We start from the raw sequence: 71,225 nt of genomic DNA, 5'->3' as shown, positions 1-71,225 counted from the left end.
TGCAAACTCAATCCAATAAAAAAGTTATCTTGTTAAATTCCACATTTAAATAAATTAACACGATTATGTAGGCAACATAGGCAATATTCTATAGGGTCTACTTCTATCCTCTAAATTTTAAATTGGGTACACCACCATTTTATCTTATGCGATTCAATTCCACATTAGATTATCTACAGAGAAGATCTGGAAGGCTTATGTGAAGCTCGATTGCACTTGCTCTCTTGGGTAATTCTACATCGAAAGATCCTCATGCTGACAAATTGCTGGTCAAAGACTGGCTCGGTGACCCTCTTTAACAACTTCACTTCGACACATCATTCAATGTTATCCACCTCTATGCATATTGTCCCTTCCAAGGAGACATGGCTCTTGGTCAACAATTGACACTTTGCTTTCTTGTCTAAATACTACATCGCCCATGCGGACAAGTTGGTGGTCAAATACTGGCTCATAACCCCCTTTACCAATTTTGCCTCGGGGCCTCAATGACTGCTATCCAACTTTGTAAGGATCGTCCCTTCCAGGGATATATGGCTCTTGGTCAACTTTTGGTTAGATTACGAGAACCGATAGCTCAAAATCTGGGAGTTTCCACCTCGATTGTGGATTCATGGGATCTGAGTCAACAACGAGAGTCGAACACAAGCAAAGTGATTGGCTTCCTTATGTCATGTGCAGTGTGTAGAAGGACTGAAAATAGAAGAAATATCACCAGGCAGATGCTAACGTACATCATAGTGGTTTACCTGGCCTTAGGCCCTTCCCAGTGCACCGGTGCTAAGGGTGCCACATAGGTAAAAAAAAATTGATGTGGCAAAGCAATTAAAGAGAAAAAAGAGCATTATGGTGATCCTAGGAAGAAACAGTGCTAAGCGTGTGAACCTATGTAAAATCACTATCAACCAATGCATGAAAAAGTTTAATTATTAAATAATTTTATGTAGGAAGCTTAGCAAGAAAAAGCTAAGCATCTATGCATTGGGAAGACTAGTTGTTATGATTTTTAATATACTTAGCACCTCATCTAAGCACCCTTGCATTGGAAGAGGCCTTAGAAGATATCAACAAGAGGGCCACCACTTTTGGCACAATAACCGAGAGTGTAGCACATGCCCACAAACTAGTTATTAGGTGTATGATAGGGGATGGGGGTTAAGGATGCTCCCCATGGGAACATAGTCTATTGTTTATTGTTATTTCATATATCCTTCTTAGAAAATTTACCATACTTGTTGGTTGCTCAAATAAAAATATCACTTCAATTGTGAAATGAAGGGCTACAATGTCAACAAGATAAAGTATTTTACCTGAAACATACAGAGCCGCGGTGAGAGCCAATTCATAGCGGTAGTCGAAGGAGAAATTCCATTTATTAGGCATCATAAGGCGGCTTTTCGATGATGTCTAAGGTAAACTCCAAGTATCAAAGCATGTAGCAAACATGACTGCATGCATGCTCAAATGAACAACATTGAGCTCTTTCAATAATTATTTATTAATTGGGTTACCTTCATAGAAGGAATGGCAACAAAGATTAGGCCAACCTCGCTTAACATACCGATAGGATAGAACACCAGAAAGGTACTATACCTGCAAAAAATCGTCACACAAAGTATAAATCAAGTGGCCTTAAGAATATTAAACCTAAAATGCACTAGCTTTGATTAGAATTTTGTGTTGGACAACACCTTTTTCTTTAACTATATGTAGTACCTACCTAAGCCATAGGAGCCAGTAAGGTGCAAACCCAAATGTCTCCTTCATGCCAAAGAAAGAATATCTGATGATCTGCATGCAATCAATAAGTTTATGTAACATTACATTTAGAGTGAACATTATTAAAATTTTACCACACTTGTTGGTTCGGTTCAGATCGACACAAGAAATTGTGTTTACATTGAGAAACTTCATGAATTGTCTTAGTTTTCATGTTAAATGCTACACTAGTTTTGGGGAATGATAGATGTGTACCTCAGTGATGGACCAACTTATGATCAATGAAGTTACAAAAATATGAGGTTGTGCCTGCAAGATAGTTAAACGTATAGAGTGACCAATTAATCAATGTTACTGAGAAACTTAAACTAAATTCATGTTTCTTATTAGATAAAAATGACAAAGGCTTGATAGCTAGGAACAAGAGGCAGATCATACCTCACGAAAGCCCCATAAGATTCCCCATGTGATGTACAATCTTCCACTGATCTGTGGAATAGTTGTCGAGATCGGAGACCTCACGAATCCTTTTAACAATTGGAGATTTATCACAACAAACACCAAGGTTGGGTAACCACAGGAGCAAAGGAATGGATACCACTCCCTCTTTTCCAAATGGGTTCGCATATCTGGCGAATGTTCGCCACAAGAGATGGCATTTGCGAACGTTTGTTTGGCAGTTTTAGTGTATTTGAGGAAACTGGGTGGGTTTTGTTTTGCAAAACTGCCATGGCATTTCCTTAATGTTGAATGTTAAAAATGTCATCCAATCTGCACGGTTGGATGAAGATTGTGTGACAGTTTAGACGTTCCCTGGCAGTAGCTCCCCGGCGGATGTTCGCCAGTTACCGTTTCCGTTTCCAAATTACTTAAGCTTTGAGTTTATTCTAAATCAAACTGACCAAACTATTTTGACTATTAATATATATACTATATGTATTTTCATGTCCCATTTTGAAGGATTTTTTAGAAAAAATCCCATTTAAAAGAGCTTGCGCGCGCGCGCGCACACACACACATACTTACACTGCACTTGTTGAGATTGACGAATGTTGAGAATATATAATTTGAATGCTAGAGAAAGAAGAAACTAGTTACCTAGAATCGAATGCAGAATCTGGGCTACCAGCAACAGGCCGTACCATACCATTGGAATCAACATGTTCAGTTAGCAACTGGATAATTAAGAAAGAAGGAGCTGCTTAAGAGACGAGAGCGACCTCCATGAAGGCGGCCGTCTGAGCGAACTGCAGCGGCCGCTCGACGGCGGCGTAGACGGCCTCGTGGCCGCTCTCCAGGAGCGCCGAGGCCGCGTAGCACAGCACCTGCGCCCTGCAAATCAACCGGAGAGATATTCACGGTCAACAGAGCAAGAACCCAGAGAGAGGCCCGCTCCATTATGCACCCATGGATGTTGCGCGACTTAATTACCATCCGAAGAAGACGACCCAGTTGTAGGCGGAGAGGTAGAGCCGCCGGAGCGCCGACCCGGACGCGGCGGTCGCCATTGACTCCGGAGCGAGCTGCGGCGGTCGAACTGCTAGCTAGCTCTCGCGATGTCAGCTGTTGATCAACTGCATGAACTAAGTATACGCATCCGAAATTCAGAATATGCTCAAGCCGAATTCGATTGCCGCCACGATCACTCTACTGGAGGATGGTGTCGTTATAACTGCACTGCTTCTCAACTTTGATTTATCGCTGATTTAATCGGTCGGGCGGACGGTTGCGGTTGGAGAGTACGCAGTTGAGGAACGGTCAGATCGGCGTTGCCACGACCGAGACTTCCCTCCAACTCCATGCATGCATCCATGTGATCCACATGCTTCGTCAGACCATGCATCCATGCATTATGCATGTATGTGTTCTCAAGCAAATGGAGTGTATCGAAAATCAAATAAAACGTGCATGCAAATATAGAATGTAGTTTTTTTTTTTGGTGAATATCTCTTGTGCGATACATATTTGACGTGACTTGGAAACAAAGTGACGTCGTTCATGAGAATAGTTCACGTGCGTCGTTTTTTATGGCAATAATAGCCCCTATACGACCAGATGGTTAAAACGAGGGAAACGATCGTCAACATGGAGTGCGATTATTTTAAAGCAGGGGTTAAACTGATCAGTGCAACTGATGATAGGTCCCACTTGGCAGTCAAAGTTAACGTTTTCCCATGATTGAACCCGTCTTGCTCCCTTCTCCCCTGCTCCCTTCTTCATTCTCGACGGCGGCGGCAGAGCTTTCGTTCTAGGCTACGTCGTGGGTGGAGCATTCGTTCACAGTTGCGGCGGCGTATGTGAGTGTATTCGGCACCCTACATTACCCTCCGTCTCGAATTAGATCTGACCAAGTGGGGCGGCCTTTGTTTTCGACGCGATCCAGATTGGGGAGGTGGCGTTGGACTACCTGAACTAGATGGAGCTGCCGGAGACTAGGTAATGTGCACCCTTTCCAACCTATGCGTTGTGTGCCTCATCTCTTTCCGCTGCCTCACACTGCCCGCCATTGACAAACACGAGTGATGGTGCTCGGATATTTGAATTAAATATTGATTTTTTTCCATCTAAGGCGAAGCTAGTTGATGGTAGTTTGCAGGACACAGAAAGGGATAAAATTGTGAAATGGGAGGTTGAATTTGCAGAGATTGATCCACAAAAAATGCAGAGCATGGAAGAGAGGGTCGTGAAGAATGTGGTCGAGAAAATTGGGGAGAGTATTTTTTGGGGTCCAGAGCAAGAGGTACCATTGTTATGGTTTGATAATTGGAAGGGTGCATATGTGAGAATTGAGAATTGTGAAGAGATGATTGATGAAATCGATCGGCAAGACGGCTGGGTAAGCAAACAGACTACATTTCATGCGGAGCTCGTTGAGCTAAAATCAGATTCTAAGGTTGGATATGTGCCATCAAAGTTGGCTTCAGAGATGGTAGATGATGATTGGGCTTCACAGAGACACATAACGTCCATGTGTATGGGTGAAGTGACAGTAATAGAGGGGGCTGATGCAGATGCACAAGAGGGTTGTGATGGTGCTGCAATGGTTATTTCGGTTGATTGGAATTTAGTGGAATTATAAGACAATACTGATTTGGTTATTGCACCAATGGCTGACAGTGAGATGGCCAATTTTTTTGGCATTCCAGTAGATGACCAAGATAAGGAAGAGAGGGATAAATCGAGTTTGCCTAGTGATCCTAACAAAGATGCATGCGAAGATGTAGATGAACAACTGATGAAAGATGTTGTAGATGATGTAGATGATGCACATGATGATGAGCTTTTAAATGTCTATGATAAAGAAAATCATGTTATTGAAGTAGGGAAGATGTTCCCAAACATGATTGAGTTTAGAATGTGTTTCAAAACTTATGCACTCAAACATGAGTTTGATGCCAAGACTGTGTGGATTGATGGGAAGAACTTCTATGCGAAGTGCGGAGGTTTTGATGGAAACGTCAAGCCTTGCAAGTGATACATATCTGCTAGACTTCAACCTGATGGAAGTACCATAAGGGTTAATCAAATCCCACATCAACATACTTGTATTATAAGTTCACAAAGAGTATCAAGCATGCCAACACAACGTTGGATTGCAGAAAAGATCACTCTTGTTTTAGCCAAGAAACCAAACACCACTGCAAAGAAACTTAAAGTAGACTTGGAAAAGTAGTACCCAATAAAGATGAGGTATACCACAGTGTGGAAGGCAAAATAAAGGGCAATGAACCAATTATTTGGTGATTGGGAAAATACATTTAGGATGATTTATAACTTCAAAGCATAGGTGGACAAGAGGTCACGTGGCGGTGTTGTGGAGATAGACACAGAGGTAACAGACGATGACATATTCCTTTTCTCCAAGTTATTTATGGCTTTGAAGCCTTGCATCGTTAGCTTCAAGGCAGGGTGTCGTCCATATTTGAGCATAGACTCATCTTTTTTAATGGCAAATAGAATGGTCAATTTGTTGGAAATATGCCCTAGAGGCAATATTAAATTAGTTATTATTATATTTCTTAGTTCATGATAATCGTTTATTATCCATGCTATAATTGTATTGATTGGAAACACATTGCCTATGTGGATACATAGACAAAACACTGTCCCTAGTAAGGCTCTAGTTGACTAGCTCGTTGATCAAATATGGTCAAGGTTTCCTGACCATAGGCAAGTGTTCTCACTTGATAATGGGATCACATCATTAGGAGAATCATGTGATGGACTAGACCCAAACTAATAGACGTAGCATGTTGGTCGTGTCATTTTGTTGCTACTATTTTCTGCGTGTCAAGTATTTGTTCCTATGACCATGAGATCATATAACTCACTGACACTGGAGGAATGCTTTGTGTGTATCAAACGTCGCAACGTAACTGGGTGACTATAAATATGCTCTACAGGTATCTCCGAAGGTGTTCGTTGAGTTAGTATGGATCGAGACTGGGATTTGTCACTCCGTGTGACGGAGAGGTATCTCGGGGCCCACTCGGTAATACAACATCACACACAAGTCTTACAAGCAATGTGACTTAGTGTAAGTTGCGGGATCTTGTATTACGGAATGAGTAAAGAGACTTGCCGGTAAACGAGATTGAAATAGGTATGCGGATACTGACGATCGAATCTTAGGCAAATAACATACCGAAGGACAAAGGGAATAACATACGGGATTATATGAATCCTTGGCACTGAGGTTCAAACGATAAGATCTTCGTAGAATATGTAGGATCCAATATGGGCATCCAGGTCCCGCTATTGGATATTGACCGAGGAGTCACTCGGGTCATGTCTACATAGTTCTCGAACCCGCAGGGTCTGCACACTTAAGGTTCGACGTTGTTTTATGCGTATTTGAGTTATATGGTTGGTTACCGAATGTTGTTCGGAGTCCCGGATGAGATCACGGACATCACGAGGGTTTCCGGAATGGTCCGGAAACGAAGATTGATATATAGGATGACCTCATTTGATTACCGGAAGGTTTTTCGGAGTTACCGGGAATGTACCGGGAATGACGAATGGGTTCCGAGTGTTCACCGGGGGGGGCAACCCACCCCGGGGAAGCCCATAGGCCTTGGGGGTGGCGCACCAGCCCTTCGTGGGCTGGTGGGACAGCCCAAGAAGGCCCTATGCGCCAAAGGATAAGAAATCAAAGAGAAGAAAAAAAAAGGGAGGTGGGAAAGGAGAGAAGGACTCCACCTTCCAAACCTAGTTGGATTCGGTTTGGAAGGGGAGGACTTCCCCCCCTTGGCTCGGCCGACCCCCTTGGGGCTCCTTGGGCCTCAAGGCAAGTCCCCTCCCCTCCCACCTATATATACAGAGGTTTTAGGGCTGATTTGAGACAACTTTTGCCACGGCAGCCTGACCACATACCTCCACGGTTTTACCTCTAGATCGCGTTTCTGCGGAGCTCGGGCGGAGCCCTGCTGAGATTAGATCACCACCAACCTCTGGAGCGCCGTCACGCTTCCGGAGAACTCATCTACCTCTCCGTCTCTCTTGCTGGATCAAGAAGGACGAGATCATCGTCGAGCTGTACGTGTGCTGAACGCGGAGGTGCCGTCCGTTCGGCACTAGATCGGATCGGATCGTGGGACGGATCGCGGGACGGTTCGCGGGGCGGATCGAGGGACGTGAGGACGTTCGACTACATCAACCGCGTTTCTTAACGCTTCTGCTGTGTGATCTACAAGGGTACGTAGATCGGAAATCCCCTCTCATAGATGGACATCACCATCATAGGTCTTCGTGCGCGTAGGAAAATTTTTGTTTCCCATGCGACGTTCCCCAATAGTGGCATCATGAGCTAGGTTCATGCGTAGATGTCTTCTCGAGTAGAACACAAAAGTTTTTGTGGGCGGTGATGTGCGTTTTGCTGCCCTGCTTAGTCTTTTCTTGATTCCGCGGTATTGTTGGATTGAAGCGGCTTGGACCGACATTACTCGTACGCTTACGAGAGACTGGTTTCATCGCTACGAGTAACCCCCTTTGCTCAAAGATGACTGGCAAGTGTCGGTTTCTCCAACTTTAGTTGAATCGGATTTGACCGAGGAGGTCCTTGGATGAGGTTAAATAGCAATTCATATATCTCCGTTGTGGTGTTTGCGTAAGTAAGATGCGATCCTACTAGATACCCATGGTCACCACGTAAAACATGCAACAACAATTAGAGGACGTTTAACTTGTTTTTGCAGGGTATGCTTGTGATGTGATATGGCCAACGATGTGATGTGATATATTGGATGTAAGAGATGATCATGTTGTAATAGTTAATATCGACTTGCACGTCGATGGTACGGCAACCGGCAGGAGCCATAGGGTTGTATTTAAACTAACATTTGTGCTTGCAGATGCGTTTACTATATTGCTAGGACGTAGCTTTAGTAGTAATAGCATGAGTAGCACGACAACCCCGATGGCGACACGTTGATGGAGATCATGATCATGGAGATCATGGTATGACGCCGGTGACAAGAAGATCGTGTCGGTACTTTGGTGATGGATATCAAGAAGCACATGATGATGGCCATATCATGTCACTTATGAATTGCATGTGATGTTAATCCTTTATGCACTTTATCTTGCTTAGAACGACGGTAGCATTATGAGGTGATCTCTCACTAAAATTTCAAGACAAAATTGTGTTCTCCCTGACTGTGCACCGTTGCGACAGTTCTTCGTTTCGAGACACCACGTGATGATCGGGTGTGATAGACTCAACGTTCACATACAACGGGTGCAAAACAGTTGCACACGCGGAACACTCGGGTTAAGCTTGACGAGCCTAGCATGTGCAGACATGGCCTCGGAACACATGAGACCGAAAGGTCGAACATAAATCGTATAGTTGATATGATTAGCATAGAGATGCTTACCACTGAAACTATTCTCGACTCACGTGATGATCGGACTTGAGATAGTGGATTTGGATCATGTACCACTCAAATGACTAGAGAGATGTACTTTTTGAGTGGGAGTTCTTAAGTAATATGATTAATTGAACTAATTTTCTTGAACATAGTCTAATGGTCTTTGCGAATTACGATGTAGCTTGCGCTATAGCTCTACTGTTTTTATATGTTCCTAGAGAAAATTTAGTTGAAAGTTGATAGTAGGAAACTTTGAGAGGATTGTCCTCGTTGCTGCGCAGAAGGCTTATGTCCTTAATGCACCACTCGGTGTGCTGCACCTCGAGCATCGTCTGTGGATGCTGTGAACATCCGACATACACGTTTCTGATGACTACACGATAGTTCAGTGCAAAATACTTAATGGCTTAGAAGCAAGGCGCCGAAGACGTTTTGAAACGTCACGGAACATAAGTGATGTTCTAAAGAGATGAAATTGTGATTTCATGCTTGTGCCCTTGTTAAGAGGTACGAGACCTCCGACAAGATTCTTTGTCCACAAAGTAAAGGATAAAAGCTCAATCGTTGAGCGTGTGCTCAGATTGTCTGAGTACAACAATCGCTTGAATCAAGTGGGAGTTAATCTTCCAGATGAGATAGTGATGGTTCTCCAAAGTCACTGCCACCAAGCTGTGAGAGCTTCGTGATGAACTATAACATATCAAGGATAGATACAATGATCCTTGAGCAATTCGCGATGTTTGACACTGCGAAAGTAGAAATCAAGAAGGAGCATCAATAGTTGATGGTTAGTAAAACCACTAAGTTTCAAGAAAGGCAAGGGCTAGAAGGGATACTTCGTGAAACGGCAAAACAATTGCTGCACTAATGAAGAGACCCAAGATTAAACCCAAACCCGAGACTAAGTGCTTCTGTAATGAGGGGAACGGTCACTGAGGCGGAGCAACTCTAGATACTTGGTAGATAAGAAGGCTGGCAAAAGTCGAAAGAAGTATATTTGATATACATGATGTTGATGTGTACTTTACTAGTACTCCTAGTAGCACGAGGGTATTGGATACCGGTTCGGTTGCTAAGTGATTAGTAACACGAAATGAAAGCTACGACATAAATGGAGACTAGCTAAAGGCGAGGTGACGATACGTGTTGGAAGTGTTTCCAAGGTTGATATGATCAAACGTCGCACACTCCATCTACCATCGGGATTGGTGTTAAACCTAAATAATTGTTATTTGGTGCTTGCGTTAAGCATGAACATGATTGGATCGTGTTTATTGCAATACGATTATTCATTTAAAGAGAATAATGGTTACTCTATTTGCTTGAATAATCACCTTCAATGGTTTATTGAATCTCGATCGTAGTGTTACACATGTTCATGATATTGGTGCCAAAAGATACGAGGTAATGATGATAGTACCACTTACTTGTGGCACTGCCGCTTGAGTCATGTTGGTATAAATTGCATGAAGAGGCTCCATGCGGATGGATCTTTATACTCACTTGATTTTGAGTCACTAGTGACATGCAAATCATACCACATGAGCAAGGCCTTGTTTTCATTGAGATGAAATAAGATAGTAACTTGTTGGAAGTGATACATTTTGATGTATGCAGTCCAATGGGTGCTGAGGCACGCAGAGGATATCATTATGTTCTTACTTCAATGACGATTTGAGTAGATACTAGAGTATTTGCTTAATGAATCACAAGTCTGAAATATTGAAAAGTTCAATTCTGTTTCGGAGTGAAGTTCGTCGTAACAAGAGGATAAACTGTCTACGATATGATCATAGAAATGAATATCTGAGTTACGAGTTTTGGTACGCAGTTAAGACAATGTGGAAATTGTTTCGCAGTTCATGCCACCTAGAACATCATAGTGTGATGATGTGTCTGAACGTCATAACCACACACTATTTGGTATGGTGCATGCTATGATGTCTCTTATCGAATTACCACTATCGTTTATGGGTTAAGCATTAGAGACAACCGCATTCACTTTAAATAGGGCACCACGTATTTCCGTTGAGATGACACAGTATAGACTGAGGTTTAGAGAAATCTAAACTGTCGTTTCTTGAAAGTTTGGGGTTTCGACACTTATGTGAAAAAATTTCACTCTGATAAGCTCGAACCCAAAGCGGATAAATGCATCTTCATAGGATATCCAAAACAGTTGGGTACATCTCCTATCTCAGATCCGAAAGCAAAGTGTTTGTTTCTAGAAACGTATCCTTTCTCGAGGAAAGGCTTCTCTCGAAAGAATTGAGTGGGAGGGTGATAGAACTTGATGAGGTTATTGAACCATCACTTCGAATAGTGTGTAGCATGGCACAAGAAGTTGTTCCTGTGGCGCCTACACCAATTGAAGTGGAAGCTGATGATGGTGATCATTGAGCTTCGGATCAAGTTACTACAAACCTCGTAGGTCGACAAGGTCGCGTACTACTACAGAGTGGTATGGTAACCCTGTCTTGGAGGTCATGTTGTTGAACAATAATGAACCTACGAGCTGTGGAGAAGTGATGGTGGGCCCGGATCCCGACAAATGGCTGGAGGCCATGAAATCCGAGAGAGGATCCATGTATGAAAACAAAGTGTAGACTTTGGAAGAACTACTTGATGGTCGTAGGACTATTGAGTAAAGATGGATCTTTAAAAGGAAGACAGACAACGATGGTGATAAGTCACTATTAAGAAAAGCTCGACTTGTCGCAAAGATGTTTCCGACAAGATCAAACAGTTGACTATGATGAGATTTTCTCACTCGTAGCGATGATGGAAGTCTGTTAGAATTATGTTAGTAGTTGCTGCATTGTTTATGAAATATTGCACATAGGATGTCAAAACATTGTTTCCTCGACGGTTTCCTTGAGCAAACATTGTATGTGATACAACCAGGAGGTTTTGTCGATCCTAAAGATACTAGCAAGTATGCAAGCTCCAGCGATCCTTCAATGGACTGGTGCAAGCATCTCGGAGTTGGAATATACACTTTGATGAGATGATCAAAGATTTTGGGTTTGTACAAGGTTTATGAGAAACTTGTATTTACAAAGAAGCGAGTGGGAGCACTATAGAATTTCTGATAAGTATATGTGGTTGACATATTGTGGATCAGAAGTAATGTAGAATTTCTGTAAAGCATACAAGGTTGTTTGAAAGCAGTTTTCAAAGGAATACATGGATTGCGCTACTTGAACGTTGAGCATCAAAGATCTATGGAAATAGATCAAAAGCGCTTAATGGAAGTTTCAACAAGATGCATGCCTTGACAAGTTTTTGAAGGAGTTCAAAATAGATCAGCAAAGAAGGAGTTCTTGGTTGCGTTGTAAGGTGTGAATTTGAGTAAGACTCAAAACCCGACCACGGCAGAATAAAGAGAATAGACGAAGGTCATCTTCTATGCCTTAGCCGTAGACTCTAAAGTATGCCATGCTGAGTACCGCACCTGATGTGTGCCTTGCAGCAAGTCTGTTAAGAGGTACACAGAGTGATCCAGGATTGAATCACTGATCAGCGGTCAAAGTTGTCCTTAGTAACTAAATAGACTAAGGAATTTTTCTCGATTATGGGGGTGGTTAAAGAGTTCGTCGTAAAAGGTTACGTCGATGCAAGCTTTGACACTAATCCAAATAACTATGAGTAGTGAAATGGATTCGTATAGTAGAGTAGATATTTGGAGCATTTCCGAATAGCACGTAGTAGCAGCATCTATAAGATGATATAAAGATTTGTAAAGAACGCACGGATCTGAAAGTTCCAGAACCGTTGACTAAAACCTCTCTCACGAGCAAGACGTGATCAAACCCCATAACTATATGGGTGTTGGATTCGTTGGAATCACATGGTGATGTGAACTAGATTATTGACTCTAGTGCAAGTGGGAGACTGTTGGAAATATACCCTAGAGGCAATAATAAATTAGTTATTATTATATTTCTTAGTTCATGATAATCGTTTATTATCCATGCTATAATTGTATTGATTGGAAACACAGTGCCTGTGTGGATGCATAGACAAAACACTGTCCCTAGTAAGCCTCTAGTTGACTAGCTCGTTGATCAAAGATGGTCAAGGTTTCCTGACCATAGGCAAGTGTTGTCACTTGATAATGGGATCACATCATTAGGAGAATCATGTGATGGACTAGACCCAAACCAATAGACGTAGCATGTTGATCGTGTCATTTTGTTGCTACTGTTTTCTGTGTGTCAAGTATTTGTTCCTATGACCATGAGATCATATAACTCACTGACACCGGAGGAATGCTTTGTGTGTATCAAACGTCGCAATGTAACTGGGTGACTATAAAGATGCTCTACAGGTATCTCCGAAGGTGTTCGTTGAGTTAGTATGGATCGAGACTGGGATTTGTCACTCCGTGTGACGGAGAGGTATCTCGGGGCCCACTCGGTAATACAACATCACACACAAGCCTTGCAAGCAATGTGACTTAGTGTAAGTTGCGGGATCTTGTATTACGGAACGAGTAAAGAGACTTGCTGGTAAACGAGATTGAAATAGGTATGCGGATACTGACGATCGAATCTCACGCAAGTAACATACCGAAGGACAAAGGGAATGACATACGGGATTATATGAATCCTTGGCACTGAGGTTCAAACGATAAGATCTTCGTAGAATATGTAGGATCCAATATGGGCATCCAGGTCCCGCTATTGGATATTGACCGAGGAGTCACTCGGGTCATGTCTACATAGTTCTCAAACCCGCAGGGTCTGCACACTTAAGGTTCGACGTTGTTTTATGCGTATTTGAGTTATATGGTTGGTTACCGAATGTTGTTCGGAGTCCCGGATGAGATCACGGACATCACGAGGGTTTTCGGAAATGGTCCGTAAATGAAGATTGATATATAGGATGACCTCATTTGATTACCGGAAGGTTTTTCGGAGTTACCGGGAATGTACCGGGAATGACGAATGGGTTCCGGGTGTTCACCGGGGGGGGGGGGGGGGGCAACCCACCCTGGGGAAGCCCATAGGCCTTGGGGGTGGCGCACCAGCCCTTGGTGGGCTGGTGGGACAGCCCAAGAAGGCCCTATGCGCCAAAGGATAAGAAATCAAAGAGAAAAAAAGGGGAGGTGGGAAAGGAGAGAAGGACTCCACCTTCCAAACCTAGTTGGATTCGGTTTGGAAGGGGAGGACTTCCCCCCCTTGGCTTGGCCGACCCCCTTGGGGCTCCTTGAGCCTCAAGGCAAGGCCCCTCCCATCCCACCTATATATAGAGAGGTTTTAGGGCTGATTTGAGACAACTTTTGCCACGGCAGCCCGACCACATGCCTCCACGGTTTTACCTCTAGATCGCGTTTCTGCGGAGCTCGGGCGGAGCCCTGCTGAGATTAGATCACCACCAACCTCCGGAGCGCTGTCACGCTGTCGGAGAACTCATCTACCTCTCCGTCTCTCTTGCTGGATCAAGAAGGCCGAGATCATCGCCGAGCTGTACGTGTGCTGAACGCGGAGGTGCCGTCCGTTCGGCACTAGATCGGATCGGATCGTGGGACGGATCGCGGGACAGTTCGTGGGACGGTTCGCGGGGCGGATCGAGGGACGTGAGGACGTTCCACTACATCAACCGCGTTTCTTAACGCTTCTGCTGTGCGATCTACAAGGGTACGTAGATCGGAAATCCCCTCTCGTAGATGGACATCACCATGATAGGTCTTCGTGCGCGTAGGAAAATTTTTGTTTCCCATGCGACGTTCCCCAACACAATTGGCAGCATGCAATGCTTTAGATGGACACAACTAGATGTTCCTTGTTGCTATTGGTATGTTTCAGTCAGAGACAGTGGTTTCATGGACATGATTCATGATGTAGTTGAAAATATGCATAGGGCTAGTGCCACTTTGGTAGTACACACAGATGCATGCAAGGGGCTAGAAAATGCAGTCAAGAATGTTTTCCCCGTTGTCAGCATAGGGAGTGCTTTGGCCATATGTGGATGAATTTGATTAAAAAATTCAGAGGAGAAGAGTTTGGGAGAATGTGGCCAGCAACAAGATCTTATACCAAACAAACACATTCATATCATCCTGATAATATATATGCAACATGTAGTGAGTTTGGTCCTGTTGGAAATATTCCCTAGAGGCAATAATAATATGGTTATTATCATATTTCCTTGTTCATGATAATCGTCTATTGTTCATGCTATAATTGTATTAACAGGAAACAGTAATACATGTGTGAATAAATAGATCACAATGTGTCCCTAGCAAGCCTCTAGTTGGCTAGCTCGTTAGTCAATAGATGATCATGGTTTCCTGATCATGGGCATTAGATGTCATTGATAACGGGATCACATCATTGGGAGAATGATGTGATGGACAAGACCCAATCCTAAGCCTAGCACTAGATCGTATTGTTCGTATGCTAATGCTTTTCTAATGTCAAGTATCTTTTCCATCGACCGTGAGATTGTGCAACTCCCGGATACCGTAGGAGTGCTTTGGGTGTATCAAACATCACAACATAACTGGGTGACTATAAAGGTGCACTACGGGTACCTCCGAAAGTGTCTGTTGGGTTGGTACGAATCGAGATCGGGATTTGTCACTCCGTGTGACGGAGAGGTATCTCTGGGCCCACTCGGTAGAACATCATCATGAGCTCAATGTGACTAAGGAGTTAGTCACACGATGACGTGCTACGGAACGAGTAAAGATACTTACCGGTAACGAGATTGAACAAGGTATAGGTATACCGACGATCGAATCTCGGGCAAGTTCTATACCAACAGACAAAGGGAATCGTATACGGGATTGATTGAATCCTTGACATCGTTGTTCATCCGATGAGATCATCATGGAGCAAGTGGGATCCACCATGGGTATCCAGACCCCGCTGATGGTTATTGGCCAGAGAGGTGTCTCGGTCATGTCTGCCTGTCTCCCGAACCCGTAGGGTCTACACACTTAAGGTTCGATGACGCTAGGGTTATAGGGAATTATTATATGAGGTTACCGAAAGTTGTTCGGAGTCCCGGATGAGATCCCGGACGTCATGAGGAGCTCCGGAATGGTCCGGAGGCAAATATTGATATATAGGACGGATGGTTTTGGACACCGGAAGTGTTTCGGGCGTCACCGGTAATGTACCGGGACCACCGGGACCACCGGGACCACCGGAGGTGGCCCCGGGGGACCACCGAAGGGAGGCAACGACCCCGGGAGGTAAGGTGGGCCAAGTGGGGGTGGGAACCAGCCCCTAGGTGGGCTGGTGCGCTTCCCCACTCAGCCCATTACGCAAGGGAGAGAAAGGGGGGGCAAACCCTAAGCCAGGTGGGCCTAAGGCCCACCAGTTGGTGCGCCACCCCCTCCTCCCCCTTCTGGCCGCCGCACCTCCCATCTGGGGGGGCTGCCGCACCCCCTAGGGTGGGAACCCTAGGGGTGGCACCCCCTCTCCCCTCCCCCTATATATAGTGGGCACTTTTGTCCATTGAGAGATAGACTTTTCCCTCTCCCTCGGCACAGCCCTGCTCTTCTTCCTCCTCTCTGCCGGTGCTTGGCGAAGCCCTGCCGGGAGACCTCGTCTCTCCATCGACACCACGCCGTCGTGTTGCTGGAGTTCTTCCCCAACTCTCCCTCCTCCTTGCTGGATCAAGGTGCGGGAGACGCCACCGGGCTGCACGTGTGTTGAACGCGGAGGTGTTGTAGTTCGGCACTAGATCGGAATCGCTGCCAGTACGACTCCATCAACCGCGTTCTAGCAACGCTTCCGCTTAGCGATATTCAAAGGTATGAAGATGCTCTTACCCCTCTCTCGTTGCTGGTCTCTCCATAGGAAGATCTGAATAAGCATAGGAAAATTTTGAATTTATGCTACGTTACCCAACAGTGGCATCCGAGCCAGGTTTTCTATGCGTAGATTCTATGCACGAGTAGAACACAAAAGTTGTGGGCGATGATTTGTCAATTTTCTTGCCGCTACTAGTCTTATTCTTTTCCGGCGGTATTGTGGGATGAAGCGGCCCGGACCGACTTTACACGTACGCTTACGTGAGACTGGTTCCACCGACAGACATGCACACCGTGCATAAAGGTGGCTAGCGGGTGTCTGTCTCTCCTACTCTAGTCGGATTGGATTTGATGAAAAGGGTCCTTATGAAGGGTAAATAGCTTTGGCATATCATCGTTGTGGCTGTCACGTAGGTAAGAAGGCGTTCTTGCTAGAAACCCAAATCAGCCACGTAAAACTTGCAACAACAATTAGAAGACGTCTAACTTGTTTTTGCAGGGTTTGACATGTGATGTGATATGGCCAAAGTTGTGATGTTGCATGTATGATGTATGAGATGATCATGTTATTGTAATAGGTTTCACGACTTGCATGTCGATGAGTATGACAACCGGCAGGAGCCATAGGAGTTGTCTTAATTTATTGTATGAGATGCAACGCCATGTATGATGTATGAGATGATCATGTTATTGTAATAGGTTTCACGACTTGCATGTCGATGAGTATGACAACCGGCAGGAGCCATAGGAGTTGTCTTAATTTATTGTATGAGATGCAACGCCGTGTGCTTACTACTTTTACTTCATTGCTAACGGTTAGCTATAGTAGTAGTGATAGTAGTAGTTGGCGTGACGACTTCACGGAGACACGATGATGGAGATCATGATGATGAAGATCATGGTGTCACGCCGGTGACGATGATGATCATGCGATGCCTGAAGATGGAGATCGAAAGAGCAAAGATGATAATGGCCATATCATGTCACTATATGATTGCATTGTGATGTTTATCATGTGTTACATCTTATTGCTTAGAACGACGGTAGCATAATAAAATGATCCCTCTTAAAATTTCGAGAACGTATTCCCCTAAGTGTGCACCGTTGCGAAGGTTCGTTGTCTCGAAGCACCACGTGATGATCGGGTGTGATAGATTCTAACGTTCGCATACAACGGGTGTAAGCCAGATTTACACACGCGAAACACCTAGGTTGACTCGACGAGCTTAGCATGTACAGACATGACCTCGAATACAAGAGACCGAAAGGTCGAACATGAGTCGTATGGTTGAATACGATCAGCATGGAGTTGCTCACCATGGTGACTAGTCCGTCTCACGTGATGATCGGACACGGGTTAGTCAACATGGATCATGTATCACTTAGATGACTAGAGGGATGTCGATTTAAGTGGGAGTTCATACTTAATTTGATTAAATGAACTTAATTGTCATGAACTTAGTCTAAAAGTTGTCTTTATAAATATTGTAGATGTCCAACGTCAACCTCAATTTCAACGCATTCCTAGAGAAAAACAAGCTGAAAGATGATGGTAGCAACTATGCGGACTGGGTTCGCAATTTGAAGCTCATCCTTGAAGCAGCTGAAAAGGCTTATGTCCTTGATGCGCCGCTAGGTGACCCTCCCGCTCCCGCACCAGCCCAGGACATTCTGAACGTCTGGCAAACGCGGAGTGATGACTACTCTCTGGTTAGGTGTGGCATGTTATACAGTTTAGAAACGGGGCTCCAAAGGCGTTTTGAGCAACACGGGGCATATGAGATGTTCCAGGAGCTGAAGCTAGTTTTCCAAGCTCATGCCCGTGTCGAGAGATATGAAGTCTCCGACAAGTTCTTTAGCTGTAAGATGGAGGAGAACAGTTCTGTCAGTGAGCACATACTCAAAATGTCTGGGTTACACGGTCGTCTGACTTCACTTGGAGTCGAACTTCCGGATGATGCTATAATTGACAGAATCCTCCAGTCTCTCCCACCAAGCTACAAAGGCTTTGTGCTTAACTACAACATGCGAGGGATGGAGAAGACCATTCCCGAGTTGTACTCGATGCTCAAGTCTGCAGAAGTAGAAATCAAGAAAGAGCATCAAGCGTTGATGGTCAACAAGACCACTAGTTTCAAGAAAGGCAAGGGTAAGAAGAACTTCAAGAAAGACGGCAAAGATGTTGCTGCGCCCGGTAAGCCAGATGCTGGGAAGAAGAAAAAGAATGGACCCAAGCCTGAGACTGAGTGCTTCTATTGCAAGGGAAAAGGTCACTGGAAGCGAAACTGCCCCAAATACTTAGCGGACAAGAAGGCCGGCAACGTTAAAGGTATATGTGATATACATGTTATTGATGTGTACCTTACCAGCGCTCGTAGTAGCTCCTGGGTATTTGATACCGGTGCTGTTGCTCACATTTGCAACTCAAAGCAGGAACTGCGGAATAAGCGGAGACTGGCCAAGGACGAGGTGACGATGCGCGTCGGGAATGGTTCAAAGGTCGATGTGATCGCCGTCGGCACGCTACCTCTACGTCTACCATCGGGATTAGTTTTAAACCTTAATAATTGTTATTTAGTACCAGCTTTAAGCATGAACATTGTATCAGGGTCTTGCTCAATGTGAGACGGCTACTCATTTAAGTCAGAGAATAATGGTTGTTCTATTTATATGAGTGATATGTTTTATGGTCATGCTCCGCTGGTGAATGGTTTATTCTTGATGAATCTCGATCGTGATGTTACACATATTGATAGTGTGAGTACCAAAAGATGTAAAGTTGATAATAACAGTCCCACATACTTGTGGCACTGCCGCCTTGGTCATATCAGCGTTAAGCGCATGAAGAAGCTCCATATTGATGGACTATTAGAGTCTCTTGACTTTGAATCATTTGACACATGCGAACCGTGCCTAATGGGCAAGATGACTAAGACTCCATTCTCAGGAATAATGGAGAGAGCAACCGACTTATTGGAAATAATACATACTGATGTGTGTGGTCCAATGAACGTTGAAGCTCGCGGTGGTTATCGTTATGTTCTCACTCTCACCGATGATTTGAGTAGGTATGGGTATATCTACTTGATGAAGCACAAATCTGAGACGTTTGAAAAGTTCAAGGAATTTCAGAGTGAGGTTGAGAACCAACGTGACAGAAAAATTAAATGTCTACGATCTGATCGTGGAGGAGAATATTTGAGTCACGAGTTTGGCACACACCTAAGGAAGTGTGGAATCATTTCACAACTGACGCCGCCTGGCACACCGCAACGCAACGGAGTGTTTGAACATCGTAATCGCACTTTATTAGATATGGTACGATCTATGATGTCTCTTACCGACTTACCGCTATCATTTTGGGGATACACATTAGAAACTGCAGCATTCACTTTAAATAGGGCACCGTCTAAATCCGTTGAGACGACACCGTATGAACTATGGTTTGGCAAGAAACCTAAGTTGTCGTTTCTTAAAGTTTGGGGCTGCGATGCTTATGTGAAGAAACTTCAACCAGAAAAGCTCGAACCCAAAGCGGAGAAATGCGTATTCATAGGATACCCTAAGGAAACTATTGGGTATACCTTCTATCTTAGATCCGAAGGTAAAACCTTTGTTGCCAAGAACGGATCCTTTCTAGAGAAAGAGTTTCTCTCGAAAGAAGTAAGTGGGAGGAAGGTAGAACTTGATGAGGTAATTACACCCCCTCTCGAACAGGATAGTAGCGCAGCGCGGGAAGTTGTTCCTGTGGCGCCTACACCGACTGAAGAGGAAGTTAATGATGATGATCATGAAGCTTTGGATCAAGTTACTACTGAACCGCGAAGGTCCACAAGGGCACGCTCCGCACCAGAGTGGTACGGCAACCCTGTGATGGAAATCATGTTGTTAGACAACGGTGAACCTTCGAACTATGAAGAAGCGATGGCGGGCCCGGATTCCAAAAAATGGCTTGAGGCTATGAAATCCGAGATAGGATCCATGTATGAGAACAAAGTATGGACTTTGGTGGACTTGCCCGATGATCGGCGAGCCATAGAAAATAAACGGATCTTCAAGAAGAAGACTGATGCAAACGGTAATGTAACCGTTTACAAAGCTCGACTTGTCGCAAAGGGTTTTCGACAAATTCAAGGAGTTGACTACGAAGAGACTTTCTCTCCCGTAGAGAAGCTGAAATCAGTCCGAATCATGTTAGCAATTGCCGCCTTTTATGATTATGAAATTTGGCAAATGGACGTCAAAATAGCGTTCCTTAACGGGAACCTTAAGGAAGAGTTGTATATGATGCAACCAGAAGGTTTTGTCGACCCTAAGGGTGCTAACAAAGTGTGCAAGCTCCAGCGCTCCATCTATGGGCTGGTGCAAGCATCTCGGAGTTGGAACATTCACTTTAATGAGGTGATTAAAGCGTTTGGGTTCATACAGGTTTACGGAGAAGCCTGTCTGTACAAGAAAGTGAGTGGGAGCTCTGTAGCTTTCCTCATACTGTATGTGGATGACATATTATTGATGGGGAATAATATAGAGATGTTGGAGAGCATAAAGGCCTATTTGAACAAGATTTTTTCAATGAAGGACCTTGGAGAAGCTGCATACATATTAGGCATCAAGATCTATAGAGATAGATCGAGACGCCTCATAGGTCTTTCGCAAAGTACATACCTTGACAAGATATTGAAGAAGTTCAATATGGAAAACTCAAAGAAAGGGTTCTTGCCAGTTTTGCAAGGTATGAGATTGAGTAAGACTCAGTCGCCGACCACGGCAGCAGATAGATAGAAGATGAGTTTTGTCCCCTACGCTTCAGCCGTGGGCTCTCTAATGTATGCCATGCTGTGTACCAGACCTGATATAAACCTTGCCATAAGTTTGGTAGGGAGGTACCAAAGTGATCCAGGTATGGAACACTGGACAGCGGTCAAGAATATCCTTAAGTACCTGAAAAGGACTAAGGAAATGTTTCTCGTTTATGGAGGTAACGAAGAGCTCGTCGTAAAGGGTTACGTCGACGCTAGCTTCGACACAGATCCGGATGACTCTAAGTCATAGACCGGATACGTATATGTGTTAAATGGTGGGGCAGTGAGCTGGTGCAGCAGCAAGCAAGAAGTCGTGGCAGCATCTACATGTGAAGCGGAGTACATAGCTGCTTCAGAAGCGGCTCATGAAGGAATTTGGATGAAGGAGCTCATCACCGACCTTGGAGTGGTTCGAAGCACCTCGGGTCCTATGACACTCTTCTGTGATAACACTGGAGCCATTGCCATAGCCAAGGAGCCCAGGTTTCACCGGAAGACGAAGCACATCAAACGCCGCTACAACTCCATCCAGGACCATGTCCAGAGTGGAGTGATAGATATTTGTAAAGTACACACGGATCTGAATATTGCAGACCCGTTGACTAAACCTCTTCCACGAGCAAAACATGATCAACACCATAATGCTATGGGTGTTCGATACATCATAATGTAACTAGATTATTGACTCTAGTGCAAGTGGGAGACTGTTGGAAATATGCCCTAGAGGCAATAATAATATGGTTATTATCATATTTCCTTGTTCATGATAATCGTCTATTGTTCATGCTATAATTGTACTAACAGGAAACAGTAATACATGTGTGAATAAATAGATCACAATGTGTCCCTAGCAAGCCTCTAGTTGGCTAGCTCGTTAGTCAATAGATGATCATGGTTTCCTGATCATGGGCATTAGATGTCATTGATAACGGGATCACATCATTGGGAGAATGATGTGATGGACAAGACCCAATCCTAAGCCTAGCACTAGATCGTATTGTTCGTATGCTAATGCTTTTCTAATGTCAAGTATCTTTTCCTTCGACCGTGAGATTGTGCAACTCCCGGATACCGTAGGAGTGCTTTGGGTGTATCAAACATCACAACGTAACTGGGTGACTATAAAGGTGCACTACGGGTACCTCCGAAAGTGTCTGTTGGGTTGGTACGAATCGAGATCGGGATTTGTCACTCCGTGTGACGGAGAGGTATCTCTGGGCCCACTCGGTAGAACATCATCATGAGCTCAATGTGACTAAGGAGTTAGTCACACGATGACGTGCTACGGAACGAGTAAAGATACTTACCGGTAACGAGATTGAACAAGGTATAGGTATACCGACGATCGAATCTCGGGCAAGTTCTATACCGACAGACAAAGGGAATCGTATACGGGATTGATTGAATCCTTGACATCGTTGTTCATCCGATGAGATCATCATGGAGCAAGTGGGATCCACCATGGGTATCCAGACCCCGCTAATGGTTATTGGCCAGAGAGGTGTCTCGGTCATGTCTGCCTGTCTCCCGAACCCGTAGGGTCTACACACTTAAGGTTCGATGACGCTAGGGTTATAGGGAATTATTATATGAGGTTACCGAAAGTTGTTCGGAGTCCCGGATGAGATCCCGGACGTCACGAGGAGCTCCGGAATGGTCCGGAGGTAAATATTGATATATAGGACGGATGGTTTTGGACACCGGAAGTGTTTCGGGCGTCACCGATAATGTACCGGGACCACCGGGACCACCGGAGGTGGCCCCGGGGGACCACCGAAGGGGGCAACGACCCTGGGAGGTAAGGTGGGCCAAGTGGGGGTGGGAACCAGCCCCTAGGTGGGCTGGTGCGCTTCCCCACTCAGCCCATTGCGCAAGGGAGAGAAAGGGGGGGCAAACCCTAAGCCAGGTGGGCCTAAGGCCCACCAGTTGGTGCGCCACCCCCTCCTCCCCCTTCTGGCTGCCGCACCTCCCATCTGGGGGGGCTACCGCACCCCCTAGGGTGGGAACCCTAGGGGTGGCACCCCCTCTCCCCTCCCCCTATATATAGTGGGCACTTTTGGCCATTGAGAGATAGACTTTTCCCTCTCCCTCGGCGCAACCCTGCTCTTCTTCCTCGTCTCTGCCGGTGCTTGGCGAAGCCCTGCCGGGAGACCTCGTCTCTCCATCGACACCACGCCGTGGTGCTGCTGGAGTTCTTCCCCAACTCTCCCTCCTCCTTGCTGGATCAAGGTGCGGGAGACGCCACCGGGCTGCACGTGTGTTGAACGCGGAGGTGTTGTAGTTCGGCACTAGATCGGAATCGCTGCCAGTACGACTCCATCAACCGCGTTCTAGCAACGCTTCTGTTTAGCAATATTCAAAGGTATGAAGATTCTCTTACCCCTCTCTCGTTGCTGGTCTCTCCATAGGAAGATCTGAATAAGCGTAGGAAAATTTTGAATTTATGCTACGTTACCCAACAGGTCCATGGTTGAACACATACCGTTCCCTATTATGCTATAGGTCAGGATTTAACATTGCCATCAAGTGTGATCATATCAACAACAACTTGGCAGAAATTTTTAATAACAAGATAAAGCAGTTAAAGAACTTGCCTGTGCATAACATGATTGACCAAATGAGGATCATGATCATGCGCATATGGGAATTGAGAAGAAGGATTGGTGGTTGTATGTAAGGGGATAAGCTTCCTAAAGTGCTACTATAGGTGGTGAACAAGAGCAAAAATCTTACACATTTGTCTATTGAAAAATCTTCATTGTGGGGTGCTGAAGTTAGAGATACCAAGACTAGAAAGAGACATGTTGTTAACACTGAGTTGCAGGATTGCACTTGCCTCGAGTGGCAAAACACCAGGAAACCATGTGACCATGCCATACTTTTCTTGGCCTCCCAACCCAAGATAAACATGCACTCATATTTGCATGAATATTACTCAGTGACAAGATTAAGGGCTCCATATGCAGCTCCAATTCCAGCACATACACATCAGTCTTAGTGGCCTGAAGTGGAAATTGAATTTTCCATGTGTCCTCCCCTAACAAAAAGAGAGGTTGGCAGGCCTAAAGATTTACTCTTTGACTTAGTCTTGATCAACCTTGTGTCTTTATGACCAATCTTTGGATAAAACCTTGAATACCACCTTGGTCATCATATAAACTCCTTGAAACCAACATATGGACTTCAAGAAGTGCATATGGAAAAATCCTACAAATGTTACTTAAGGCAACCATTAGTCCATAGGGATTGTCATCAATTACCAAAACCACATATGGAGAAATATGCTCTAACAGGCGGATTTCAAATCTCCGTATAACTTCTAAGTCGAAGCCATCAACACCGCATGTCGTGCATCTAATCGGCTCTACCTACGCACACGCTTGAACATGACTCCTTATGAAATTCCTACCGGTAACAAGCCCAACCTCAAGTACTTTCGGGTGTTTGGTTGTAAGTGTTTCATTCTCAATAAAGGTGCTCATTTGTCTAAATTTGAACCTAGAGATCAAGATGGCATATTTATTGGTTATGCTACAAACTCTCGTGCTCACCGTGTCCTCAACAAGTCCAATGGACTCATTGAGGAGACGTATAATGTGGAGTTTGATGAAAATAATAGCTCCCAAGTGAAGCAAAGTGGTCTTTGTGATGTAGGTGATGAAATTCCTCCCCAAGCCATAAGAATAATGGGTGTGGGACACTTCCTACCTGTTGAGGAACCCCTTGTGGCCGAAGGAGAAGGACAATATTCCACTCTAGTGGAACCATCACCGACACAAGACCCACACGCTTTCGAAGAACAAAGTGAAGGCCCTCAACCTTGTGGTCGAGATCAAGGACAATATCAACCTCATGATGGCGGTTCACCAAGTGATGTCCTCGATCAAGCTCACACCTCTGAGTAAGCTCAAGATCAAGACCAATCTCAAGATAAAGAGCGAGCTCAATATCAAGAGCAAGCTCAAGATCAAGACCATGCTCAAATCAAGAGCAAGCTCACAATGGCGGTCAAGGTCACAAAAGTGTTCCTCCTCACCTTTCCGTGGAGGAGATTCGAGAAAGATGTGCCGCCAAGAATGCTGCCAAGCTTCAAAAGAAACAACATGTGTTGGAGAATATCTATGGTAGCTTGCAGAGAGGGGTAACCACTCGTAGACAATTAACAAAATTTAGTGCACGTCATGCGTTAGTTTCTTGCATTGAACCCCTAAAGGTACAAGAAGCGCTCGAGGACATGGAGTGTCTTGAAGCCATGCATGATGAACTCAACAACTTTGAGCGCAACAAAGTGTGGCGGCTGGTGCCAAGACCAAAGCAGAACCACAATGTCATTGGAACCAAATGAAATTTTAAGAACAAGCAAGATGAAAATAGTGTCATCATTCGCAACGAGGCAAGATTGGTAGCACAAGGCTACTCCCAAGTCGAGGGTATCAACTACGGTGAAAACTTTGTTTCCGTTGCTCGCCTTGAATCTATTCGCATGTTGCTTGCATTTGCTTCTCATCATAATTTCAAATTATATCAAATGGATGTGAAGAGTGCATTTATTAATGGTCCCCTTAAGGAATTGGTATAATTCAAGCAACCCCCGGGGTTCGAGGATCCCAAGTTCCCCAATCATGTGTACATTTTCGATAAGTCACTCTATGGCCTTAAACAAGCCCACGTGCGTGGTATGCGCACCTTACCGAGATGTTACAAGATCGTGGGTTTGAAATTGGAAAAAGTGATCCCAATGTTTTCACAAAGGTCAAGAAAGCTTGTTCATATGCTAACTATATGTTGATGATATTATCTTTGGTTCTCCTAAGAAAGCTTTTAATGAAGAGTTTGCCGCACTAATGACCAAAGAGTTTGATATGTCTATGATGGAAGAGTTGATGTTCTTCCTTGGATTCTGTCACGTCCAAGATGCGACCCTATCCTCAATTTGGCACGAAGGCCTCGTCAGGGATAGAAGCGCATCTCGTCGTGTCGCAAGAATGGATATCGTTACAAGTACATGTACTGAAAAGAAGAGTTATACATAGAGAGTTGGCTTACACTCGCCACAAGCTACCTCAGAGTCACAACAGTACATTACATAAACATCAAGAGTAAGAGCAGGGTCCGACTACGGACGAAAACAAACGAGAAAAATAAGAACGACGTCCATCCTTGCCATCCCAGGCTACCGGCCTGGAACCCATCCTAGATCGATGATGAAGAAGAAGAAGAAGCAACTCCATATGAACAATCAACGCGCTCGCATCAAGTAACCTTTACCTGTACCTGCAACTGGTGTTGTAGTAATTTGTGAGTCACAAGGGACTCAGCAATCTCATTTCCAAAGGTATCAAGACTAGCAAAGCTTAATGGGTGAGGCATGGTTAAGTGGTGAGGTTGCAGCAGCGGCTAAGCATATATTTGGTGGCTAACTTACGAGTACCAGAAGTAAGAGGGGGAAGATCTACGCATAGCGGACGTGAACTACTGATGATCAAATGAATGATCCTGAACACCTACCTACGTCAGACATAACCCCACCGTGTCCTCGATCGGAGAAGGAACTCACGAAAGAGACAGTCACGGTTACGCACACAGTTGGCATATTTTAATTAAGTTAACTTCAAGTTATCTAGAACCAGTGTTAAACAAAGTTTCCACGTTGCCACATAACCGCGGGCATGACTTTCCGAAAAGATTGAACCCTGCAGGGGTGCTTCAACTAGTCCATCATAAATTACCACAAGCCGCATAGAAATCCTCAATCACGAAGCTCGCGATATCGTCGGATTCCCTAGTGGAAAACCTCAACTCTGAGATTACCCAAAGCATCACCGGAATCCCGATGCACAAGATATCTCGTCAAAGGTAAAACTAATCCAGCAAGGTCGTCCGACGTGTCGACGATCCCGATAGGAGTCGCGTACCTCGTTCTCAGGACACGACGGATGAGCGATGGTTACCACGCCAAACGCCGAGTTGCCCCGGGTAGCGTTAATAAGCTGCTCTGTTTTGGACCAACACTCATGCGGAGCACTGGCCCGGGGGGTTGATTACATTATCCTCGGGGTCCGGAAAGTCCCTATGCTATTTTATTAGGTGATTAGGCAAATGTAGTACCAATGTTGGGCCTTGCCAGACCAGCTTTAATCTAAAACGAATTATCAAGGGGGTCCCCATAACAACCCCGATCGTGTTAGGAGCGCTCAATTATGGAACATAACACCGGTAGCCGGAAACTAAGGGGGCAAAGGTGGAACAAAACACCAGGCTAGAAAAAGCCGAGCCTTCCACCTTTTACCAAGTATATAGGTGCATTAAAATTAAATAGCATTTAAATATGGTGATATAACAAGGAACCCATGTTATCACATGGAAGCAACTGCACCTGCAACTAGCAACGCTAACACAGGGTTACGCAAGCAGTAACATAGCCAATCAGTGGTTTTCTAGGTCGAACAGGTTGAAGGTATTCATGGCATTGTTGAGAGGCTGATATTTAACATGTGGTAGGCAACGAGACATAAACGATAGAAACGGTAAACTAGCATGGCAATGATAGTAATGGTGTCTGGGGAAATGATCATCTTGCCTGAGATCCCGCTTGGAAGAAGAATGCCTCCGTGAAGCAGACGAACCGATGTAGTCGGACGGGTCCTCACAATCCGGCACGCTGCGGAACTCTATCGAGACGAAGCAAACCTGAAACACAAATCAACACACGGAATTCACCACACGGTGCACAACACCAATGATGCATGAGCAGCTCAATACATGCAAGTCACGGCATGACAATTCACACAATCAAACACTACACATTAAGTGAAGTTCAATACGCAACGAGTTGCATATTGACGAAACTCCACGTTAATTATTTAGTTCTATCCCGATTAGGTACACGACAATATTAAATGTGGTTAAACATGGCAAGAGGTGAAACGTAATTAAACTACCTATCTAGGCATTTTAAATGAGGTCGGAAATGACATATAGCACCTCTGAGACGACCTCACATGCTACTTTACAATTCTGTCCAGATCTGAACTAATGCATTTAATTAGTTGTTAAACAGCAAAAAAAAATAGGTTCACGTAATTCTACGCGTCATTTCAAGCAATCTACACATAAAGAACATCTCCAACGGAGCTACGGATCAAAAGTTACAAGCACCGCAAGATATGATGGCATGAATGCAATATGTGTGCAACGGCAGTCACGAGCACCTCAAAACATACAACCATCAAGAGAAAATGAAACTACACAAGATTCTAAGCAAGTTTCATGTAGGACACGATCAAATCGGAGCTACGGTTCAACAACTACGAGCAAAACAAAAAATGACTACAAGCTGCCAAAATCAGTTACATAGCATTTTCTACACCTCACAACTACGGGCTACACATCTCCGATATGTTCAAGCAAGGCATGGCACGGAAGAGGGAAAGAAGCACTACTACAAACAACTATCAACAACTAGCATGGCATCATGGATCACTAGGAAAAGAAGTCACAAAATGGCATCTCACACACTATTTCAGACTTAGTGAAAATTACACCTCATGAAAGTGCAGTTTTCGATCTGAAACCATATTGACAGCAGCAAAACCATAAGCTACAGGACTCAAAATGGCATGAAAATTCACAAAATGCTAGGGAAACACAAGGGCTACAAATAACTCCATTGGACCAACCTCAAAAGAGCTACAGATCACAAGTTACAACCAAGACAAGACAGCAACAAAATATTACAGATTCCAGACTTAGAAATATTTCAGCACGTCCAAAACAGCACTATTTCTAGCAACTTGAGGGCAATCAAAACACACCTAAACATGCATTTCTATTGCAACTAAAAATACCAGGGGCTAGTCTAAACACCCAAGAACAATTCCCTAGTTAACAACTTAAGCAAACGGAGCACGGAATAAATCCTACGAAATAAACAAGAGGGCAACATGGCAAAATATCTCGCGAACTAACTTTCTCAAAAGCTAAAACTAATTGCACATGAAAATCCCATGGATTTTTCTACCCCGAAAGCATATAAAATATGTGGGGTTGCGCAACAAAATAATGCCACACGTAAATGCGAGAAAAATAACCTATACACGGGAAAATAAACTAGTGGCAATTCCCTACACACAAAAATACAAATGACTGCTCTAAAATACATGGGAAAATGGTTCCTAAAACATGAACATTTTATCTAAGGCATACGATCAATCCGGGCACGCACGAAAATTATCTACGGGACGAAACAATATAAACAGCACACATATCTAGGCATTCGGCACGCAAAACTACATCAAACAAACATGCAAGTTGTGAAATCGGATTCTACGCGAAAAGTTACACAAGATACATATGCTACACGTCGCGATCCGACACTCGGTTTGAAATCTACGGAGGTTTTAATATCATCATATTTCTGAAATTTATTAAATTCCGAAAAAAAATTCCTATATAGCTAACGGGCCGAAACCATGGGCGCAATTTAGCAACTCTCGCCTAGGGCGAGGAATAGCTCACCTTGGGGGGAAGCCACTTGGGCCGGATGGTGGAGAGGCTGGCCAGGCCGGCTGCGGTTCGGCCAGCGGGGCGGAGATGGGCCGGCGCCTGGCCTGGGCCGAAACGGCGCGGGGCTGGCTCCTCGTGGCCCACGCGGCACGAGCGCTGGTGCTTGTCGTGCTCCTCCAGACGCACGAGGCGAGGAGCCACAACGACGCAACAGCGAGGCAGAGGACCGGCGACCTGGGGCGGCGGGATTCAGAACGGGGCGGCGTGCAGAGGCGGCGCGGGCTGGCGGCGCATGGCGGCGGTGCAGATCGGGGTAGCGGCGGCGCGGGAGGAGACGTGGGCGAGGCGGCGGCCGGATTTGGCGCCGGGGAGGCAAGGCGGCGACGGCTTCGGGAGCTGCGGCTGGCTCGTGCCAGGACGGGCGGCGGCGCAGATGGGCTCCTAGCGGGGATCTCCGACGAGGGGCTGGCAGCTCGGGCTGCTGGACGAGGGGCTCGGGAGGAGCTGCGGGAGTCTGCGGGCATGGGAGGGCTCCTGTGGTCGCCCGGACATTGTCCACTAGAGTGGACATTGTCCGATAGGTGGGATTTTTGGGCAAATCTGGGCCTTTGGATGGATATCCAATGGTCCAGATCTGACCTGAGATTGGATTTCGGGGAGAGAGGAGGTGGAGCTAGCAGGTGGGGTTTTTCTAGGGGGGTGGCTGCAAAAATGACTAGGGGGAACCCTAGTTGAGTGAGAGGGTTCTCTCTAGGGGGTGTTACTTATATAGGATTGGTCTCTCGAGGGGTGGACCTCGACCGTCCGATCGCGATCCGAAGACCACGAACGGAGGAAGTGGCTAGGTGGCACTACTGACCTGTGTAGATGGGATATGTAGGGGTGAGAGGGAAATAGCGCGGCGCGGCATCAAGATTTAAAACACCGAAACACGTCTGACGGTAGACCGAATACGGTGCCGCTACGGGCGACCGTTCGGGTACCAGACGGACTCCGATCGCGACGAAATTCGACAGGCGGCCTAGCTATATATAAATAATACCGCACGACAAATTCCATCTCAAACGGAGAAAGTTTTATACACGCTTTAAAAACATGGCTACGACGGTGCCGCGGGCGCGTGCGTGTGCGGTCGGGCTCAGAACGGATAACGACGAGAACCGGCAACTAACAACGGATGCAAGTTTGAAAACTGGCGGCAACGGAGATGCCGATGCAATGCAGATGATGCGCATGATGCGATGATGATGCGACAAAAGAAAAATAAACACACAACGAAAACGGAAAGGAAAGGGGAATCTTCTGGAACGTCGACATCGGGCTGTCACAGATTCAAAGTCAAGCAACGAAGTCAAGCAAAATATACTCAAAACATGCTCAAGAGGTTCAAGATGGATGATCTCAAACCGACCAAGGCAAACACTCCCATGCCTCTCAAATGCCAACTTGACTTAGATCCCAATGGTAAAGTTGTGGATCAAAAGGTATATCATTCTATGATTGGCTCTTTGCTTTACCTTTGTTCATCTAGACCAGATATTATGTTGAGTGTAGAAATTTGTGCACAATTTCAATCCACGCCTAAGGAAAGTCACCTCGTGACTGTTAAGCGAATCTTTCAATATTTGGCTCATTTCTAAAAATTTGGCTTATGGTATCCCAAAGGTTCTTCATTTGATCTCATAGGATATTCGAACTCGGATTGGGCGGGAGACCGTGTGGAGAGGAAGTCAACTTCCGGAGGTTGCCAATTCCTTGATCACTCTCTCGTAAGTTGGTCTTCAAAGAAACAAAATTGCATTTCTCTCTCGTCCATCCAGACCGAGTATGTAGCTATTCCAAGTTGTTGTGCTTAATTACTTCGGATGAGGCAAACTTTAAAGAATTACGGTGTCACTTCTGACAAAGTGTCTCTTTATTGTGATAATAAAAGTGCAATCTCGATCTCCAACAACCCGGTTCGACCCTGCAAAACGAAGCACATTGATCTCCGTCACCATTTCATCCTGGATCATATCAAGCATGAAGAAATTGATCTTATTCACCTCAACATTAATGAACAACTTGCAGGTATTTTCACGAAGCCATTGAATGAAACAAGATTTCGCGAGTGGAGGCATAAACTAAATATCATTGATTCAAGCAATGTGGATTGAAATGGTTAAAAAAAATTAAAGCTGTATCATATATTTCAGATTTTATAAAAATAAATCGATTTTCTGGTTGTCATCGACGAGGTTATGCATTTAGGTTCGTTCGAGTATGGAAGCAACGTGTCGACGCCTCATTTTGATGAGGTAGTGGTAGTTCAGTGATCCAATTGTATTGATTTAATCTTAATTATGTTTGTGATGCTATATACTCACTTCTGATCTAAAAATCCACTTTTAAAAGCAAAAATAAATCCAAAGGCCTGCTCTGCACATGAGCCGCGTCGAGCATCAGGGTTCGTCCAACGGTACTTTGAGGCGAAGAAGAGAATGTGTAAAAATCTCACCTTTTCCGCCTTCGTGCCGAGCTTACGGTTTCCACTCACCATGCGTCCCCCGCTCCTCCCTCGCGTCGCCTCCGCCGTTCCTCCTCGCCGCCACAGCACTCTCAGGCCGCCGATGCCGTCCTCCCCTGCCCTCCTCCCCTCCACCCCGCCGCCGGCCGCACCCGTAGAAATCCCCAAGCCCGAGACCACCCACCAGCACCCTCCTGCCGCCCGCCGCCGCCTGCCCCTCGCCGACGAGGAGTGGCACCCGCTCCCCCTCTCTCTCGCCGAGCTCTCCCTCCCTCTCACCCTCCCCACCGGCCAGACCTTCCTCTGGCGCCGCACCTCCCTCTCCCCGCTCCGATTCACCGCCGCCGTGGGCCCGCACCTCGTCTCCCTCTCCCACCTCCCCGACGACGACCGCCTCGCCTTCCTCCTCCACAACGACGACCCCGCCTCCCCCACCTCCTCCGTGGCCGCCGCCCGCGCCGCGCTGTGCGACTACCTGAACTCCGCCGTCCCCCTCGCCGACCTCTGGGTCCAGTTCACGGCCGCCGATGCGCGCTTCGCGGAGGTCGCGGCGCGGCTCGGCGGCGGCGGCGCGCGGGTGCTCAGGCAGGACCCGGTCGAGTGCCTGTTCCAGTTCCTCTGCTCCTCCAACAACAACATCGCACGGATCGAGAAGATGGTCTGGACACTGGCCGGATACGGAGAGCGGCTCGGGGAGGTCGGCGGCTTCGTGTTCCACCGGTTCCCCACCGTCGAGCGGCTCGCGCAGGTGTCCGAGCAGGAGCTTCGGGAGGCTGGGTTTGGGTACAGGTCCGTCAGTTACTGCCTCGGGTGTATCTATCTTCTTCGTTATATTCAATTTGTGCTACGCTCTAAGCATTGGCAGTCCTTTGCATTGAAATCAGCACGGCTAGTCTGGTTTTGTTGTAGCCTCGTTTTCTTGAGACGAACAAAATTGCTAGTCCAGCTTGTGTTGTGGGGCGCATGGTTCCTTTACTTGCTGTTAATTCAGTCATAGGTAGTCCTTGATATTACTTCGTTTAGCATTCGGATAGGTTTGCCTGTCGTGTTTGTTGGTAAATGAAAAAGAAAAATGTCAAGGATGCCCATATCAGCGGGCTGATAATTCAGTAATTTGACCGATGAGCAGTTGCATTCTTGTTTAATGATGATGGCGGTGATAGTATTGATATCCTACTTCCTACTGTTTTACATGTATTTATGTATGTACAGAAGAATCCCAGTATCACATTTGTCTAATTTTGTACTTAAATTTCAACTGTGGGAAAACAACCTTGTACATACATACAATTACCGATTTTTGATGAATCATGTCTCGCTTACGAGTATCTGTTGTTTTTGCAGCTTTACTAGATATTTTGTACTACTAAATAAACTGATTTGAGCAAATGTTTGTGTACTTACGTATGAGCAGGGCAAAGTATGTTGCTGGCACTGCTAAAGAATTGATGGCCAAGCCTGGTGGAGGCGCAAAATGGCTTTCCTTGTTGCGTAACAGGGAACTTCCGGAGGTAATTGAGGCTCTTTGTACCCTGCCAGGCGTTGGTCCAAAAGTTGCAGCCTGCATTGCTCTGTTCTCTCTTGATAAGAATCAGGCTATTCCTGTTGACACACATGTCTGGAAGGTATGCTATGTCTGATTAACCGTTGTTGTATTCTTGCTGTAAAATCTGACGTGCCTTTCCACCACTTTACTCTTTGTCCATTCTCACAAAATTTGGTGGTTTTGACGGGCTAGTTTTAGTTATGATAGTCCTTTTCTGTTGGTTAGCAACAAGCTGAAAGGCTTCACCTACATGACTTGTACGAGTTTGGACCATGATAACATGTTATACATTTTCTAAGATTATCATGTTTAAATTTCACGGGGTAATGGGTGCACCTATTCCAAACTGTTATATTGTCGGGAAATAAAATTTCCATCCTTTGAAATGGGTGAAGTAACCAACTACCACTGAAATTTGTACACAATGAATGTTCTGGTTCAGAATTGATGACAATTTGTGTGGTATCAGAAATACGGTTTAACCTTGAGGATGCAGAGTCAAGAAAGATTCTGGAAATGTTTTATATACTATCTAAAAGCCTATTTTGTTTAGGCCTTCAAACCCTAACCATGTGGATTTAACGCAGGTTGCTACAAAGTATATGTTGCCCGAGCTAGCTGGCAAGAGCCTGACTCCAAAACTGAGCATTGTTGTCGCCGACGCATTTGTAACCAGATTTGGCGAGTATGCTGGTTGGGCACAGAATGTTCTTTTTATTGGCCAGCTACCTGCTAAAAAACTTGTGGCCGCCGAAGTTACCAGTGACACCACGAAACCTACCAAGAGGAAACGTGGGACAAAGATGGTTGAAATACAGACATAGGAGAGCATGGATAGTAAGGTTTGCCTTCTTTTGTCCTTATCTTTCAGGACCATGGTGTCCGTTCAATAATTAACGCCTTATGTATTAACTTTTGCAGGAAAATGTCAAAGAATGTCTGAGCTATGTTCAGCGCATGTATTACCCAAAATCCCGTTGAAAGGAAGTGCTGGGATATGTTTCCAGCCATTCAAGGCAATCCTCTGAACTCGTTGGAAGGTTCTTTTTTGTCTTTGTTAATCAATGAATTATTAACATCTTCTGATGACGGATCATGAGTAATCGTCCCGATCTTAGTTTTAGAGGGGGGCCTACCACATCAGATTTTATTGTATAACTGGCCTACCACATCCTACATAGAAGGGATGTGTAGAGGGTATTATTGTATTGTTAGCCAAATGGCAGTGAGGAATTCTGAGCACTTGTGTTGTAAATCATGTAGTTTCCCTCAAAAACTGATATCCTTTCATGTGCTTGATTCAACATGGTTTAACATGTTGTATGTGTTCTTAGATGATGGGGGAGATATCTCTGAATCTGATCAGATCGAGAGTTGATATTCAATTCATTTTTTGAATATGTTGGTATGATCGTAGGTATAGGACCGAGTGTGAATAAGATTTCCATCTGCGCCCAATTTGAATTATGTTGTTTTATCCTATCGCAAGCAACGTTTTTGCCTGGTATGGTTCCTTCGCTCCAACAAAGTGTGGGAGATACCTTTGTTTTTGCCCTGTCATGGCAGCCTGGAGAGGGCGTGGGAGCTTGCCGAACTATTCGTCCTTGCCATCGTTTTTGCCCTGTCATTCATCCTCCTGAGTAAGTACGATGTCCTTGCATTTAGATTTGCTCAATTCTAACCAAGATTTCTTTCCCAGTGTCCGACACAACTGAGATGCTTGAGCTCCAGACTGTACATTAGGTTGGTGTGTTCATGGTTAGCTCTGTTTTGATGTTAGCAATTGATGATCATGAGAATATGATTGACACTGCATTTTTCTTGTGATCGAAACTGATCTGTTAAACATTACTCCCTCCGTATCGAATATAAGACTTTTGACACTATGATAGTGTCAAAAAACATCATATATTTTGATACAGAGGGAGCACTAGTTTAAGCTATCTAAGTATTTGCTTGTTTGTTGCCTTGACGCCTGCTGCATTGTTGTCTCCTCTGGGACGAACACTAGTCACTAGAGTCTTTTAGTTTGATCTCCGTGCGGTGGTACAACTGTAAAATGGTTTGGCGAATTTGTGAAATGGTGAGACGCTTGTTTATTCAGCTCAGTAAATGGAGTATCTGGTTTGCTGGGAATAGGATGCAATTGTCTATTCCACAAAGGGAAACACTTATGTACAGATGTCTGAATGTGAAGCGTTCGTCACACCACTTGAGCACCGTCGATTTGTATTTTATCTCACAGATGGTGAAAATCAGCAAACTATTCAATGGCCGTCACTACAAGTACCTACAGCCATATTGTTTCAAAACTTTTTATCCTTCCTATACAATTTGTAGGGGGAATTGGTTGGAGAGCAATGAGAAGATGATTGAAAGCATAAGTTTCATCCACCAACCAATCAGTAGAACCGAAAGTCCGAACTGATGATGCACAAAGCTGGGCAAATCCTTGTATACTTCAACAAAAGAAAATCGGTGGAGACTTCAATATAGTCAGTACGGAGTAAAATGAATAAATCTACACTCTAAAATATGTCTACATATGATTCTTTTGCTCAGCTTAAAAAATAAGCTGCCTCTCCCCAACTTAAAAAATAAGCCGCTCATAAAATCCGTTAAGGCTGCTAAATTAGTTATCTCATAACTAGTTCATAAACCCCAATGAATAAGAGAGGCAGCTTATGAGAAAATCTAGGAAGGAGGAGGCTTAAAAAAGAACTAGCCCCTAGTTTGTATTGGAATCTTAAAAAGGTCTTATATTTAAGAACGGATGGAATAGAATAAAGACAGCACAAGTCCTCTCGAATAATCAATGTACCAATTGCTCCACAAAGTTTTTCCTTGTTAAGATGAGATCTAGCCATTGGCTCATAATGGATGAGCACTTCTAAAGATGAATATTGTTTTTATCCGATGGCCATAATCATTGGCTCAATGCAGAGTTTGATCAATGATCAATTCAACCGTGGGAGATCAGACAATCATCGTTGTTACAACACATGCCGAGTAATTCAGTTCACACCAACTACTCTTGTACAGCATGAGATTGTATGGTGTGCATTGCATGCTCCAGGTACAAGACTACCAACAAATCTCATGCAGTCTTTGCCTTTGACAGTGCCTTCTTCCTCTGGGCAAGCATGTACGTGAACATGTGTGGCCCACCTGCAGTCATCCAAGTCAAACAACAAAGTGTTTGGTGAGGTCCTACTTCGCTTATAGCATCGCTTTATTAATGTCAAAGGATGACAATCACCACAAATGTGAAGAGCGAAGGCGAGATAAGAGGGGTTATGTACCTGGAATATAGACACCTATGGCGATAACACATGTGTAAAAGTAGTCAAAGGAAAAATTCCACTTGTTAGGCATCTTAAGAAAGTACCTCTCGGATACCTAGTCACCCAAAAGATAATAGTTAGACAAGATTGTTATAAAATGAATAATATTGAGTTTCTTTTTCTCTTTGATTATTTTAGTTACCTTCATGTAAGGCAGAGCGATGTAGATCAGACTGACCTCACTAAAGATACCGGTAGGATACAATATCATAAATGTACTATACCTGCATATAATGCCACAACAAATGAACGAAGTCACTTTCAAATATATGGTTTTGAGGCAGCAAATTTACTCTGAATTTTGATGAGATAATGTCCAGCATGAAATGAAAATGATACTAACCTAAGCCACAAAAGCCAGGAAGGTGCGAATCCAAGCGTCTCCTTCAAGCCGAAGAAAGAATATCTAATGATCTAAATGAAAGCCAACAAATTCCGCATTACATTACATTCTCAAATTAAGAGAACATTCATATAATTTTAACCTTGAGAAGAAGTGTAAGATGTAAGATGTACCTCAGTGATAGACCAGCTTATGACCAACGAAGATACGAGAATATGCGACTGTGTCTGCAAAACAAATGTACAAAATGATGAATCAACATTGTCAAATCAGTTTTTTACTTTGATCTATCAATCAAATAATGAAAGATACAAGTTAGCAAGTGATCAATGACGATACCTCGGGAAAGCTCCACAAGATGCCCCATGTAAGAAACAATCTTGATCCTATCTGTGGAAGGGTTGCAGTGACTGGAGACCTCACCAACCCTAAAATTCAGATTATCACAACAAGCCCCTAAAAGGATAGTGGAAAAGACATAATAATTATTCTCTCTGTACCAAAATACTTGTCGCTCTATGTTTTCAGCAAAATTCATCACGTACAGTTTCTTTTGTTGTTTCCTAAACTACCCTCCAACCTCTCACACGCTCGCTCACTCTCTCGCTCATCCACCCACTCTCGTTTGCTCATCCAAATCCCTAGCTCGCTGCCACCTCTCCCTCGCATGCGTCACCGGAGCCTCTCCTCACACGCGTCGCCGGCGCCTCACCCTCGCCGTGTCACCTCCGACTCTCCCTCTTGCGTGGTCACCGCCTCTCCGCTGGCCCCGTCGGGGTCACCCCTTGCAAGATCACATTTTCACTTTCCGACGGCTCGACCTGCAACGCCAGCAGCTGTGGTACGCCACCCCCTCCTCTCTTCCTCGCTGCTGCTCGTCCCTGACATGATTGAAGCAAATGGATTTGACTTGACCATGGCTTTAATCTGGAGCTCCATGGTCGCTCTTTCCCCCACTATCTTCTCCCCTCCCATCACATCCCCGACCGCGAGAAGTGGGAGGGAAGGAGATCCATGGCAACCGCGACCGAGCCGGTGCGTCCATGGCGCGCCCTTCCTTTGGCCGTCGCCGTGATGCTGCGCCTAGACCGGCCATGTCACGACCGAGCAAGCGAGGAAGGAGAGTAGGAGTGAGGGGACGGCCACCTTCTCTCTCGTGGGGAGGGGACGCCATCCTTCCTCTGGTTCCACTACAACGCCGGATCCACCTCCACAACCACCATGGACGAGGAACTCCGGCGCCACGCACGGCAGGTTCTATCCTGCTACCACCGCTTCTTGCTGCTACGATCCTACTGCCATGGAAGGTAGCATCTCTCCTCATGATTTGCCTTGGGAGTCGTTCAATTTGCTTAGTGCACCACTGCATTAGCCATGGTCTGACAAAGAAAACTGAAACTTTCTTCAGAACCACATTAGGCATGACAAGAAAACTAAAGCGGCCTGATGTCCATGGCGTCCCACAAGCGCGGCGGCCAGATGGAGCGGATTCATTGCTCGAGACGCCGCATCAAGGTCCGTCCTGATATGCTTGATTTCTTCTTCTTCTTCGCTTCTTGCCTTCCCTGATGTGCTTTCCTCTTTGATTTGGCAGCATCACGCATCACCAACTCTTGCAACAGACTTTCAGAGAACTTGAACTACTCCAAGTGATAGGTTTGGCATCAGAGGACAGGAGCAGAGGAGGCGAAAGAGCTGCTCAGACAGGGATGGCAGCCGTCGAGATATGTCGGGTACGGACCACCTAACAAACTTCTACTCCTGCTTGTGTTGTCACAGAAACTCCCAAACAACTGCTGCTCCTGCTTGTGTTGTTAGCTGCAAGAACAACAACAACAGCAAACAGCTTTGTACTCTACTAAATGAACATTGTTTGAATATCTTGTTCGTATGTTTGTCTCTGTGTGTATAGGTGCAGGGTAGTTGGTGGGGGAGAGCTGCGAGAATCTAGGCTTGGGCCGAGCTTGTTTCACGGAATTTACCAATTGGCGTAGTTTAATTCACTGAATTTGGAGTAGTTTCAGACTTTCAGTAGTTTTACTGCTGCATCTGGGAACTTTTGTAGTGCAAGTTTTGTTTGCATTAGGAGTAGTTTCAGTAGTTTTACTGCTGCAGTACTTTTGCCAATTGACAAGTTTCAGTAATCCTACTGAAAGCAGAAGCTACTGTTAATTTTTTGCACATGAAGCTTCAGTAATTTTGCAGTAGCTTAATTTTGGAGTAAAATAGAGTACAGTACTTTCTTGGTTGCAGTAGTTTTTCAGTAGAACAAATATTTTGCATGCCTTTTTCAGTCAGTGCTTGAACAAATGAAACTCTTCCTTTAATTAAAACCAAATGGAACTTTTCAGTTAATTAAAACCAAATGAAACTTTTCAGTCAATTATAACTAAATGGAACTTTTCCTTTAATTTTAATTAACTGGAAGTTTTCCTTTTCAGATAACTAAAGCTAAATGAAACCTTTGAGATAATTGAAACTAAGTGAATCTTGATTGTTCTCCAACTTTGTAAGAAGAAGTTCATTAAACTGCACTGCACTTTGCAATGAGTAGAAACCACTGTTGTAAACTGAAAAGAACAGACACTGCAGTTTATGATTTGGAGTAGAATGATGAACTTGTATGCATGTCTAAGAAGCAGATAGTGCACCTTGCCGGCTGCTCTTTTCTTTGCTTTACCCTACATTTTCTTTTCTTGGCTATGACTGTAAATTGAAAGTGCCATTGCTAACTAACCAAAGCCAGACATGCTTAAAGAATAAATGCAGGCTTAACACACAACCAAAGCAAGCCATGTTTAATCAGCCATATTTGGATGCCTGATGGAAAATGTGGGACCAATGCAAAGACACACCTTATAATCTGGCAGTGCAGCTACATTATTGCAGCAAATGCCTACTGGAGTAGATGCCTGATGGAAAATGATGGAAATGTGGGATCAAGGTCGCACACTGGACCTGTTGCAGCACATACACCGTATGCACTTGTCTCCTTTGTTTCAGTTAACGAGACATACACCTTATTCAACTGAATTTCAGTGCACTTGCGACTGTTATTTGTTTGTTTTTAAATTCTAGCGATTCCTCAAATTCTGCTGTTGCGTTGTTTAACTGAATCAATCTTGCGCTGTTAGATACTGTAATTTTAGGCAAGGAGTACTTGCCTGTGTGACGAGGAGCAGGTGGGGGCGTAGCGAGGATTAGGCTAGGCAGCGGAGCGAGGACCAAGCTGGAGCGGAGGCGGGCAGGCGGAGGGTCCTGCTGGTGGAGGGCGGAGGAGGAGGGGCCTGCTGCTGGCGACAGGGACGAGCAGCTGGACGACAGGGAGGAGACTGGCGGAGGGTCCTGCTGGTGGAGGGCGGAGGATGAGGGGCCTGCTGCTGGTGACAGGGACGAGCAGCTGGACGACAGGGAGGAGCCTGGCGGAGGGTCCTGCTGGTGGAGGGCGGAGGATGAGGGGCCTGCTGCTGGTGACAGGGACGAGCAGCTGGACGACAGGGAGGAGCCTGGCGGAGGAGCCTGCTGCTGGCGACGGGGACGAGCAGCTGGAGGAGGTGGAGGGCGGAGGAAGAGGAGGAAGATGACGATCTTGTTTTCAAATTAGGGGTAGTTTTGTACTTTTGATCGTTTTCACTGGTCGGAGATTTCTCCGAACAACAAGTATTTTGGTACAGAGGGAGTAGAAGACAAATAAACAGTAACTTCATACCTACAAGCCCATGAAGAATCTGCGCCATCGGCAGCACCAGCGCCAAGAAAACACAAGATTGTCAGTACCTCTCAAATTCGGTGGTCAGCGCGCAAAGGAATAAAGTAGATTGCTATATAACTCCAGAAAGAAGTAGGACACCACAGTAAATTTAGAACAAAAGTTGTAAGCACAGAAATAACAGTAAAGTTGAATCATTGATCGCAGTGTTTCCACAAGTCTCGGTTCGCATAGTAATCTGGTCAATTTGTTTAGCCCACCTCCGTTTTGTCTCTGCCTTAGCTCAATTGAAAGCAGTAATTTTTTTTTCTTTGAATATATGAAAACCACACCTTATAAGAAGCTAAAAGTTACTACTCCCACGTAGTTTGACTAAAATTTACTTGTGTTTTTTTCGCATTTTTTTATTCAATGTTTTCACTAAATAAAATGTTGAAACAAGGGTCAAAGAGGGGGCAGAGAAGCGGACCTCCATGACGGCGGCGGTCTGAGCGAGCTGCAGCGGGCGCTCGACGGCGGCGTAGACGCCCTCGTGGCCGTCCCCCAGTAGCGCCGTGATCGCATAGTAGAGCACCTGCGCCCTGCCAACCAAACCAAAGAGATCCGAACTGGTCAGACACAAATCAAGAAACCAGAGATCCATCCAGCCGAGGAAAGGGGGCGCACCATCCGTAGAAGACGACCCAGTTGTAGGCGGAGAGGTAGAGCCGCCGCACCGCCGACCCGACGCCGGCCATTTGTTTATTTATTCTCTCCGGAGCAGCACGAGGAGGAAGAAGAAGAAAGTCGCCGGGGGTCACGGGGGGATGGGATGCGTCTGCGGCGGATCAAATAATGGCCGCCGGTGTCCCGCTACAGCACGGAGGCGGATGGGAGAAAAACATTTACCTTGTGTTTGCTTGGATTCTAAATTTATAAGAAAAACTGAAATAGTATGGCGTGATTTAGAATTTGTAGATGATTTATAATCATTGTGAAACCCTAGTGAGTTCAAGTCCAAGTGCAAACTAGCATCAACCTTCTTGGTAGCAAATAATTCAAGAACCTTGTCTAGAGGTTCGACCACCATCTCCTTGTATGCAACCCAACATTGCTCGGTGTTCATACACATTGTGTTTCAAAGAATGTGCATTCGCAACCCCACATTATGCCTTCCATCCAACTCAACAATATCATTTGGGTCCATCCAATTCAAATCTCTCATCCCTTGTTCCAAGGCCTTGGCATAGCTAGGACTACTCTCGAAAACCATGTCAAGCTCATCAAGATCCGGCTCGATATTACCTTTCAAAAAGGCGTCCTTGTCCACATGATGAACATAAACACATGTCATTCCCATCCCTAAAATAATTAAAACAACACAACTGAAAATATATTCATAAGTAAACAAAACAACCCTAAATTCATAGCCCTAACACAGAAATCAAATAATAACCCTAACCCCCAACCTAACAAGAACCATAACCCTAATCTAACATACTAACAACCCTAACCCTAGCAAAAGGGCAAACAATCGTCTCATATTTCCATACACATTTCATAATTCTTGAAGAACTAGGGTTTCCTAAACTTGCAAAAATTAAGCAAATGTGAGCATTTTCCGGACGAAAGGGAGGGGATCTGGGGAGATTACCTTAAGGGAGGGATTGAGGTCAAAATCCACGGACCAAACCTTCAGATTGCTTGATTTGGGGAGGGATTTGAGATGGGAAGAGAGAGAAAACTAAGGCCAACACATCTCCGTTAGGGCTAGCTAGGGGGTTGTGTGTGGGTGGGGTGGGGGTAGGGTTGGGCATTCGGTTTATATGGTTAATACGGTTCGGCTTATTCAGTTCTTTATAATTTCGATTTTGGAGAAATAGAAACCAAAATACTCACTCAAAAATTAGAAACCGAACCATATTAATCATAATATATCGGTTCGGTTTGTTCGGTTAACCGAAAATCCGAAATTCATGCACTTGTCAGTATAAGTGTAATGACTTAAGAGCACAAATTTGGATTGTATAATATACAAAAAATAATCACAAGATCTAGCAACCTTAACATTATTCTATGGTTTATTCGGTCAAGCAAACTAGTAAACATAATTAAGTAAAAAAACACATGAAATGTGAAATGTATTATGTACGGAGAAATATGTGGTGCTCCAAACTGTTGCACTTTTGAAAACAAGGTATTACATGAGGTATCCTACATATTGGTTTGTTCGGTCTATTCGGTTTCTGAGCACTGAAAACCAAACAAAAACAAAACACTTGATAACCTTAAAATTTCCCACGGAACGAAAAATCGAACCACCAAATAAATCGATAAATCAGTTAATATGGTTCGGTTCGGTTCAGTTTTTCGGTTTTTGATTTTATAGTGCCCACCGCTAGGTGGGGGAGGGGAGGACCAGTCAGCGACGAGATAAATGAATGTGTAGCACCTTTGTCTTAGGCGCTCGACATGGTTGTTTGACGCCTATGGGCTATGCGCTGCACAACCAAGGATGGGCCTCGGCGCCCCAGGGTACCATGCTAGTCAAAAGTATAGCGCCTCTGAGTCAGGCGTTACTCAGTGTAGTGTAGCACCGACGTGTCGCACACTACACAAAAGGGCTAGTTGAATAAATTTGTTTCGCCCACGGTTTAGTTTGTGAAATAGTTGCACCTCAGAGCAACTCCAACGGAGCGACCCAAAACGTCCGTTCGCATATCCATTTGGATCGGCGCGGACAAAAGTGAAGGCCCAACGCGCCGACCCAAATCCAAAACACACGCGAAGGACCCATTTCCAGCTCAAAATTGTGTCTGAAATGTATTGACGCGGACGCAACGCATGCCTTCTCATGTCCGTGCATGTCCACATGTGGCACCTAGTCAAAGCCGACGTCGTCTTTATTAACGACGACCACCACCGCGGGCCCACACGTTAGTGACCCACGGACGTTCTTTTTTAATCCGAGCGTGCGAGGGAGGAGGGGTCATCATCTTCTAAAAGTCGCCTCCGTCCCCATCTAGCCACCCGTGCCCTCCCGCCGGCGGTAAACCCTAGCCACCACCACCATGGGGTTCTTCTCCGCGAAAGACAAGGGGAAGCCCCCCGTCGTTCCTGTTCGCGCGCGCGCTCTCCGGTCACAGGCATCTTCCCGTACGCCTCGTCAGCGGGTCAGCGTACCAATGCACCACGCGAGGTGGCACTGAGAGCACTGCGTCCCCCTCCCCTACCCCGACGTTACGCTGTCGCACAACTGGCATTTGGATACGGAGAGGATCCCAGTGCCAGCGGTGCCGCGGTCGGCGCGGACGCATGCGGAGGAGGTGAGGCGGTCGACCTCACCGGCCCCGACAACGACGACGAGGAGGACACCTAGAGCAGCGTCCCTCCTCGTTTTTAATTTATTTAATTTTATGTTTAATGTAGTGTGGACTACCACCGGTCTTCAAGACCGGCATTAAATGTTTAATTAATGGGTTTTATATATTTTTTAAATATGTTTAATTCGTGCAGGTTAAAAATGGGTTGTTATCTGCGTTGGAACCAAGCGCCGACCCAATTACAAAAACATACACGGATGTCCGGTGGACCAACCCAGAGGGACAAAATTACGACCAAAAGAGTGGTCTGTTCGGTCGGCGCGTTGGATTTGCTCTTAAGGCCAGTTTTGTCCATCTTGCTGCGAATCGGGAGTCGGATTAGGTGGCGGCTGGCCAACAAACTCTGCCGCAATCCGTTTGACTCTGGAAGGAATCTGACGAGTTCGGAGCAGGGTCGTTCGGACAGGACGAGCGAGCGAGTGAGAGAGCTCGTGGTGGGCAGCTGCTCGTGGCAGTTAACGCCGCTGCAGCTGCCCACGTCTACCCAACCGCCCGCCCGCCGCCCGAATCCAGCTTGCTTCCCCGTCACACGCGCCATTTCTTCATCGCGCACGCAATTTTCAAACACCAACTCAAATCCAGGCACAAGATCTTCGTTCCCCGCGCCGTGATCAGTAGCTTTCGAGCAGACCCAACAGCTCAGCCAACGCAACAAACTTGGGAATAGAGCACGACTGTCTGGGCAAATCAGGCCCGTCGCAACCGAAAAATAACAAAACACGCCTAAAGCACGGATCAATCAAGAAACCTCATGCAAAAAAATCGCTTCCATGTTTTCAGCCGCACGCTGTAATGGTGGATCGGTCTTACAGCATCCGTTGGTCGCAGAGAAACTGTGAGTTACAAGGAGGGTACAACGGGGAAGATCGGATCGGTGCCTCGGCTAGCTACAGCGCAGCGGCGATGATCCCCAGCTCGGCGCAGAGCGGCTCGACCTCCTTCTCCTCACCCAGCAACGAGAGGGCAGCGAGCCCGTAGTACGAATGGTAGATGTCCGGGAGCCCGTCGTCGGGGAACTTCGAGAAGCCTCCGTACTGTGTCGTCCAAGCAAATAATCAGAAGAAGAAAACGAGTCAGGAAAGGAGCGTGGATGTAGACCTGTTTGAAAACTTGATTTAAGGTTTTATATTATCTTGTTGAAATCTCGGAACGAGTTGTCGATAAAGGCTTTGGTTTGGGATAATTACACGTGTCTGGCAGGTGAGCAGAAACTCCCGCAGAGCGGCGTGGTCGATCAAGTGGTAGGCGCCAATCATCTTCAACACGCCTCCGATCCTGAATGAAGATGAGTCAAATGGGCAGCAAACAGATTTTTATCAAGGTTGCTGCTACCGGCTTTTGCTTCTCAGCCAAATAGCAGTATACAGACTGTTGTTGTTTAATGTGCTAACCAGAAAGCATAGCATGTATCGCTTGGCTTGTTTCTTCTGCCCTGAAACCCCCCGTCTGCTGCTTGCCTCTATATAATGATAGTGCAATGCGTTAGTAAGGTATAAAGACAATTACCAACAATTCACCTTCTATTACTTATTCTACTGTTGCTCGTTTCAGGGAGATAATTATAAGCAGAAATTTGACCTGAAGACACCACTCCAATAGCAATTGTACGTCGATCGGCGCAGACTCTCGTAAGTTCGATGCCAAATCGACTTGAATGAAACCCATTAGATATAGGGCCGCAACAGCACAGAAAGTTCCCCCACCTGGCTCACTAACACAAAGTCATACAATGAGAATCCATAACCAAATCGCAAAACAACCTAACTTAGTTGTCATACACAATTAAAACTCTAAAGAATAACCTCCATAAAATAACCATGTAAAGAAATGCACTGCCTACCATGAGATTCTGAACCGGGAACCATGCCAAAGCCACCGTCATATGACTGCATGCAGTAGAAATAAGAATCAGGAAAGACAAATAGCATGGTGCAGAACACTCTTACATCACTGAAAACTACGGTGCCAAGCCAACCTGACAATTAAGGATGTATTCCTTGGCCTTTTCCTTGTCCATTCCTGACCAGTCTTTCAGCATTGAGCAGATCGCAGCTGAGAACAGAGCTCAAATGCATTAAATTATATTTAAAACCCCTATTATTATCATATACAAAGAACAGTGCTCCTCACCTGCACAGTATACAAAGCGTAGGTCTGTTTCCGCACCAATATGAGTAGGCATGAAGCTATAAAAGGATGAATGTCAAGTTAGCTAATAACCAAAATGTATTGAATGCCAGGTGCACGAAATCAAAGCCTTCTGAGTTGACAAGTAAAACAGGAAACAAAGCAAAATGAGAAGAGAAGCTCTAGACTAATTGCAAGCATTTCGGAGGATCATAACAGTACAGCACCTGAACATTCTAGTACAAATACACACCGGAAAAGTGGTGTTTACCGGTGTAAAGTTTGTTGCAATGAGAGTACATGGTTTAAGTTCATGCAGATGAAATAGCGCATGGTAAATGAAAAGGCCTACAATTAATGCATATGTTCCTGAAACAGAACTATAATGAAGGATGTGGACTGTGAACCAACCATGGGGCGCTACGAAAATCGTAAAACAGCATGTGAGGTACGTGACTAGGAGAAACTATTCCGGTGATTCTTTCCTAGAAAATATTTCTAGGCATAATGTTAATGCAGGTAGTAGATGGAAATACTTAAGACACTTCCCAGGTAAATTTTGAAGTCTAACAGTATAAGTACCATGGAGACCAAAGTTAAACGCATACCTTCCATCTGATTGCTGGAGTTTTTTCATCGACGCTAGAAGAACCTTGCTATCAAGGTTTAGTACATCATAACCTACAATCTTCAATATAGCAAGAGCAGAATAAGTGCTTGCTAGATGGCTACCATTATGGCAAGGGTCCTGAAACAGAGCACAGGTCAGTATATGGAACTGTCACAATAAATAAATGAAATGGCAAAATATGTGGACTCATATGATGAGAAAAGGTCGAGCCAAGCATTAATCACACATACCTTCACCAAATTTGAGGGAAATTTAGTTGTTCTAGAGCCACAGAATCCAAAAAATTGCCCTACAAACGAGTTAACTGTTATGTAATAAACATGGCATCTAGAAATACGAATTATATCCATCAGAAGAGTCTTCTTACCATTATGTAAGTCGTCGTTTGCCTCAGGGTGTACTTGAAACGACAAAACCCATTTGGCAATTTGATCCTTGTTAACCTAAAAAAAAAAAGATAGGTACACAAATTATTGCTACATTACTTCTTCCTGAATGGTCAAGGTGCATAGGTAAACTGAAATTTCCCCAATAAACAGTTCAACTAGCAACCTAACATGGTTGATCATTCTAAAAGAACTTCAAGTCCTTAAAGTGAATGCTGGCAGATAGCTTTTCCTTTAAAGGCTCGGAACATGTAAAACGTCTTTGATGTTTCCATCTGGTTTATGCAATTTACCAGAGGGAAAGTATGCTGATCGATAAACTGGGAAAGCTATTATCATGTGTTCACACAAGCAATCAACATTAAGAAGGATAACCTTAATTGTCAACCAACTAGACGGCTCCCAACAGCATGAATAATTCAGCTAAAATCCTATGGGGCTTAGACCAAATAACCAAAATTACGGGCACCAGTGCCACTTTGTTGCTACAACCCAGCATAAACATCATCTGGGCCCCTTTGCTCTTATCACCAGACACCAAACCTTGATGAAGTTAGTAATGACATCTAGTTGTCAGGCAGGTCTGCATCCAATAACCTCGCTAACCTCTAACTACTTTGGGAGTTAAAGTCTTAGTGGACTCAAATGCTTAAGCCTTGCAGCTAGCAGTTGCTGTTACAAGCATTCCACGACGTTGATCTGCGAACTGCGCTACGTGTCCCCATAATCCTGATAATTGCATTCAGCGCTTATGAATGCTACTCAAACCTATCCCTAGGAACACATCGAGTAATTTTTTTCATACTTTTAATAGCTGTGCACAAGCATCCCTCGTTCTGAAGCAGACCAGGCCTGACTGTTCGATGGCGAATTGCCTTGAAAAGTCTGTACTGTTCGACGATGGATTAGTATGTTATAAATACGTGGAGCGACTTTTTTAAGCCCTGAGTGATAATACTTGAACCTGTGCACATCCTTGCAATTCGGTTCAGAAATAAATACAGGGCAGCTTAATTTCAGTCGCCGCAACCAATTTTTTCAAAAATTTGCCACCCTTTTCTTTTACGTCGTAGCGCAGAAACCTAGTGATGTGTGTGCGCGTGCTTGGCGAATTTTGAATAAACTCAGCACAAAGCATGCAATGGCCTAGTATAATCACTACACCCACGCGAGATCCAAAGCTACGAACAGAGACAACAGCCACATCTAGAACAGGACAGATCACTCAGGAAATTCCCTAGAATTCCGCGCAATTGGTAGCAAGCGTGGATGGAGTACGTGCCCAGAGGGCGGTCAACGGGGTGGATCTCGGCTTCGGCTTACCCGGTGGAGCTCCCGGAGGAGGGAGAGGCCGGCGACGGCGAAGTAGGCGAGGGTGAGGTGGTTGACCTCCTGCGTGGCGTAGCCGTCGGGGAGCTCGGACGACATCATCTCCAGGAACGCCGCGTGGCGCGCGCGCGCGAACCCGGCCGCCGCCTCCTCCGCCTCCTGGTCCCCCATCTCCGGCCGGTCGCCGCCGTGGAAGGAGAAGTGACGGCCTCCGCGTCGCCGCCGATTCGTCGGGGCCGGTACGGGAGCACGAATCCTGACGCGCTTGGGACTTTGGGAGATGGGGACGAGATGGCGGTCCCACTTGCGTCCGGTTTCCGACCGTGCCGCACTACACCATGTTTTTGTTTTTCGAGCGCGGGTATCGAAGCAATCTGCGCTCGCGCGCCGGTCCAACCGTTGGGTCGGTCGAGTTTCAGCCGTCAGATTTAGCCCCTCCGAGACGTCATATCCCGTCGTCCTCATCCCTCCTATCTTCAACCTCTCGCACGGGGAAATGAGAGAAGCCCGCCTCGCATGCACCGATGCCCCAGCACGCGCCGACCGCCTCGCCTCACCTTCTCACCGCTGGCCGCCCTTCACAGGTCGGTCGCCGCCTGTCGCCGTCCTCGTCGCCCTCACCTATGTCGTCTTCTGTGCGTTTCTAACCTCCGTGGATGTAGCAATGTGCGCTCATGGTTGCAACCCTTGTAAAAAACAATACGGTTGCAACAAAACAGAACGACAAATGTAGCAAAATTGTATAATGGTTGCAACTCGCCCATGTCAACGGTTGTAGCAAAAAACAATACGGTTGCAACAACAAAAAATGACTGATGTAGCAAATTAAGGACAGTAAAACTGAACCTAAAGCGAGCCTTCTCAACGATTTGAGTTTCTGGCCGTCTATCCTCTCGATCAGACAATTTATGGCCGTTAGATTTGTTTTGTGCGCCATTGACGTTTCCTGGGCCTACTGTCCTGAGGGACGCTACTCCGAGAGAAAAATCGATGGTTTCTGGTTAACTGGGTCAAAGGAACCAGCCCATTAGGAAGCATACGGACTTTGCGTGGTTCCCGTGGGCATGTGACGATTGGTCTAAGCGGCCGCCTCATCAGTACCATCCCTTCTCGACCCAGGATACGAACCATTGGCGGCACCGCCGCTGTCCTCGTTGCTCCCCTCACTTTTCAAAGTATGTTCCTGTCGCCTCTTATCCTCATCGCTGCTGTAGAGCTCCTCTCCTCTCTGTCCTTGGTTTCTCCTCTCCTCTTTGTCCTTTGTGTAGCGCCTCCTCCCCTCCTGACATGCCGCCGTTCCTCCATCTACGACGCCCAGGGAAACAAGAGACTTGCCCGGCTGCGCCACCGCCAGAATTGGCCTTCGGGGCGTCAATCGATCCGCCGCGAGGTAGAGGTTGGACGGTGCCATGCCACCACCCGCCGATCTCCACCTCACCAAGCTCATCGTCTGGATCCGCCTGCTCCTGATCCGGATGATACCGTGCCTCTGACCCTTCCGGCCACCTTAATTTTGTTTTCCCTAACTTGTCTGGTTTGATGTTGATCTCTTCTCTTCCTTCCAGATCTTGCGCTCAGTATGTTCACATCTATCTGTTCTATGGTGAACTCTCAACACCATAGATTATGCAAAAGAAACATCTACTAATTAATGAAAATGGTGATTAATTAGTTCCTGGTGTAGATCAAACAAAAGATTGTTAGTGTGAACCATACTGAGTTTAGATACAGATGGAAGCATATTTTGATGTGTATTCTGATTTGTTTTGTATTTCCTTTGTTGCAGGATTGGCTGAATTAGGGTCGAGATTTTTTGCTGGCATTGTGTTGTCGAATGAAATACTATTTGGAAATTCCTCATAGTATTATTGTTTGTCCCACTCCTATTAATTCTGTGGAGATAAATAAATAATCGAATTGTTGTTTACTTCAACAAAGTCATGCCCCTGTACAACAACGGTTATAGATGATGTGCCTCTTCTTCCAACTGGACCCTTTATCTACATGTTCATCCCACCATAAGAACACACCACAATGGTGGCATGTATAACAAGGTGCTCCTAGACGTGACCGACGATGTATGTAGCTGATTAGGCACAAGGGCAGCCATAAGGAATCCACTTTGTTGTCTACTTATTATGTACATGAAGAGGAAATGTTTTCTTTCTAGTAACTGTATTACCTTTAAGGGCTTCTGCATACTCCTCAGAAAGTGGCAATTTTATGTTGCCAGTCGCATCTCGCAATGGAGCTGATTCTACTAATTTCTTTTGTTTTCTGAGTTTAATATGTGCCAAACGATTTTCATTGGCATGCCACGTTGGGTACTTAGGGAAGAAATTGTCTTCAGAATTGGACTTTGTTCGTTTATTAGCACGGGCAGAAGAAGTCGGGGCTTCGGATCCCTCTACGACGACATGATTTTGTTTTTTGCGCATTGTAATACTACTTTTCTAATTCACCTGTTCCATACAACAACATGATATGAATACCAGAGGAACTATTACTTAAGCAATTGTACGGCATAGTAAAATTGATGGCAAAAGATGAAAGGTTAATACGCAGAGTAATTACCTGTCCAAAAGCCATTTGAGATGATGAACGTGTGAGCACAAAAATTGACAGTACGAAGCTGCAAAATCTGCCCAAATCTATCGAAGCTGCAGAATCTGCCCAAATCAATCGTCCACACGCAGCAACAGCAACACCTGAACATATTTTGTTGTGAGAGGATATGGGTATCCTTCTTGTTCGATGATATGAGGACACTGCAATTTATAGGTAACATATCTGACCATGTCGCTCAAGAAAATGTTGCTGCTTGAGTAGGGTGTGCATAGATACGCAGGGAGGGAGCATTATATATAACCAGTGGGCACATGAAAAGTTTTGCGACTTTACAAGCCATGATTGCGAGCTTGAAGGAGGGCAGAGCAGTTTCTAGTGGAAGAGGGCCATGATTGCGAGCTTGAAGAAGGGCGCAACAGTTTCCCGTAGCAGAGGCGGCTGGCATTACGTCGCCCTTACCTGCGCCTCCGCGGATTCCTACCAAAGTCTGGCATGCCCTGGATTGGATCGAATGACCCGGATCATCTCCTCCGGTCGCTAAAATCGACCGGACATCCTCGGCTCAGGTGTACGGATTGCGCTCCTCCGGTCGCTGGGATCCACCGGAGGGAGCCAAATCGATCGATCCCTCGATGGAACCGACCGCACCGGCAGTCCTCTCCGTGGCTCGGTCGCACCAGCTCCTGCGGCTATCTTTCCTCTTTGCGCTTCGAGTCAACGCAAGGCGGGAGTGATTGCAACGGGAGGATTAGTGAACGGAAGGTTTGCGAAGCCGATCAGCGGGACTCCTTCGAATGGGCTGCTGTAAGGCCCAATGCACAAAAGGCCTTGGTTTCGGCCCCTGGAGGAGCAGGCCACATGACAGTCGGGCTAAGTAAAAAAGACTGCGCGGATCAGCTTCAGGAAGGACGTAATCCAACGGCCAGAAACTCCTAATTAAGGAAACCCAACGGCCCAAAACGTCTAATCGCTGAGAGGGCAGGGATTAGGTGCAGTTTTACTGTCCTTAATATCCCAAACAACGTGTGCCATGCGCTCCTGAGTTTTACATGGTAAAAACTGTAATCCTAACTGGTTTTCTTGGTTAATGCAGATGAACTAATACGTATTACCCTGACCATTCCCACTGTTTGTCCTTGGAGAAAGAAAAAACATGAGCTAGCAGGGAGAAAACTTTTCGATCATATATTTCTGAAATGGTAAATCCTTTAAATATGTTGAATTATCTTTGCCACAAGGCAATTAGTTAATTTATACAATTTGAAATTTCTAACTTTACTTCCATCAGTGTTAACTCAAATGACTTCCATGCCATCTCTTTTGCTTCAGAGGGGTTGGTTACTGTACCTGTTGACTAGCAACTGAAGTTCTCCAGCTGTAAACTCTGTCAACACTTTAATCTTGCTCTATTCCTGCCCCCCCTACTACATATTGGGTTTAAAGGGTAGCAGATGTCTATATATGGATCTCAAGTTATGGCATAGTCTATATATATTAGCATTTATATTTTGAAAAATCACATTGTCCATATTCAGTTACAAATAGTGAAACTTGCACTACTATTTTTGCTCTCTAATTCATATGTACCTTTGTGATGTTCAACATACTCATATGTGATAATAACCACTGTACGAACAGGCTTGATCAAATCTCAATAGTTGTCCTCGATCACTTTTCCAATTACATGACTCGCATTTTCACCGCCGGCAACTGGCAAACAAAGTTTGATGTTTTCATTCATGGTGACTTCAGCAAGCAAGCAAGCACACAAGCAAACAAAGAGCAGGCGAGAAAAAGGGCGAACGAAAAAGGCAAACGAAAAAGGCAAATTGGTGAAGTGGGGGAGAGGAAAACGAGAGGCAACTGGCAAACAAAGTAAATGCAAGAGATGAGTTTGCGACACCTACTTGGATGAGTTCTTGACTTGATCTTCCTCCCCGGCAACGGCGCCAGAAATCCTTATGCTACAGCAACAAAAGTCCTTCCTTGGCGCTAGGAATTCTTCTTGTTACTTCTCTGGTTTGCGTCGGTTTTTCCCTTGAAGAGGAAAGGGTGATGCAGCACAGGAGCAGTAAGTATTTTCCTCAGTTTGAGAACCAAGGTATCGATCCAGAAGGAGGGTCTCGTCAAGTCCAGAGTACCTGCGCAAACACAAACAAGCTTGCACCCAACGCTTCAAAGGGGTTGTCAATCCCTTCAAGATTGTTTGCAAAGTGAGATCTGAAGGCGGAAAGTGCAACGAAGTAAAAAGAGTAAGGCTGAAAATATGGTGTGCAGTAGACCCGGGGGCCATAGTGTTCACTAGAGGTTTCTCTCAAAATAGCAAATATCACGGTGGGTGAACAAATTACTGTCGAGGAATTGATAGAACCGCGCAAAGTCATGATGATATCTAAGGCAATGATCATACATATAGGCATCACGTCCGAGACAAGTAGACCGATACTTTCTGCATCTACTACTATTACTCCACACATCGACCGCTATCCATCATGCATCTAGTGTATTGAGTTCATGACGAATAGAGTAACGCCTTAAGCAAGATGACATGATGTAGATGGATAATCTCAAATCAATGATGAAAACCCCATCTTTTACCCTTGATGGCAACAACACGATTCGTGCCTCGCTACCCTTCTGTCACTGGGTGAGGTCACCGCACGGTATGAACCCAAAACCAAGCACTTCTCCCATTGCAAGAATCATAGATCTAGTTGGCCACACAAAACCCACAACTCGAAGAGAATTACAAGGATATGAAATCATGCATAAGAGAGATCAGAAGAAACTCAAATAAGATTCATAGGTAATATGATCATAAATCCACAATTCATTGGATCTCGACAAACACACCGCAAAAGAAGATTACATCGGATAGATCTCCATGAAGATCATGGAGAACTTTGTATTGAAGATCCAAGAGAGAGAAGAAGCCATCTAGTTACTAGCTATGGACCCATAGGTCTATGGTGAACTACTCACGCATCATCGGAGAGGTCATGGTGTTGATGAAGAAGCCCTCCGTGTCCGAATCCCCCCTCCGGCAGGGCACCAGAACGTGCCCCAGATGGGATCTTGCGGAGACAGAAGCTTGCGGCGGCGGAAAAGTACTTTCGATGATCTCCTGATTTTTTTGGGATTTTTAGGGAATATATAGGCGCAACCCCTAGGTCAGAGGGCGCTCAGGGGGCCCACAAGCCTGTGGGCCACGGCCTACCCCCTGGCCGCAGGGTGGGGGCTTGTGGGGCCCCCGAGGCTCCCCTGCCTTGGCTTCCAAGCTTCCCGATATTCTTCCGTTACGAAAAAAATCTTTTCGGGGATTTTCTTCCGTTTGGACTCTCTTTCAAAATCTCCTCTGAAAGGGGTCAAAAACATGGAAAAAACACGAACTGACACTTGGCACTGAGTTAATAAGTTAGTCCCAGAAAATATATAAAAGGCATGCAAAACATCCAAAGTTTGACAAGATAATAGCATGAAACCATCAAAAATTATAGATACGTTGGAGACGTATCACGCCCGAGGGGGGGTCACTGGTGTGGTCGTCGACGACGGCGACCGGTTTTCCGGCGGGAGGCGCGGATGTCACGCCCAAGATGCGACCCTATCCTCAATTTGGCACGAATGCCTCGTCAGGGATAGAAGCACATCTCGTCGTGTCGCAAGAATGGATATCGTTACAAGTACATGTACTGAAAAGAAGAGGTATATAATAGAATTGGCTTACACTCGCCACAAGCTACATCAGAGTCACAACAGTACATTACATATTCATCAAGAGTAAGAGCAGGGTCCGACTACGGACGAAAACAAACGAGAAAATAAGAACGACGTCCATCCTTGCTATCCCAGGATGCCGGCCTGGAACCCATCCTAGATCGATGATGATGAAGAAGAAGAAGAAGCACCTCCAAATGAACAATCAACGCACTCGCGTCAAGTAACCTTTACGTGTACCTGCAACTGGTGTTGTAGTAATCTGTGAGCCACAGGGGACTCAGCAATCTCATTTCCAAAGGTATCAAGACTAGCAAAGCTTAATGGGTGAGGCATGGTTAAGTGGTGAGGTTGCAGCAGCGGCTACGCATATATATGGTGGCTAACTTACGAGTACAAGAGATAAGAGGGGGAAAATCTACGCATAACGGACGTGAACTATTGATGATCAAATGAATGATCCTGAACACCTACCTACGTCAGGCATAACCCCACCGTGTCCTCGATCGGAGAAGGAACTCGCGAAAGAGACAGTCACGGTTACGCACACAGTTGGCACATTTTAATTAAGTTAACTTCAGGTTATCTAGAACCAGTGTTAAACAAAGTTTCCACGTTGCCACATAACCGCGGGCACGGCTTTCCGAAAGATTTAACCCTGCAGGGGTGCTCCAACTAGTCCATCACAAATTACCACAAGCCGCATAGAAATCCTCAATCACGAAGCTCGCGATCTTGTCGGATTCCCTTGTGGAAAACCTCAACTCTGAGATTACCCAAAGCATCACCGGAATCCCGATGTACAAGATATTCCGTTAAATGTAAAACTAATCCAGCAAGGCCGCCTGACGTGTCGACGATCCCGATAGGAGTCGCGTACCTCGTTCTCAGGACACGACGGATGAGCTAGACGTCGGGATCGCTAAACCTCCGGGTGACCAGAGGGGCGCCGGACATCGCTCAGGTGGGGCCAACACTCATGAAGAGCACTGGCCCGGGGGTTGATTAAATTATCCTCGGGGCCCGGGAAGTCCCTATGCAATTTTATTAGGTGATTAGGCAAATGTAGTACCAAAGTTGGGCCTTGCCAGACCAGCTTTAATCTAAAACGAATTATCAAGGGGGTCCCCATAACAACCCCGATCGTGTTGGGAGCGCTCGTTTATGGAACATAACACCGGTAGCCGAAACTAAGGGGGGCAAAGGTGGAACAAAACACGAGGCTAGAAAGGCCGAGCCTTCCACCTTTTACCAAGTATATAGGTGCATTAAATTAAATAGCATTTAATATGGTGATATAACAAGGAACCCACGCTTTCGCATGGAAGCATCTGCACCTGCAACTAGCAACGCTATCAACAGGGTTAAGCAAGCGGTAACATAGCCAATCAGTGGTTTGCTAGGTTGAACAGGTTGAAGGTTTCATGGCATTGTTGAGAGGCTGATATTTAACAGGTGGTAGGCAACGAGACATAATCGGTAGAAGCGATAAAACTAGCATGGCAATGATAGTAATGGTATATGGGGAAATGATCATCTTGCCTGAGATCCCGCTTGGAAGAAGAATGCCTCCGTGAAGCAGACGAACCGACGTAGTCGAACGGGTCCTCACATCCGTCACGCTTGCGGAACTCTATCGAGACGGGTAAAACCGGAAACACAAATCAACACACGGAATTCACCACACGATGCACAACACATATGATGCATGAGCAGTTGAATACATGCAAGTCACGGCATGACAATTCACACAATCAAACACTACACATTAAGTGAAGTTCAATATGCAACGAGTTGCATATTGATGAAACTCCACATATGAATTATTTAGTTCTATCCTGATTAAATACACGGCAATATTAAATGTGGCTAAACATGGCAAGAGGTGAAGCGTAAATAAACTACCTATCTAGGTATTTTAAATGAGGTCGGAAATGTCATATAGCACCTCCGAAACGACCTCATATGTTAATTTACAATTCTGTCCAGATCTGAATAATGCATTTAATTAGTTGTTAAACAGCAAAACAAATAGGTTCACGTGATTCTACGCGTCCAGGCAAGCAATCTACACATAAAGAACATCTCCAACGGAGCTACGGGTCAAAAGATACAAGCACTGCAAGATATGATGGCATGAATGCAATATGTGTGCAACGGCGGTCACCAGCACTTCAAAACCTACAAACAGCAAGGGAAAAAGAAACTACACGAGATCCTAAGCAAGTTTCATGCAGGACACGATCAAATCGGAGCTACGGTTCAAAAGATACGAGCAAATCAAGAACTCACTACAATCTGCCAAAATCAGCCACATAGCATTTTCTACGCCTCACAACTTCGGCTACACAACTCCGATAAGCTCAAGCAAGGCATGGCACGAAAGAGGGCAAGAAGCACTACTGCAAACAACTAAAAACAACTAGCATGGAAGCAAGGAGCACTAGGAAAAGAAGACACAAAATGGCATCTCACACACTATTTCAGACTTAGTGAAAATTACACCTCATGAAAGTGCAGTTTTCGATCTGAAGCAATATTGACAGCAGCAAAACCTATAGCTACAGGACTCCAAATGGCATGAAAATTTACATCATACTAGAGAAACACAAGGGGTACAACTAACTCCATTGTACCAACCTCAAAAGAGATACAGATCACAAGATGAAAGCAAGACAAGACAGCAATAAAATATAACAGATTCCAGACTTAGAAATATTTCAGCTCCTCCAAATCAGCACTATTTCTAGCAACTTGAGAGCAATTAGACCACACCTAAACATGCATTTCTATTGCAACTAAAAATACCAGGGGCTAGTCTAAACACCCAAGAACAACTCCCTAGTTGACAACTTAAGCAAACGGGACACGGAATAAATCCTACGAATTAAACAAAAGGGCAACTTAGCAAAATATCTCGCGAACTAACTTACTCGAAAGCTAAAACTATTTGCACAGAAAAATCCATGGGATTTTTCTACCCCGGAAACATATAAAATATGTGGGGTTGCGCAACAAAAAATAATACCACACGTAAATGCGAGACATTGTCCTAAGCACGGGAAATAATCTAGCGGCAAATCCCTACACGGAAAAATACGCATGACCACTCTAAAATACATGGAAAATTAGTCCGTAAAACATGGGCATTTCTAAAACGGCATACGAACAATTCAAACTCGCGCGGAAAATAAATACGGGCACTATCCTATCTAGACAACACGTTAAACTAGGCGGTTGGCACATAAAACTACGTCAATTAAATATGCAAGTTGTGAAAACAGATTCTACGCGAAATTCTACGCCAAAACCATATAAAGATCACCTCGATCCGACTTACGGTTATTAAACTACGGGCGTTTGAAAAACAAGCATTTTTCTGAAACTACTAAAATCCAGAGGAATTAAATAAATCCCTATGGGTCAAATCCCTCCTATCGGGCCTAACAAAGGCATGGGCGCAACTTAGCATCATATCGCTCGGCGGGGAATAAGCAGGGATGCGCTCACCTAGGCCACTTGGGCCTGGGCGGATCTGGACCAGGGAGGCGTTGCGGAGTGGGCCTGGCCGGCGCGGGGTGGAGCTCGGCCGCGGCACAGGCGCTGGCCCACGAGATGGTCAACGGGCAGCGCACGAACGAGGGCTTCGTCCTCCTCGTTCTCCCGAGCGGAACTGCTAGCGGCGGTGAGATACAACGGGGCCGGCGACCTCCAGCGAGGCGAGGGAGGCGAGGGGCGGCGCGGATGGCCTGATCTGGGCAGGATCCATCCGTTCCCGGCGGCGGCGGCCGGCGATGGGCTCTAAGAACGACGGGGAAGGCGCGGGGGTGGCGGCTGCTGCTGTTGCAGCTGCTCACGTCGGCCATGGCGGCGGGATCCGAGGCGGCGGCGGCAGATCTGGCTGGCCGGAGGGGATGCTGGCCGGCGGCGAAGGCAGCCGGGTCTGGCGGCTGCGGCGAGTTGCTCCGGCCGGGAGACGCTCCGGCGGCTCGATTCCGGGAGGAGGCCGGCGAGCACGGGAGCTGCTGGGCGCGGGAGGAGCCTCGGGTCCGAGCGGGCCTGCGATGGGCTTGGTGGGCCCGCGGCGACTGGGATTGGTGGGAGAGAGAGGGGAATTAGGGTTAGGTGGCGCGGATCCCGAGGTAGGAGGAGAGGGGGCTGTCTAAAATACCCGGGGGTCTATTTATAGACAAAAAGGGGGGCTAGGTTTACCGGAATTTCGTTCTGGATCCAACCGCGGGGTCGGATTCGGACGATTCCGATCGCGGGAATGGGTACGCGGTCGTGTTGAGGGGATATCCAGAGACGAGAGGGAGAACAGGCATCGCGGCAACGAGTTTTAAAACACCGGCAAACGTGCGACGGTAGACCGAATACGGTGCCGCTACGGGCGACCGTTCGGGTACCAGACGGTCTCCGATTGCGACGAAATTCGACAGGCGGCCTAGCTATATATAAATAATACCGCATGAAAAACTCCAGCTCAATCGGAGAAAGTATTATACACGCTTTAAAAACAGGGTATTGACGGTGCCGCGGGCGCGTGCGTGTGCGGTCGGGCTCAGAACGGACAACGACGAGAACCGGCAACATTAACGAATGCAAGTTTTGAAAACGGGCGGCAACGGAGATGCCGATGCAATGCAGATGATGCGGCAAATAAAATAAATCACACGACGAAAACGGAATAGAAAGGGAAGCTTCTGGAACTCCGGCATCGGGCTGTCACAGCGGAGTCGGGTGGTCGGGCATGGAGTTGAACCTGGAAGTGTTTTTGAAGTAACTCTATAACCGACCAGCGACGGACCCAAGCTGGGCGGAAGGAGAGGGACATGGATTGAAGCGATCTTGGGTCGTCGCTGCTGCGCTGAAGGCACAGAGAAAAGGAGGGGAACGGAGGGGAAAGAGTGTTGGAAATGTGCCCTAGAGGCAATAATAAATTGGTTATTATTATATTTCCTTGTTCATGATAATCGTTTATTATCCATGCTAGAATTGTATTGATTGGAAACTCAAACACATGTGTGGATACATAGACAACACACTGTCCCTAGTGAGCCTCTAGTTGGCTAGCTCGTTGATCAAAGATGGTGAAGGTTTCCTGGCCATAGACAAGTGTTGTCACTTGATGACGGGATCACATCATTAGGAGAATGATGTGACGGACAAGACCCAAACTATAAATGTACCATATGATCGTGTTAGTTTATTGCTACTTTTTCTGCATGTCAATGTATTTATTCCAATGACCATGAGATCATGCAACTCCCGGACACCGGAGGAATGCCTTGTGTGTATGAATCGTCGAAGCGTAAGTGGGTGACTATAAAGGTGCTCTACAGGTATCTCCAAAGGTGTGTGTTGGATTGGCATGGATCAAGACTAGGATTTGTCACTCCGTGTGAGGGAGAGGTATCTCGGGGCCCACTCGGTAATAAAACATCACAACAAGACTTGCAAGCAGTGTGACTAAGGAGTTAGTCATGAGATCTTGTATTACGGAACGAGTAAAGAGACTTGTCGGTAACAAGATTGAACTAGGTATGGAGATACCGACGATCGAATCTCGAGCAAGTAACATACCGAAGGACAAAGGAAATAGTATACGGGGTTATATGAATCCTTGACATAGAGGTTCAACTGATAGAGATCTTCGTAGAATATGTAGGAGCAAATATGGACATCCAGGTTCTGCTGTTGGTTATTGACCGGAGAGTATCTCAGGTCATGTATGCATAGTTCTCAAACTCGCAGAGTCTGGACACTTAAGGTTCGGTGACGTTTCGGTATAGTTGAGTTATATGTGTTGGTGACCGAAGGTTGTTCGGAGTCCCGAATGAGACCCCGTACATCACGAGGGTTTCTGGAATGGTCCGGAAACAAAGATTGATATATAGGAAGTCCTGTTTTGGTCAGCGGAAAAGTTTCGGGCTCATCGGTAGTGTACCCGGAGTGCCGGAAGGGGTGCCGGGGACCATCGGGAGGGGTGTCACGCCCCAAGGGTCCTCATGGCCTGTGGGAACATATAAACCAGCCCCTAGTGGGGCTGAAATAAGTTCCCACTAAGGCCCATAAGGTTTGAGAAGAAAAAAACAAGGTGGAAAGAGTTTCCAAGTGGGAAGGAGGAATCCTACTCCAAATAGGATTGGAGTAGGATAGTAGGACTCCTCCTCTCTCCCTTGCGCAAGGGAAGAGAAGGCTGCCCTAGGGCGCAGCCCTCTCCCTCCTCTCCTCCTATATATACTAAGGGTTTTGAGGGTTTTAGACACAACAAAAAACAACCACGTGCTGCCCTCTCTCTATAGATCTGTTTCTCCTCTAGTTTTAGCGGTGCTTAGGCGAAGCCCTGCTGGAATAGCACCACCACCACCACCACCACGCCGCTGTGCTGGAGAACTCATCTACCTCTCCGTCCCCTCTTGCTGGATCAAGAAGGCGGAGATCGTCATCGAGTTGTACGTGTGCGGAACGCGGAGGTGCCGTCCGTTCGGCACTTGATCGGGACGGTTCGTGGGACGGATCGTGAGACGGTTCGTAGGACGGATCGTGTGACGGTTCGTGGGATGGATCGTGAAGACATACCACTACATCAAACGCGTTTATTAACGCTTCCGCTTAGCGATCTACAAGGGTATGTGGATCCGATCTCCCTCTCGTAGATGATCATCACCATGATAGGTCTTTGTGTGCATAGTAAAATTTTGTTTCCCATGCAACGTTCCCCGACAAAGAGAAGGAAGGCGGGCCGAGGAGGGTCGCCGGTGTGGACGTCGGCGGCAGAGACCGGTTTCCGGCAGGAGGCGCGGAGTCGGGTGGTCGGGTCGGGGCATCTCTCGCGTGTGGCGGCGCACAAGGGAGGTTGGGGGAGGAATACCCTAGTGTATCGTTTTCACGTGGTGGCTGGATTGCGGGTTTGTGACAGCCCGAGACCGACGCCCAGAAGATTCCCCTTTTTATTTCCGTTTCCGTCGTGTGTTTAGTTTTATTTGTTGCATCGTCATTTAGTTTGCATCGTCGTATCATGCATGGCATCTTGCATCGTCTGTCACGTGTGGTGTTTTGAGTGTTGTACTTCGAGTGATCACCGAGTCGTAGTGCGATAGTAGCTCTCCCTCTCTCTCCTCTTATTCATTTTTTTGGTTTTGCTAAAGTCTTCGTTTAAAACCCCTATTTTAAAAGGTTCGTCTTCTTTTTTAATAAAAACCCTTTTATTAAATGTGGGGGCAACCCTTGGGTTTTATTTTATTTCTCCTTTTGTTTTATTTTAAAGTCGTCTCATTTTATTTTCTCTTTTAAAGCGCTTTTATTTTATTCTTTAAATAAAAGAGGTTTTATTTTATTCTTCAAAAAGGTTTTAATTTTAATTCTTCAAAGGTTTTATTTTTTTCCTTTTAAAAAAATGCCCAACTATTTCTTATAGTTGGGAATATTTTTTTCAAATGAGTCAAAAGCCTTTATTTTATTTTATTTTATTGTTAAAAGCTCTTCTTTGTTTGAAAATTTTCTGTTTAAAAGGATTTAAAAAAACAAAGAGGGAGAGGCCCAGTTGGGCCAAGGCCGAGCAGACCCCTGCCCTAGCGAACCGCCCCGCTCCCCTCGTTCTCCCCGAGACCCAGCGCCGTCATCCTCCTCTCGCAGCCCCCGATCCCCTTTCTTCCTCCTCGCCTCCCAGCGCTAGCAGCCCCGAGCCCATCCTCCTCCTCAACAGGCGGGCACCCAGCGCCTCCTCCCCCATCTCGTCCCCGCCTCGGGACCCCCCTTGCCCAAGCCGCTCGCCCTCTCGCCAGGGAGGTTCCCCTCGTCGCGCTGGTGCCGCCCCTGAACCCCCGGTCGCTGCTCCACCCCGCACCGCCGGCCTCAGCTGCGCCGCCGCCCGTGCCCGTTCCGGCCGGATCCCGCCGCCCCAAGCGCCCTGTGTCCATGCTCACCTCCCGCGTCGGTTTCGTGCTCGTCTCCCGTGGCCCATGCCGGAGCTCGCCATCGCCGCGCCATGGAGCTCCTCTATTGCTTAACTATTGTTGCCTGCTGCGTGCTGTCGCGTTGTTGGTGTTGTTGTGCCTGCTGTCGCCGCCTGTTACTATCGCCGAAGCTTGCTGCTGCTGCCGCTTGCCGCCGATGCTGTTTGTTGTTGCTTGCCTGCGCTTGCTGTTAGCCGCTGCCTGTCGCCATGTTGTGTCATAGCGTGTTGCTGGTCGTTGCCCTGCCGATGCTACTTGTTGTGCTTGCCGTTTGGCTAGATGCATGTCGTATCTGCTCGCTGTAGCTAGCTGCTGATGCTAGCTTTGCTATGTAGGATGCTGCTGCTAGCTTGCTCTTGCTGCTTGCCATGCTTGCTGTTGCGTAGATGCTGTTGCGTAGATGTTGTTGCTGCTCTTGCTTTTGCCTGCTTGCTTCTAGTGCTAGTTGCTAGTAGATGTAGGTTGCTTGCATGCTAGAAGATGTTGCTGGCTTGTGCTGCCGTTTTGCCGTAGCCGCGCGCACCATCCCCGACACCGTGGAATCGACAAGTTCGCCGAGAACCACGACGTCCTCTACGACCCCCGGAACGTGTTCAACTCCCGACGCGGAAGATCGTCTACCGACGCAAGAGAACGACTACCGTCGACGAGACCGTGTACGACTACTTCCACGACGACCACGATGACCGTTGATCTCCTTCATCGAACCGAACCCCTCAGATTCGCACGCGGCGAAGGTATAGTGATGAGACGTGGCCGAGAACTGTATTCATGTGATGTATGAGATGATTATGTTTGAGCCTTATGTTGCCGTTGCACGTGTTCCTCTCGTTGAGCCCTGACACATGGGAACCCGGTAACCGGGATCACCCCATCTTTATTTACCGTTCCCGCACGCGCTCCCTATTTGTTGGCACGATATCTTGACGAGTTGTCGTGATAGGAACACAGCCGTGGCATCGTTTCCATTTTGCCGCCATGGTTCGTTTTCGCTCGCCGTGGCGACACCTTGCTTCTTTCCCTTCTTGTCGTGATGTTGATGAACTTGCATGCATGACGCATTCATGGCATATATCGTGTGTTGCATGCCTCTTGTGTCGTAGCTCCGTTCTATGCTCCGCGTGTTAACCGACTAGGATGACTGTAGGATCTCGCTTCACCCCTTGCCGTGTTAAAAACATTTAATCTTGCCGATAAATTAACGGGATCTTAGGGAAGATGACCATTTCCCCAGATACCATTACTATCATTGCCATGCTAGTTTTTCGCTTCTATCGTTTATGTCTCGTTGCCTACCACTTGTTAAATATCAGCCTCTCAACAATGCCATGATAACCTTCAACCTGTTCGACCTAGCAAACCACTGATTGGCTATGTTACCGCTTGCTTATCCATGTTGTTAGCGTTGCTAGTTGCAGGTGCAGATGCTTCCATGTGATAACATGGGTTCCTTGTCTTATCACCCTATTTAAATGCTATTTAATTTAATGCACCTATATACTTGGTAAAAGGTGGAAGGCTCGGCCCTTTTCTAGCCTGGTGTTTTGTTCCACCTTTGCCCCCTTAGTTTCGGCTACCGGTGTTATGTTCCATAAATGAGCGCTCCTAACACGATCGGGGTTGTTATGGGGACCCCCTTGATAATTCGTTTTAGATTAAAGCTGGTCTGGCAAGGCCCAACTTTGGTACTACATTTGCCTAATAACTAATGAACTGCATAGGGAGTAATTAACCCGAGGAAATTTAATCAACCCCCGGGCCAGTGCTCCTCATGAGTGTTGGTCCACCCACCTAGCAGTCGGCGATGCCACCACGGGGCAACTCGAGGTTTGGTTCCCGTCCACTTTGCATAGACGGTGTGTCCTGAGAACGAGATACGCGGCTCCTATCGGGTTCGTCGACACACCGGGTGGCCTTGCTGGATTAGTTTTACCTTTGATGAGATATCTTGTGCATCGGGATTCCGGTGATGCTTTGGATAATCTCAGAGTTGAGGTTTTCCACTAGGGAATCCGACGAGATCGTGAGCTTCATGATTGAGGATTTCTATGCGGCTTGTGGTAATTTGTGATGGACTAGTTGGAGCACCCATGCAGGGTTAAATCTTTTCGGAAAGCCGTAACCGCGGTTATGTGGCAACGTGGAAGCTTTGTTTAACACTGGTTCTAGATAACTTGAAGTTAACTTAATTAAAATATGCCAACTGTGTGCGTAACCGTGACTGTCTCTTTCGTGAGTTCCTTCTCCGATCGAGGACACGGTGGGGTTATGTCTGACGTAGGTAGGTGTTCAGGATCATTCATTTGACCATCAGTAGTTCACGTCCATTATGCGTAGATCATACCCCCTCTTATTTTTGTACTCGTAAGTTTAGCCACCAAATATATGCTGAGCCGCTGCTGCAACCTCACCACTTAACCATACCTCACCCATTAATCTTTGCTAGTCTTGATACCTTTGGAAATGAGATTGATGAGTCCCCTGTGGCTCACAGATTACTACAACACCAGTTGCAGGTACATGTAAAGGTTACCCGACGCGAGCGCGTTGATTGTTCATTTGGAGTTTCTTCTTCTTCTTCTTCTTCTTCTTCATCGATCTAGGATGGGTTCCAGGCCGGCAGCCTGGGATAGCAACGATGGACGTCGTTCTTCTTTGTCGTTTGTTTTCGTCCGTAGTCGGACCCTGCTCTTACTCTTGATGAATATGTAATGTACTGCTGTGACTCTGATGTAGCTTGTGGCGAGTGTAAGCCAATTCTATATATATCTTCTTTTCAGTACATGTACTTGTAACGATATCCATTCTTGCGACACAACGAGATGCGCTTCTATCCCTGACGAGGCCTTTGTGCCAAATTGAGGATAGGGTCGCATCTTGGGCATGACAAGTTGGTATCAGACCAGTACCGACCTAGGAGCCCCCTCGATTGATCAAACTTGGCCGAGTCGAGTCTAGTGAAAAACTACTTTGATTCTAGTTATATATCGGAGAGTAGGATTCTTTTTTCTCCTCTTCTATGCTCTGGTGAGGAATCTTAACGTAATAAGTTAATGTACTCCTCTTCTGACTCAAATTTTTTTTAGGATCACGCGGATATTTTTGAGATCTATATGATGCGGATGTGACGGAGTTCTGTCTTGGTGCCTCCTATCTGCTTTGAGTTTCATGGGAGTTGAGCTCCAGGGGATTCTTGAGCACATCGTTATCATTCAGATTTCTTAGTATCTCATAACGAAGGATGTTCGTAATTGCTTCAATACTAGTAGTGGCGAGATAACCCCGATGTCCCGAGTACTGGTGCAGATTGTTCGGGAGTACTGCCATACTTTGTATCGTTGTGATCACGAGGGTCTGTTGTAGATGAAGGTCCGAGATTCTGGTTGTGTGTTGACGGATGTGATACAAGTGACGGGTTAGTATAGGAGTTGTGTGATATTACTCCTTGTATCCGTGTACCAGATTGCATGACAAGAAATTTCGGGAATTCTTAGGTGGGAATTCAAGTATTTACTTATAGGACGATCTTCCAACAAATTTGTGTTGCTTCGATGTCTAGTGGTGATTTCAGATCTTTTCTAAGTGGTGTTCTCATATTTCTATGGGAGTATTAATCCTTTTGCGCCAATCAGATTGTCATGTCAATTCCTTTTCAACTCGAGTCATCGTATCAATTCTTTTCAACCGGTGTGCTTCTCTTCAACTGAATTCATTCCTCTCTAATTTTGCACATCATTCTCTCAATTCTTTCTGGAGTTTGTCTCATCTGTCCCAAGTTGTCTTTGTTTTTCCCCGCCCTCCCACCATTTTTCTTCAGTGATTCAATTTTCATCCAAGAGTTTTCTTTTCATTGTTGCTTCCGCTATTTTTTTCTTCCGTGTCTTATCCGGTGATTCATTGTGAAGATTTTCAGGAGCTTCGTGCTCATCTTTGTTCAATCTTGTTATCTTTCCGGTGAATTTAATTCAGTTATCCGTGTTCATCATATCCTAATTATCCTTGTAATTCTTTTTCATGTTGGAGATTTTTTCAGCCTATCTTGGTTATTCATTCCTCTCTTTTCATCCGGAGTGTTGAAGATGTCTCAGAGTTTCTTGTTTTCAATTCTTTAATTATTTTGAGGTGCTCAACCTCATCAAGTTTTCATTTCTACCGGTGCAATATCTCTCTTCTAAGCAATCTTTTCTAACGGTGGTTTCTTTGAGTGGGCCCATAACCCACAGGTTTTTCCCCAGGATCTTATATAGCTCTGTAATCCTACCGGAGGTCTTTAATTCTTTTCAACTATGACGTAAGTATGGATTTCATCAGTCATATTCCTTCTTCAAGATCTATTTGAATTATTTCTCGTATTTGGCTCAACCTTTCATTATTCTTTATTCCGGAGTGTCTCATTAACTCTTGGTGGTGTTCTTCTCGTCATTCTCTGCTTTGAAGACCGAAGGAGTGTTTATCTCAAATCCTTGTCATTCTCTTGCAGATTCATCATTTTAGCCTTGTGTTATCATCTTCAATTGTTTCCAATCATGAGTGATTAATTTCTTGCTATCCGGTGCTTCTGTGAGGTGTTTGCATTCTCGATCCTCCGAAGGCCATCATTTCAGAAGAATCTTCGTTCTCAGCTTTCAGCTTTCATCCTCAATTCTTCTCAATGGTTGTCTCTTCGTTCGTCTCTCGATTTTCCGGTGCTTTGGTCAACTTTTCTTTCAGGTGGATCATGATCTCTTCATTCTCATGTATCTCCATTAATTCTTGGTATCCCCATTCAATTGTGAATTCTTACCGGTGCTTCCTTCAATTATGCTTCAAGTGGTGCTTATCTCTCTATCTCTTCAAGATTCTTTCAAGCGGAATAAGTTGTATGCTAAATCCGTGCTTGCCATCAATTAAACTTGATGAAGGATAAGCATAACATAATTCTTATTCCTCTTCATAGTAATCTGAATTCTTCTTCCGGAGTGGCTCTTGATATCAATTCTTTTCTCTAGCGCTTATCTTTCTTTTCCGGAGTTTCAAGTTCTTTTAGTATCTCTTTGTGAGGTTTCATCTAAATCCTGGCAAGGTCATAATCTTATTCTTTTCTAGCTTCATATCGTTGCATCATTCATTTGTATACGGAGGTCCTTCTTGGTGGTTCTTCAAGGTTTCAATTCTTTCTCAAGTGTTCTTCAAGATTCTTGTTGGAGAACCTCAAGTATCCTTTCTCTTGCATTTCTATGTGCAATTCTTCTTCCTTTATCCTTTGAGGTGGTATTATAGCATTCTTGTTAGTGTAGGAGCCTCGAAGAGTTTTCCTTTCAGGAATGAGATAATTAAACCCACCAATTCTATGGTCATGAGATATTTGCAACCATGATTTATTTATTGAGCTATCTTGGTTTGGATTGCACCTAAAGTTTTTCCTATGGATTGTGCTATCATGGTGCTTGTCTTTAATCTAAGTTCTCAATGCATCCTCTTGGTGTAAGATTGTTCATATATTGTTGCTCCCAATCTATCCTTGTTTCTTTTAGTGGTTGGTCGTCACCTCTTATATGTTGAGATGATTTTCAGAAGTCCACTACTGTTTTGTTATTTTCGTTGTTGGTTTTCCAACTACTACGTCAATTCTCTGTCCGGAGGCTCTTCAATTCCATTGTGATGATAGTTGTCATTCTTTTCTTCATTCTCTTCTTCCGTATGAGCTAATTCCTATTCTCTTGTTCCGGAGGCATTGTGATGTTGGTCTTTTGGGTCTATTATATTGTTCTATCAAGATCATGGTGTTCCCTTCCTCTATTTAGTTGTTTGTTATGTATATTGTCTAATTCTCTCTTCTTATCAAATTTTTTGTCCCATTTTCCTACCGAAGTGCTGCCGAAATTTTCTGTGAATTCTTGCTTCTTCCTCATATCAGTCCTCATATCTTTGCAACCTTCAAGGATCGTTGATTTCACTCGTTTGTCAAGAAGCCACTAAGTTTTACCTGTTGTTCTTTCTCATCCTCTCCCCCTTTCATTCTTGGATCTCGGGGCGAGATCCTCTTGTAGTGTAGGAGAGTTGTGACAGCCCGAGACCGACGCCTAGAAGATTCCCCTTTTTATTTCCGTTTCCGTCGTGTGATTAGTTTTATTTGTTGCATCGTCATTTAGTTTGCATCGTCACGTCATGCATGGCATCTTGCATCGTCTGTCACGTGTGGTGTTTTGAGTGTTCTGCTTTGAGTGATCACCGAGTCGTAGTGCGATAGTAGCTCTCCCTCTCTCTCCTCTTATTCATTTGTTTGGTTTTGCTAAAGTCTTCGTTTAAAACCCCTATTTTAAAAGGTTCGTCTTCTTTTTAATAAAAACCCTTTTATTAAATGTGGGGGCAACCCTTGGGTTTTATTTTATTTCCCCTTTTGTTTTATTTTAAAGTCGTCTCATTTTCTTTTCTCTTTTAAAGCGCTTTTATTTTATTCTTGTCACATCCCTGACCCCTTAAGCAAGTTAGCTTGTGCTCATGTTTTTCTTTGCATTTGCATCTAAGAATTTTCCAACAAGAACAAGAAAGTGGTAAAGGAAAAACTTAAAACCCTAGCCACTACTTTAAATAAAGGAAATCTCAAACTAGTTAAAATCAATGAACCCAAAATGGCCTCAAGAAAAGTTCAAACTTTCTGATAAATCATGAAAGTAAATGAGCAATGAAGAAAACATTTTTCTTGACACTTTAAGTATTTTAATAAATGCAAAAAAGCTACTGGTTTCAAGTTTTAAATTTGAAATTAGAAACTTTAAATTTTCAAAAATGTTGAAAACTCTGGAAATGGTTGGAAATATTCCAACAAATATTCTAGGGTGCTTAATATAGTTTTTACAATTTATTTGGGAACTGAAATAAATAGTAAATCAATGTCAGAAATTAAAACAGAAATAAAACAGAAAGAAAATGGGAAAGAAGTTACCTGTCGCCTAGCCGGCCCGACCCAGCTGCCCGTGTCGTCTTCCTCCTCGCCAGTAGGAGCAGGAGGTGGCCGCTGCGTCGCCGCGCGCCTCCACGCAGCTCCCTGGCTGCTTGGCCGCCGTTTCGCGCTGGCAAGCACGGGGATAAGCTCCCCGTGGCCGACCCTATCCATTGCTAGCGCCAGATCCCCCCCTCCTCTCGGATCTCTCCTCCCTCCTTCTGCCGCCATTGGAGCCCGAGCAAAGCTCGAGCTGCCCGTGCCCCTAGCCATAGGATCCCCTCTCTGAGTGCGTCGTTAGCTCCGCCTCGTCGATCTGGTCCTCCCTGCAGAAGCCGAAGCTTCCCCGAGCCCTGCAACGCCCACGGCACCGTCGTCTTCAACCTTCGGCCGCCGGCAAGCTCTGCTCGATTCGTCGCCCTCAGCCCTTCCTCGAGCCGTCTAAGCTCTGCTCTGCACTCCCGGTGAGCATGTGGTCACTTCCCCTAAGCTCTCCCCGTCGATCCCCTCCTCTAGGCTTAGTTCCATCGGAGCCCGACGAGGACCGCCGCTGCAGCTCGTCGCCGGCAGCCCTCCGGTGACGGGTTGGTCAGTCCAAGGCCACCAACAGCCTCAGGACATCATGTAGATGCGTTCAGTGCCCAGCCCCGCGCGTTTTGCCCCTGTATTCGATGGCTTCGACGATGGCCGAACTTGGTCGCCGCCAAGCTCGTCGCCGACGTTGATCCCGGCCACCCCAGCCCCTGGGGCTTGTTCCATCGTGCGCGCCATCTAGTGGTCGTTCCTCCCATGGTCTCAGCCGTGCGTTTGGCCCTCTGTGCGTCATTTCCGAGCCCCCCCCCGACGTTCTGGTGCTCGCCGGAGGCTCCCCGCCGGCGAGGACGACCTCGCCGCCGGTGGATCTCGGCTGGCCTGAGCCATTGACTGGTGGGGCCAGCCTCTGGCAAGATTAGAGATAATAAAAATAAATCAGTTAAATTAATAAGACACTGACATGTGGGTCTAGTGAGTTTAATTAACTAAATAAGATTAATCCTAGTCTAAAATTGACCAGAGACACTTACCAGTGGGTCCCACTGGTCAGGTTTGACTTTCAACGGCCAGATGGACC

At 45.7% G+C, this 71,225-nt stretch overlaps 4 protein-coding genes across 4 annotated transcripts in view; 1 reads left to right on the top strand and 3 right to left on the bottom strand.

Annotated features, from left to right (window-relative positions):
• Positions 1-3,364, bottom strand: part of LOC123439365 (very-long-chain (3R)-3-hydroxyacyl-CoA dehydratase PASTICCINO 2B-like) — a 3,619-nt gene extending 255 nt beyond the window's left edge. Inside the window, exons 1-8 of the mRNA XM_045116089.1 lie at positions 3,151-3,364; positions 2,940-3,051; positions 2,818-2,836; positions 2,158-2,246; positions 1,975-2,028; positions 1,721-1,791; positions 1,512-1,593; positions 1,311-1,407 (exon numbers count right to left, since the gene is read on the bottom strand). Coding sequence (XP_044972024.1) covers positions 1,311-1,407; positions 1,512-1,593; positions 1,721-1,791; positions 1,975-2,028; positions 2,158-2,246; positions 2,818-2,836; positions 2,940-3,051; positions 3,151-3,227 — 601 coding nt within the window. The 5' untranslated portion in view covers positions 3,228-3,364. The remainder of the gene's footprint in view (positions 1-1,310; positions 1,408-1,511; positions 1,594-1,720; positions 1,792-1,974; positions 2,029-2,157; positions 2,247-2,817; positions 2,837-2,939; positions 3,052-3,150) is intronic.
• Positions 3,365-32,164: 28,800 nt separating this feature from the next.
• Positions 32,165-35,051, top strand: LOC123442698 (N-glycosylase/DNA lyase OGG1). The gene is made up of 4 exons (XM_045118815.1): positions 32,165-32,961; positions 33,587-33,797; positions 34,306-34,560; positions 34,640-35,051. The coding sequence occupies exons 1-3, from the start codon at positions 32,204-32,206 to the stop codon at positions 34,540-34,542; spliced, it is 1,206 nt and encodes a 401-aa protein (XP_044974750.1). The 5' UTR covers positions 32,165-32,203; the 3' UTR covers positions 34,543-34,560; positions 34,640-35,051.
• A 1,451-nt stretch (positions 35,052-36,502) lies between these two features.
• Positions 36,503-42,000, bottom strand: LOC123442697 (very-long-chain (3R)-3-hydroxyacyl-CoA dehydratase PASTICCINO 2A). The gene is made up of 9 exons (XM_045118814.1): positions 41,781-42,000; positions 41,584-41,695; positions 41,115-41,133; positions 37,745-37,833; positions 37,579-37,632; positions 37,406-37,476; positions 37,205-37,286; positions 37,021-37,117; positions 36,503-36,886 (listed from the first exon to the last, which is right to left on the bottom strand). The coding sequence occupies exons 1-9, from the start codon at positions 41,849-41,851 to the stop codon at positions 36,816-36,818; spliced, it is 666 nt and encodes a 221-aa protein (XP_044974749.1). The 5' UTR covers positions 41,852-42,000; the 3' UTR covers positions 36,503-36,815.
• A 3,228-nt stretch (positions 42,001-45,228) lies between these two features.
• Positions 45,229-49,255, bottom strand: LOC123442696 (geranylgeranyl transferase type-1 subunit beta). The gene is made up of 11 exons (XM_045118813.1): positions 48,944-49,255; positions 47,602-47,677; positions 47,465-47,523; positions 47,212-47,351; positions 46,607-46,662; positions 46,452-46,528; positions 46,317-46,362; positions 46,055-46,179; positions 45,868-45,935; positions 45,664-45,751; positions 45,229-45,510 (listed from the first exon to the last, which is right to left on the bottom strand). The coding sequence occupies exons 1-11, from the start codon at positions 49,118-49,120 to the stop codon at positions 45,364-45,366; spliced, it is 1,059 nt and encodes a 352-aa protein (XP_044974748.1). The 5' UTR covers positions 49,121-49,255; the 3' UTR covers positions 45,229-45,363.
• Between the last annotated feature and the right edge of the window lie 21,970 nt (positions 49,256-71,225).

Source organism: Hordeum vulgare, chromosome 3H, assembly GCF_904849725.1.
Source record: "Hordeum vulgare subsp. vulgare chromosome 3H, MorexV3_pseudomolecules_assembly, whole genome shotgun sequence".
NCBI lineage: Eukaryota > Viridiplantae > Streptophyta > Magnoliopsida > Poales > Poaceae > Hordeum > Hordeum vulgare.
This window is presented reverse-complemented; position numbering and strand designations above follow the sequence as displayed.

Coding starts and splice junctions, on each gene's coding strand:
- LOC123442698 (XM_045118815.1), top strand. CDS start 32,204: ATGCGTCCCCCGCTCCTCCCTCGCGTCGCCTCCGCCGTTCCTCCTCGC. Junction 32,962..33,586: donor GAGGCTGGGTTTGGGTACAG/GTCCGTCAGTTA, acceptor ACGTATGAGCAG/GGCAAAGTATGTTGCTGGCA. Junction 33,798..34,305: donor TTGACACACATGTCTGGAAG/GTATGCTATGTC, acceptor GATTTAACGCAG/GTTGCTACAAAGTATATGTT.
- LOC123442697 (XM_045118814.1), bottom strand. CDS start 41,851: ATGGCCGGCGTCGGGTCGGCGGTGCGGCGGCTCTACCTCTCCGCCTAC. Junction 37,118..37,204: donor TCGCTCTGCCTTACATGAAG/GTAACTAAAATA, acceptor TTGGGTGACTAG/GTATCCGAGAGGTACTTTCT. Junction 36,887..37,020: donor CATAGGTGTCTATATTCCAG/GTACATAACCCC, acceptor GGATGACTGCAG/GTGGGCCACACATGTTCACG.
- LOC123442696 (XM_045118813.1), bottom strand. CDS start 49,120: ATGGGGGACCAGGAGGCGGAGGAGGCGGCGGCCGGGTTCGCGCGCGCG. Junction 47,524..47,601: donor AAACGACGACTTACATAATG/GTAAGAAGACTC, acceptor ACTCGTTTGTAG/GGCAATTTTTTGGATTCTGT. Junction 46,529..46,606: donor ACGCTTTGTATACTGTGCAG/GTGAGGAGCACT, acceptor CTCTGTTCTCAG/CTGCGATCTGCTCAATGCTG.